Here is a 72,089-nt window from a genome sequence, read left to right as displayed (position 1 = left end):
GGATGTGTGTGTGTATAGCTTTAATATGGTTGTCATTTCGCCAGCAAAGGCAAGACAGAATTTAAGATTCACCTTACCTCATATTTTATTTTCAAAAAGTAAATAAAATGTGAATATCTGCATGTCTTTTTTGTTTTATAAAGCATCATTTAGAGAATTGTTCAATATATCCATCTTTATTAGATTATTAATTCTTAGACTGTTTAAGCAATGGGTATTATTTTTAGAACCTCCTTGAAGTTGCTATTTCTTTGTTAACGTCACTATACACAAAATTAAAATCAAATTGTCCTGAGCAAGCTTATTCTGTCTGTTTAACAGATTAAAAAAATCTTAAATTGACTTTTAATAAAAAAGTATTATTATCCATTTGAATGTGAAGAAAATGAAGCCATGAGACAAGTAAAATAGCCTCTTTTATTATAAACTTGACATTATGAAAACTCATCTGTTTACTATTTATGTTAGAATGTTATAAATTAGATCATAGCCTTAATCCATGTGACATTACAATAATTTCCAGAGCACGTCAATCGTAGACTAAGGGCAAATGATAACCACTCAATTTTTAATCACTTTAGAAAACTCTAAACACATGATATTGAAATATAAAATACTAGTACCTACAAAATAATAGCAGTGTTCTTCTGTTGTTAAAGGAACTTCCAATCAGTCTTAGGAGATATTTCAATAGAAATATCTCTCTGTTATATCCTTGTTCATATCTACCATGATTCTTGTTACACTGTCTGCCTCAGAAGATGCCCAGTGAATAATTGTAAAGTGTGTATAGGAAGAAAGAATTGCAGAAAAATTTCCTCAATATTAAACTAACTAGCGCAATGTCCTGGCTTTGGATTCAGAGCAGAAGTCATATCCTAAATTCCCACTTACAATCTAATAACTAAAAATAAAATAATCTCATCAAACACCAGTTCCTGAATCACAAAATTGGCACAATGGTACCTAACAATGGATACACAGCAATAGAATTGCTTGACAATCAAATTAGACAATAAATGAAATAAATTTGAAATATGCTTGACACGTGTGCTCAGTCACTTCAGTCGTGTACAACTCTTTGTGACCCAATGGACTGTAGCCCTCCAGGCTCCTCTGTCCATGGGATTTCCCAGTCAAGAATACTGGACTGGGTTGCCATGCCCTTCTCCAGAGATCTTCCTGACCCAGGGGTTGAACTCACATCTCCTGCATTGCAGGCAGATTATTTACCTGCTAAGCCATGGGGGAAAACTGTGCTTGACATATAGGACGTGCTCAATATATTAATAACATAGTTCCTTACCATGCAAATCTAGGTAGTAAAACTTTGATTAATATGTATTTGAAAATAATTACACGATTAAAATCTGGACAGTTCTTTCTTCCTAAAAAATCTGTTTCATACCCATAAGAATGCGTTAAGTTCTAAGTTCTAAGCAGTTGCTCTAAAATGAGAGTGTATGGGATATCTTAAACTTTGTATGTGCTCTCAACTCTCTTAAACCTCCCCCTCTGGTCTGTGAGTCACCTTTGGAAGAGCCATATTAGCAAGTGTCCATATCTTTTGGTTTCAGGTTGGATTTAGTCAACAAGAAACCCTAATAGGAAAACAAAAGAAGACAAAACAAACTGGCCAGATTATTCTCCCTTGGTCCTTTGCTGCAGGGAACTGGCTATTTAACATGAACTGAAAATCTATACAATTATTTACTTCCAGGTTCCCGAAACCACTACCCTTACTTTCCCCTTTTACCAATGGTACTAGGAATAGTAAGAGGTGTGGAGCTACTAAGTCCAGAAATAAGCCTCTTGGTTCTTCTAAATGCAGACTTTTATAAATAGTCTCCTTGAAAACAAACTGTTCTCAAATGATCCTGTCTTGAGTGTGCAACTACAATACGTCTCCTACATATGAGTGAGTTCCATTCTGAGAGCGCATTCGTAACTCCAATTTGTTCATAAATCCAGCAAAGTAAGTTCAACAGTTAGAACCGTAAATGGAACAATGGACTGGTTCAAAATTGGGAAAGGACTATGTCAAGGCTGTATATTATCACCCTGCTTATTTAACTTATATGCAGAGTACATCATGTGAAATGTCAGGCTGGAGGAAGCACAAGCTGAAATCAAGATTGCCAGGAGAGAAATATCAATAACCTCAGATATGCAGATGATACCACCCTTATTGCAGAAAGCAAAGAGAAACTAAATAGCTTCTTGATGAAGGTAAAAGAGGAGAGTGAAAAAGGTGGCTTAAAACTCAATGTTCAAAAAATGAAGATACTGGCATCCAGTCCCATCACTTCATGGCAAATAGATGGGGAAACAATGGAAACAGTAGCAGACTTTATTTTCTTGGGTTCCAAAATCACTGCAGATGGTGACTGTAGCCATGAAATTAAAAGATGCTTGTGCCTTGGAAGAAAAGCTATGACAAACTAGACAACATTAAGAAAGCAGAGACATTGCTTTGCCAACAAAGAGCTGTCTAATCAAAGCTATGGTTTTTCCAGTAGTCATGTATGGATGTGATAGTTGGACCATAAAAAAGGCTGGATGCAAAAAAAAAAAAAAAAAAAAAAAGAAGGCTGAATGCTGAAGAATTGATGCACTTGATCTGTGGCATTGGAGAAGACTCTTGAGAATCCCTTGGACTGCAAGGAGATGAAACTAGTAAATCCTAAAGGGAATCAGTCTGAATATTCATTGGAAGGACTGATGCTGAAGCTGAAGCTCCAATACTTTGGCCACCTGATGCAAAGAAATGACTCATCAGAAAAGACCCTGATGCCGGGGAAGATTGAAGACAGGAGCAGAAGGGGATGACAGAAGATGAGATGGCTGGATGGCATCACTGACTTGATGGATATGAGTTTGAGCAAGCTCTGGTATATGGTGAAGGACAGGGAAGCCTGGTGAGCTGCTCTCCATGGGGTCACAGAGAGTCGGACACAACTGAGCAAGTGAAGAGCAACAACCAGCAAAGTGAGCCTAGATACCCGACTAACACAATTTGCTATATATACTGTGCTTTAATATATTTATAATACTTTTCACACACATAATACATAAAAAACAAATGTAAAAAATAAAACCTTTTTAATCTTATGTTACAGTACCTTGAAAAGCATAGTAGTACCAGCTATGTCACAGCTGTTTTTACACTTGTTTCTGGACATCCTAGACTTGAAATAAACATACTGTACTCTATACAGACTGTACAGTAAAGCATGAAAACTCACAATCACTTGTAGGGGATGCATGCATGTGACATTGTATGCCAGACACGTGAACTAACTTACATGACTGCACAGGTGAACGCATGTTCGCATTTTTGAAAGTTTTCAACTTGAAGGTTTGTATGTAGGGGACTTACTGTATTTCCTATTGAGGCCTTTATTGGTAGGATTAAACAGACACTTGTAGTGATATTCTGGGACTGGATTGGTTAAAGGGTAAATATGTATAGGGATACTTTCACTGAGAGTGGAGTACAGGGTGGAGAAAAGGGCCACGGAAAATCTATATCAAGAAGTGACATCACATCCAATTAAATTATTATCTCTTGTGGCATGATTGAAATGCAGGTGAAAGAAAGAGGGTTGGGAGAACAAGTCCCAGTTGGTACAGGCAGTAATCGTTATAAAGATTGGGTGTTCCCCATGGCTCTAGAGAGTCTACATAGGGAAAAAGTGGACTAAAATTTACAATCTTAAAAGAAGAAACAGAGAGCCTGTATGGGACTTTGAAGGAGCATCCTATCTCCAGTAAGAGGAGAGCAGATATGACTGTGGAAGTTTAGATCAGATTATGGCAGTGGCAGATTTATAGTGCTAATTGTGTTGGGGAACAGAACTTTGTATGTGGCGTAGGAGTCTGGGGGAATAAATGGAAGAGCCTGAAGATGCTAAATGCTCTTGAGCTCTTCTTGAACAAGGCAGCTCCTCTTCCCCAGAAAGCTGCTTTCTTCTGCTTAAAAGCCATTCTACACTCTTCCTGGTGGCTCAGTAAGTAAAGAATCTGCCTGCAATGCAGGAGAACCAGATTTGATCCCTGGGTCAGGGAAGAGCTCCTGGAGAAGGAAATGGCAACCCACACCAATATTCTTGCCTGGAAAATCCCATGGACAAAGGAGCCTGACGGGCAATTGTCTGTGGGGTTACAAGAGTTGAACAGGGCTTAGCAAATAAACCACTCTGAGAAAGATACCTCATGTGCTAATGCCAAATCTTCTCAAGATAATCTCCCTCCACAGTATTGCCTTCGTGACTATATACAGACTTAAAGTACATTTCAATTCAAATAGATATGGTTTCCTACATGGAAAGAGAGAGCTATTACACCAAAAATGTTCTCAGTTCTAAGCATCTGTGTCTTCATGAAATTGGGGAGTGTATGGGGCTCAATCTAAAAGGGTTGGACTATATAGAAAGAAATTTATGTGTGATATAATCATGCATCATCATATATCATGACTTGATCACACTGAATTCATTAATTTGTTGAGCTTTCGCTGAGAATTTGGGTTTTAATGTGTTGCTGTAAGTGCGTATGACTGATGTTACCATTAAAGGTCTGTTGGATTAGTGATCAAAATTTGGAATAAGTACTTACAATCAATGCAGTTAAAAATGTAGCAACTTTAAAAGCACAGGATTGAGAAAGAAGTTCATAGGCTGCTGAAAGAGCAGCCTTTTAGAAGCAATATGTTTCTACACCTCTAAGAAGGTCTAGAAAGCACCTCCTTATCAAAAACATTAAGAGGAACCTTGGATTGGGGTACCAGGATATTTGAAGAGCTCTGTGCCAGTTCGACTGTGCAAGGTATGACAGTGCGAAATATTTAAACAGATTGGATTTCCCTATTGGAAGAGGAAAAAGGGGATCCTAGAAGAGAAGAAATCAGGCATCATGATTCAATGCTTAGCATTAAAGAGGGTGTATGTGTGCCATAAAATACAAAGACAAAAGGATAGTCCAGTGGTTTCCACATTTCTCTGCACATTAACATCACCTGGTGAGTTGAATAAAAAAAATCTAATTCCCAGGTCACCCGCCATACAAACTAAATTAGAATGTATGCAGTGAGAGATAGGAATCAGTATTTTAAAAATATTTCCCAGATGATTACAGTGTGAACCTGACCTTGGAAAACAATGGGTTAATCCATTTTTGATCCCAGGAATCTGTGGCAAGAACCTATTGATCACAATGAGTACCCACAATGAATACCTCACAATGAATGTTGAAGCTGAAACTCCAATACTTTGGCCACCTGATGCAAAGAGCTGACTCATTGGAAAAGACCCTGATGCTGGGAAAAGGGCAGGAGGAGAAGGGGACGACAGAGGATGAGATGGTTGGATGGCATCACCGACTCAATGGACATGGGTTTGGGTGACCTCTAGGAGATGGTGATGGACAGGGAGGCCTGGCGTGCTGTGGTTCATGGAGTTGCAAAGGGTTGAACATGACTGAGTGACAAAACTGACTGACTGACTGAACATTCTCTTGTTGATGGTTGTTCAGCAGTGAGTTGCAGTTTTGGAGTTCTTGAAGAAGATGAGTTCAAGTCCTTCTACTCCACCATCTTGTGCTTAACATACACATATTATAAACACATAAAATTTTATAAACACATAAAATTATTTATTTTAAAATGAAACAAATCACTCTAGACCTACTCTCTGAAGCTTCTTTCTTTTTAATATACTGGTACTTCTTATGTCAATGCTAATGCATCTAGGTTCTTTTAACAGTTAAATACAATTTAATTGCCTAGATAGACCTTGTTTTCTGTAACCATTGTTCCAGATTCTAATAAAGTTGAAGTGTGTATGTGTGAACTCATGAAAAAAAAATTAAAGGCCATATCCCTATAACCAAATTGGTTAAATTATATTTAAAGAGTGATGGATTTTGTCAAATTGTTTTCACAGAATTTTGTATGAATTTATATCAGCAGTCAACATTAATGTAATTATTCTTATGTCCTTCAACTTCTGGAATATTCCTGGCTATTGATATGGTTACTTTAATTCCAAATAAATTTAACATTCAACTTCAAAAAAAAAAAAAAAAAGAGCCTATTGATCACAGTCTCTCTAGAATTTAAACAGGTTGGCAGCCCACTAAGATATTATTTGATATGCAGAAGAAAAAAAAATCTGCATCTCCTGGGCTGAAACCTAAGTTATCATTATCATACTGAGAATTTACAAATTATAAATTGGACAGAAGTCAAAGGAGTCTCAGGAAATGAAGGAAAACACCAAACATGATATGAAGATGTAGGACAGAAAGTAGCAATAGAGTTTGAAGGGGTTACATTGTCACAGTTATTAAGGAACAGTTGCTGGTTTACACTGCATGTATTTCAAGTTACGTCCAGTTCTCTTTCATTACACAACCTTTGGCTATGTATTTTTTGTTTACATCAATAATCTTATGCCATAATTTCAGACTCTTGTTGACTATGAGAGCTACTCCATTTCTTCTAAGGGATTCTTGCCCTAAGTGCCATGCTTAGTTGCTCAGTCGTGTTTGACTCTTTGGAATCCCATGGACCATAGCCCACCAGGCTGTTCTGCGATGGGTATTCTTCAGGCAAGAATACTGGAGTGGGTTGCCATGCTGTCCTCTAGGGGATCTTCCCAACCCAGGGATTGAATCCAGGTCTCCTGCATTGCAGGAGGATTCTTTATCTTCTGAGCCACCAGGAAGGAAGCCCCTTGCCCACAGCAGTGGATGTACAGTTCATCTGAATTAAGTTCGCCCATTCCCATCCATTTTAGTTCAGTGATTCCTAAAATGTCGATGTTTATTCTTGACCACATCCAATTTATCTTGATTTATAGACCTAAAATTCCAGGTTACAAGGCAATATTGTTGTTTACAATATCAGACTTTACTTTCACCATCAGACATAATTAGACATGACTATATATTAAATCTTATGTATTGTAACAAAATGCTACTGCTAAGTCGCTTCAGTCGTGTCCCACTCTATGTGACCCCATAGATGGCAGCCCACCAGGCTCCCCTGTCCCTGGGATTCTCCAGGCAAGAACACTGGAGTGGGCTGCCATTTCCTTCTCCAATGCATGAAGGTGAAAAGTGAAAGTGAAGTAGCTCAGTCCTGTCTGACTCTGAGCGACCCCATGGACTGCAGCCCACCAGGCTCCTCCCTCCATGGGATTTTCCAGGCAAGAGTACTGGAGTGGGGTGCCATCGCCTTCTCTGGTTATAATAAAGGATATTGTCTAAATGTCAAAGTAGTATAAAACTAACTGCTACAACAGACGTTAGAAACTGCGGAGTTCATAGGGGAGTAAAAAGAGCCCAGGGAATTTCCTGGAGAGTGTCATACACGATTGTGAAGCTCTGCACAGACAGTCTGAGCATGCCTGCTCTTCCCTTAGCTAACCAATGTGCTATGAATCCTCTCTTCCCGTTATCCTGGGGATGGTGGAAGTATCAAAAATTGAAAGGTGATGGCACCCCCCTCCAGTACTCTTGCATGGAAAATCCGGTGGACGGAGGAGCCCAGTAGGCTGCACTCCATGGGGTCGCTCAGAGTCAGACAGGACTGAGCTACTTCACTTTCACTTTTCACCTTCATGCATTGGAGAAGGAAATGGCAACCCACTCCAGTGTTCTTGCCTGGAGAATTCCAGGGACGGGGGAGCCTGGTGGGGTTCCGTCTATGGGGTCGCACAGAGTCGGACACGACTGAAGCGCCTTAGCAGTAGCAATCCAGTCCCCAGGCTTTAAGATAAATTTGTAAAAAAATAAACTGATAAATAAGATTTTATCTTGGCTAATTTCTGTTTACAAATTTAATCATTTCCCTTAAAAAACAAACAAAAATCTTTCCGACTAGCTGATATGACAGCTCTCTTTCCTGCTTTTAAATAGTCACCCTTTAAGGCTGAGTGAAGATATTTATTGAATTTTATTACTTTCCTCAGTCTTCAGTCTGATTCCAGCCTCCCATATGTTGCCTGAAACTGCCTTCTTTAAATCACCGCAGGAACTCTTTGTCAAATCCAATAGTTTTTCTAGTTCTCATTATTTTATTCCTTTCTATAATCTGATGCCATTGCCCAATCCTAGCTGCTTTTGCTTTGTTTTTCTTCTCTTCTTGGATACTTCTTCCTCTTGCTTCTTTACTGTGGACATTTCCTCCATGTACATTTCAAACTTATGCTATTCACTCCTATTCTTTTTTCCTTAGCTTTTTCTTCTTCAAGGTTCCAACATTGCAGGTAACTTTTGTACAGTTAAATTCATTCGTTACTTACTCAGAACTGCAACACAGATTCTTTTATTATACTCCAAATAGCCACAATTTGAGTTGGGGTTTTGCCATAGTTTCAAATTTCCTGTTCAAAACTAAGGTAATGTTTGTTTTTCCTCTCTGATCAGAGGGACTCGGTTCTATGACATTGTTACTCAAAATGTTTCTCTTAATCTGCCTCTTTCTTTCCATTCCCTATGACGTCCCTTTCATCTCTTGCTGGGATTAATGCCGTAACCACTTTACAGGTCTGCTTGTCTTCAGTCTCTCCTCACTCCACTCCCATAACATATGGCCACTTGATTAAACTTTCAAAAACATTGACTGTATTAAGGTATGCCTCTGTACATAAACATGCCCTCAGGATAAAATGTGAACTCTAAGTGTGGCTTTCAGAGTCCTTCTTTATCTAACTCCCCCACCTACTGAATCCCTCCTCCCACTAGCTTTAGCTAATCACTGTCACATAGAACACTCTATGGTCATTTTGTTCTCATTTTGCCTTCAGTATCTTTGTTTCATTCTGAAGACGATTTCTTTGCTAACTGCTCTGAACACTGCAATGTCACTGTCTACCATCCAATAACTTTAAGTGATATTTTCTCAGTATTAAGAAATAAATTATGATACAGCCATAAGATTGACTTACAACAAGATAAATGGATTATTTAGTAATACAGGAAAATGCTCATAGTTAATTGATAATTTTTGTCAGGCTATGGTTTTTGCAGTAGTCATGTATGGGTGTGAGAGTTGGACTATAAAAAAAGCTGAGTGCTGAAGAATTGATGCTTTTGAAATGTGTTGTTGGAGAAGACTCTAGAGAGTCTCTTGGACTGCAAGGAGAGCCAACCAGTCCATTCTAAAGGAAATCAGTCCTGAGTATTCATCGGAAGGACTGATGTTGAAGCTGAAACTCCAATACTTTGGCCACCTGATGCAAAGAGCTGACTCATTGGAAAAGAACCTGATTCTGGTAAAGATTGAAGGCAGGAGGAAAAGGGATGACAGAGGATGAGATGGTTGGATGGCATCACCGACTCAATGGAGATGAGTTTGAGCAGACTCCAGGAGTTGGTGATGGACAGCGAGGCCTGGTATGCTATGGTCCATGGGGTTGCGAAGAGTCGGACACGACTGAGTGACTGAACTAACATATGATAATATATATAGCTATAGTTTGGATACCTAAATATTTGTAGAGCTCTTCCTTTAATACTGAGGTGAAGAATGATTAAGTTTTTATGCTTTTCTGTAATTCCAGAATTTTTAGCAAAAATATTCATATAATGATAAAAAGAATATGTTGGATGAATAAAAACATAAAAATATACATGTCACATTTCTTTAACTATATTGAAATATTTCTATGTTACATAAAATTTAGTTTTTAAAAGTTTTTATAATTTCATCTTTATTACTGTTTATTTCAAATTCTCTACACATATTATTAATTATGGTTTCCATCCTGAGCTTTATGATGGTGTTGTAGTCAACTTCTGGCTTTGAGGTAGTTATTAAATTGAATATTAGAAAAGGTTTTATGTCTTCTGTTCTAAACACTTTCTGCTATTATGTTGACATTCTTGAAGAAGCACTCCTTAAAATTTTCCTGCAAATGGTTTCTGGTTCTCTTAATACTAATCCTCAAATTGATCATCAAACATCTAGTTACAAAAAGCTAATTTTTTCCTTCAGTGGTTACTTTGATACTTGTAATGAAAAAGCCTGTTGTTGCACCTTTATTAGATTTTTAAAAATCTACATTTACTTTAATACAAAGAGCAACTGCAAAAGTAGGCCTGAAGGGCTGTACAATTTAGTCACACAAGCAAATGTTCATTATCCACACTGTCCCAGTATACGTGATTTAGTTCAAAAGGAAGCAGCAAGGAAGAGAAAGACAAGATGTGGCCTCTGCATCAATGAACTAAGAGACAATTGTTGAATGCATATTACATATTCAGCTTAGGATATTTTCCCATACTTATTCTAATGGAAACATTTTTCACATTCTTTAGTTTCTCTGAGAAAACTTTAATCAATTTACAGCCCTACAATAATGTATAAAAGTGCTTGTCTTACCCTGAGTTATATTTTCCAAAGTACATTCTTGATAACTACAAAATCTATGTTTCTATCTCCTCTTCTTCTCATGTTGAGAGCCATATTTCAGAGTACCCAGATGTACCAAAGCCACCTCAGATTTGGTTACAACTAAACTGAACTCATTACTCTCCCTTTAGATTTTATGCAGTTTTCTGTTTGTTCCTCTATAAATGATGTAAGAAATGTATATTTCCCCAAATAGAAAACTTCACACTCATCAACAAACACAATCTCACCCATTTCTCCCTGAGACAATCAAAGTAGTCCAATCATTTTGATACAATGCCTTTCAAATATTCTTTTTTCTCCAACTAACATTACTGTCTTATATCTGGTGTGTTTTTTTTGTTTTTGTTTTTTGGTAAACTTTCAACTAGTGAATGTCAACAGTATCCTTCCTACCCCAAGTACCTTTTATCCAATAGCTAAAATTAGCTTCATAAAGAAATTAAAGACATCATAATAGCATGAAAACTTGTACACTACCAGATGTAAAATAGATAGCCAGTGGGAATTTGCTGTATGACTTAGGGAACTCAAACCAGGGCTCTAGAGGGGTGAAATGAGGTGGGAGCTGAGAAGGAGGTTCAAGAGGGAGGGACACATGTATACCTATGGCTGATTCATGTTGATGTATAGCAGAAAAAAAAAGTATTGTAAAGCAATTGTCCTTCAATTAAAAAGAAAGAAAAAAAGTCAATCTTCTGCTTAGTAAATTTCATCACTTTCCAATGATTATTAAAATCATGAAAAGTCAAATGCCTGAAGATGGCATTCAAGCTGTTTATGATCTAATTTTTTAAACAAGATTTTCTTATTTACCTATCTTATGTATACTGTGTAAGTCAAAGCTGTCTCATAGAAACCATACCTGAACCCCGGTCCATGCCAGCATCAATTGTGATTTACAGGAATAAGTCATCTTGAATGTTCCTGCCCTGATTAAGCCACTAGAAGAAAGCAGTCCAGATGGTAGTAAAGATCTTTCTATATTTTAAATGTGGTGCATCCTGATAAACTCATCTTAAATTGAAAATTTTGTCAATCGAAAACTCATTTAATATGCATAACTTATTGAACGTCAGCATTTAAGCCAACAGACAGTAAAAGAATCTGCTTGCAATGTGGGAGACCCAGGTTCAATCCCTGTGTCAGGAAGATCCCCTGGAAAAGGAAATGGTTACCCACTCTAGTATTCTTGCCTGGAGAATTCCATGGGCAGAGGAGCTAGGCAGGCTACAGTTCATAGGATCGCAAAGAATCAGACACTACTGAGTGACTAACACCTTAAACATGCTCAGAACACTTACATTAGTGTATAGTTGGGTAAAATTATCTAACAAAGTCTATTATATAATAAAGTGTTAAATATCTCATGTAACACATTGCCTACTGTACTGAAAGTGAAAAGCAGAATGTCTGCATTGGTATAACCATTGCCATTATTAAGTGTATTGGTTATTCACCTTGTTTGACTGGAGGTTACGGCTCATTGCCACTACCCAGTATTGTGAGAAAATATTTACCCCACGTTGCTAGTCTGAAAAAGTATCAAAATTTGAGGTATGGTTTCCACTGAATGTGTACTACTTTCCCAGCCTCATGAAGTCAATAAATTGTAAGTCAAACCATTATAAGATGGGTACCTTTTGTATATGCAACAAACAAGAGTAGACCAGCTAAGCCAAGTCAACCCCAGAGAATTATGACAGATAATAAACGGAAGCTGTTGTTTCAAACAACACACCAATAAATAGATAGCTAAAATAGTAAGACTCCAAAAATTTTCATTACCATGCATTTATGAATGATGAATTTACATATGATGCATTTATGTTGAAACCAAACAACCTTCTAATTTATGAGTATTCCTCATCTCATTCAACATTCCACCTCTAAAGATCTGTTTACATTTCCCACCTTAAAGATCTATTTCACATTCAGAATAAAGGAAATATTTTCTATGCATTTTGCTTGGAAATTTTGAAACCTAGAATTTAAACCTGCATCATGCAACAGAACTAAGATTTATTTTGTTAGAGGAAATGAGTTTTCCAAGTATTGTCAAATATTTACTACTGCTATTCGGCTTTTATTTGCTGAAAAAAAAAATAAAAAGACAAATGGAAATGAAACCAAATAAAAACAGAAAATATTAACTGAGTCCAGAGACTACACATTCTAGATGGAGATTAAGACAAGTTAGCAAACAATTGAGGTACAGTGTTAATCCAGCAGAAACATACATGAGTTCTATAGGAGCAAAGTAAGCAAGTACTTAAGTGCCAAAAGGAGGGGAACACTTGTGGGAACAATTTATTATAAGGAGGAAACTATTTCATTCTGAAGGACAAGGAAGAAATAGGAGGGAAAATGTGAATAAGTATATTTCCTGACAGAGTGATTAAAATATAAAACCTATGGATCCAATCTATAAAATATTTAGTATAACTTTAATATAGACATGGCATATGTTCAGCCTTGACAAGGATCAGAAATATAAACAGGGAGCTGGGTGATAAGATATGTATTCCACAAGAGGAGTTATTGCTATTGTCAGGGTTCTATCTGACAGATAGAAACAAATTGGGGAGTTGGTATAGGGTAGCAGAGATAGAGGTTGGTATCAATATAATAGCTGGGTAAGTAATACAGTAAAGTAAGAAAAAATGTTGGTCCCTCACTCAAGCCTGACTCTTTGTGAACCCATGGACTACAGCTCACCAGGCTGCTCTGTCCAAGGGATTTTCCAGGCAAGGATACTGGAGTGGTTTGCCATTTCCTTCTCCAGGGGATCATCCCAACCCAGGGATCCAACCCAGGTCTTCTGCACTGCAGGCAGATTCTTGACTGAGTTACCAGGGAAGCTAGGTTAAAATACTATATATAAAATCTGATTTTATGCTGCTGCTACTGCTAAGTCGCTTCAGTCGTATCCGACTCTGTGCAACCCCATAGATGGCAGCCCACCAGGCTCTCCGTCCCTGGGATTCTCCAGGCAAGAACACTGGAGTGGGTTGCCATTTCCTTCTCCAATGCATGAAAGTGAAAAGTGAAAGTGAAGTCACTCAGTCGTGTCCGACTCCTAGCGACCCCATGGACTGCAGCCTACCAGGCCCCTCCGTCCATGGGATTTTCCAGGCAAGAGTACTGGAGTGGGTTGCCATTGCCTTCTGTGAGATATATATATATATATATATATATATATATATATAATTTCATATATATATTGTATATGCATGTATATAGTATTTTATATATAAATACACACATTATATATAGCATTATATGTATGTATTATTATATGTGTGTGTGTATATGTAAGTGTGTGTGTGTATATATATCTCTCTCTCCAAACAGTGACATTGGGCATGGAGAGAAACACTGCATGACAGTCTTTTGGAGGGAGAATTTAAGGACCTTTGTACCTGGAATTGTGAGTGTAAGAAATTAACAGTGGTTCCTACGTTCCTGACAGGCGTTATGGAGAGAATTGTTGTTCTAGTCCCTAAGAGACTGAATTTAATGGGGGTAACCATGGTGTAGGTGGAAACTGAGTTTGAAGTGCCCATGGGATATTTGGTCGATTTTAAAAAGAGTAAATAATACTTTTACTGGATTTTTCTTTTTTTCATTTCACTATCATCAACCAAAAAAAAAAGATATTAGTATTTAATATGTATTGGACAAAGTGTTCTGTCTGGGTTAAAAAGATTCATTATACACTTATTTCTGCCCTACAAGAATCATATTTTTAATCTCTTGTCCACCTCCATAGTTTAAGATTATTGGAAGAAATTCCATTAGCCATTATAGATTGTTCTTTGCTTTTCCCTTCAGGGTGATTTATTAATAAAAGGAATACAACTAATTGAATACATTGCATGTATACATTGATGCAATGGAAGCATGCATTAAAGTTAGTATTGTAGGTATTAGGTGGCAGGGAGAAGAGGCATGCTGGTCTCTCATAAATAGAAAACATCTATCCAGAATTTTGTTCTCCTTTTATGGACTGAATTGTGTTACAGTCCTCAAATTCATATGGTGAAGTCATAACCCCTGGTTCCTTAGAATGTGGCTGAGCAACAAACACTTTCATTTTTCCAACAAAGTTAGCCAAGGTTCCCAGCTAACACCATCAGTAGATAGTACTGTACTATAATAGGTTTTTAATACTTTTCACACAAATAACAGAAATTAAAAAAAAAAAACATTGAAAAGCCATTTTTAATCTTCCAGTTCAATACCTTGAAAAGTACAGGTAGTACAGTACAACAGCTGGCATATGGGGACTGGCATCAAGTGCACAGGCTAGAAGTATTACTGACTGGAGGAGGGAGAGATGGTGGAAGATGGTAGAGCTGAAGGATCTTCAGCAAGAGGAGATGGAGGGCAAGCTGCAGCTTCATTCCCACTTGACGCTGATGGCACAGGTTCTGGTTCCTTGCTCGATTCAATTCTAGCTACCCTCTAGAAAAAGTGATCCAGTGATGTCTAAGTAGTTGCTCTTCTTTTTTTCTTTCTCTTATCATAGATTGTTGCATGGCAGCATTGGATTGAATTCTGAACAGAGGCTGTAATCTCCATGTAACATTCTACGTTCTGTCCTGTGTATCAAAAACTGACAGTGTCTCCTCAAATAAAGAAAATCCCCTTGCCATTTCCTGCATCATGAATCTCTTCAGTTCTTCAGTGATTTCTTCTTCTTCCTATCTGTCTTCATCCTTACTCTGGGTTTCCAGTTCCATCAGGTCTTCAGTAGTAAACTCCTCATGTTGCATAGCAAGGAGTTCAGTGAAGTCGCCCTCTTGTGGATCTAGCTCCAGCTTCTTGCTGAGGGTCACTAGGTTGCTGAAGACCTCTTTGGACTCCTCATCTGCCTTCTTAAATCCACAAAAATCATAAGCAAACTGCAAGCAAATGTTCTTCCAAACCCCATTTGTGGTGACTTAAGCAAAGTCAAAGTTTTTTCTGGCCTTGTAGATGTCACAGTCCTTCCAAAATTGCTGCAAGGTTGTTTGTGATTTGTCACTCATCTTTACAGCCTGACCACAAGTGTGATATAAATAATATTTCTTGAAAGTCACTATAACTCCTTGGTCCATAGGTTGGATAAGCAATGTAGTATTTCCTGACAGATCACTATTTTAATGTTGGAATAAAAGTTGTCCATGAATGGGGTAGCCCATAGAACTGTTGAGCAGCAAAAGAATGCTGAATGGAATGTCCTTCTCCAAGCAAATTTCTCTATCTCTAGGTTAAAGTGGTGGAAAAACTGGTTCTGGAAAATGGCACGTCTAACCCAGGTTTTGGGGTTACTCTTCCACACAGCAGGAAGAGAGCCTTTGGCTATGTCTTTAAGGGCTCTTAGGTTCTTTGAATGATAAACTAAGAGACGCTTCAGCTTCAAATTGTTGGAAGCGCTGTCACCAAACAACAGATTTAGCCTATCCTTTGCTGCTTTATAGCCCGGCATCAACTTTTCCTCCTTACTGATGTAACTTCAGACTGGCATCCTCTTCCAGTACAATTCTTTCTCATCCACATTAAAAACCTATTCAGGTAAATACTCACCTTCATCACTAACTTCTTGAAGGATTTCAGGAAATCTCTGGGCAGCTAGCGTATATGTACTCATTGCCTCACCACTTACTTTCACTTTATGAATGTTGGCTCTAGCCTTGAACCGATGAAACCAACCATGGCTGGCATTAAAAGATGTGCTCTAGATTCTTCACTGTGTTTCTTCTTCAAGTCCTCATGAAGGCCTTTAGCTTTCTCTTGAATCGAAATTAAGCTAAGTGGGACTCAACGCTGATGCTGATCCTGCAGCAACACACGGAGAAGTTTCTCCATCTCCTCCATCACTTTCCTACACTTCTTTGATATTATCAATGACATTATTAGCACAGAGGATATCACAAGTTCCATGATCTTTTCCTTGTTCTTCAGAATAATGCCAGTGGTTGAATGATTCATGTTATAAGATTGAGCAGTGTCTACTGTCTTTTCACCCTTCTCCATTCTCTAAGTTTACTTTTGTTTACATTGTTATCATTTGGCACTTCTTAGTAGTAATAGCTACGTCACTACTGCTGCTTTTACACTTGTTTCCAGACATGGTCTTGAAATAAAAATACTGTACTACTATGATCTATACAGTACTCTAAAGCACACAGAAGCACAACCAGTCATAGAGGAGGCACGTCATGACAATGTACACTAGACACGTGAACTAACTTGTGTGATTGGACCGGCAAACTCACATTTACATCTTTGAAAAAGTTTGCAACTTGAAGGTTGGTATGCAAGGGACTCAGTATATGTTGTTTAAGCTACCCAGACTTTGGAACTTTGTTACTGAAGCCTAAGCAAATGCGTATAATCTTTTTATTTGGAAGAAACCACTGAAAGAACTTCTGGTGTTTTATTCATTGCTGTGCTTAGTCTCTCAATCATGTTGACTCTTTGTGACCCCAAGGACTGTAGCCTGTCAGGCTCCTTTGTCCACGGGGATCCTCCAGGCAAGAATACTGGAGTGGGTTGCCATGCCCTCCTTCAGGGGATCTTCCCAACCCCAGGGATTGGGAAGACCCAAGTCTCCCACATTACAGGCTGATTCTTTACCATCTGAGCCACCAGGGAAGTTCAAGAATACCAGAGTAGGTGGCTTATCCCTTCTCCCGGGAACTTCCCCACCCAGGAATCAAACTACTGAAGTCTCCTGCATTGCAGGCAGATATTCTTACCAGCTGAGTTACCAGGAAAGCCCTAGTCATTCCTATCCTCCAGGAAATAAAATTAAGTCCTCAATTTCAGTATATTCTGTGTTTTTCTAGCAAGCTATATCACTCTAGTCAAAGCCAGTGTTCATGTATTCTGTTTTTTTCTCCCCCTATAATAAGCATGCATGTTTTATTCCTTAAAAAGCCTGCTTATACTTGTTCATTCTGCTGCTCAGAAAAATGAACTCATATCTGTCTTACAGATGCATTTACTCTTATTTCAAATCAGAATAAATTAAGAAGCCCTGCTTAGGTCTCTTCCCTGAACTGTAATCCAAGTCTACACTTGGATTACTGGATATTGGGAAATTGCTTGGCAATTTATAAAAGTATTGTATTATTTGCTATATTTGTTTATTGGCTCAGAAATTTGGAAAATAGGGATTTTGGAAATTTGGAAAAAGTAGTATCTTAGCTTCAATACCTTACTGAAACCCCCTTATATTTGTTACTAAAGTGTGTGATAAAGAAGGCCTCCTATTTAAAAGAATAATCTATTTTCCATGTGTTCATGAATAAGGAAAACTTCATGGCTAGATAGAATTTAGGATATCTTAAAAAACATTACTGGGAAGTGCTTAAAACTGAGTTTTATTAAAATGTCAAAATGATTTGTTTACCATGGCCAATTACCTGATTGCTTTGTTCACTCACCAGAAAGCTTTATTGTCACATTAAAGACAATACATTTTAAAACTAAAAGGATCATAAATTGTAATACAATATGGCCTTCACAAGTAGGCTCTTGAATCAGATCTGATTTAGCTGGAATATCATAGATCAAGAAATTGTTTTATTTGTGTTAAAGTTATTGACTCAATATACTGCATTTGTATGATCAGAGAAGTAAGTCTGAAGGACTACACTGTATTGTAGGTATGTTAAAATTAGCAAGAAAAAACATGGCATTATCAAGTTCTAGAGTTCCTGAATTTAAAGTATTGCTAAAATTTTAGTGTATATATTGGGGAAAAATGCACACATTAAAATAAGTTTAAGATAATATAGAGTAGCTAAAATATAGTAAGTTAAATTAATTCTCCCAAATATAATGTACTTTCTAGAGCAAGAGAAGAAAGGTATATTTAATGTTAAGTATTTCACTTGAAAAAAAAGTATTCCATTTAAGAATTATATTTGTGTAGTTTTTAGGGTAAGTGCATTTTTATTGCATCTTTTTTTAAAAAATCTGAAAATTGACTAGTGGATATCTAATGATTGACAGATTGTGTACATACACTTATCTCCATCCCTTACCAAAACCCTCATAAATAACAGTTAAGAAGTTTTTTGTTTTTTTTTTTTTTTTTAATGATGGGTAATGAAACATAGAATGGCAGAAAACAAACATGCAAACAAAGAAACAAAACTGAGAAATTGGATGAACATGGCAGAAGGCTAAAAAAAGTTAAATTGTACAGTAAAATACACACACTAGACTGACTAGTATGACAAAAAATATTAAAAATACCAAGTTTGGACTGGAATGTGGAGAAACTGGATATCATATGCTGCTGGTTAAAGTGTATATTTCTACAAATGTTTTGGAAAAGTTTCATTCTCTGTTAAGTCTGAATTTATGAGTATCTTTTAATCCAGAAATCTTACTACTTGTATTCTTAACAAAAGCCTCTCTTCCAACAACTAGGCAGGAGACCCCACCTGTGACAGGGCAGTGACAATCACAGAGCAACGGGGAGGCCCTGTGCAGTATCCCGTGCCAGCTCAGGCACCAAAACATCAGTCAACCTCTATCAAGGGCATAATAGTCAGCATATACTGGAGGAATGAGTTTGCAGACACTGGCAGAAAAAACAGCTCTTCCACCAAAAAATATTAAACCCAGACAGGCCTCACAGGGATGTTCCCAGGTGAAAATAGTGTGCATCTAGGATAGATCACATCTTAGGCCAAAAAGCAGGCCTCAGTAAATTTAAGGAAATTGAAATCATATCAAACATCTTTTCTGACCACAATTCCATGAGGTTAAAAATCAATTACAGGGAAAAAAAAATACAAACACATGGAAGCTAAATGATATACTACTAAATAACCAAAGGTTCACTGAAGAAATCAAAAAGGAAATAAAAATATCTGGATACAAATAACAACAAAAACAAGATGATTCAAGACTTAACAGACACATGAAAGCAGTTCTAAGAGGAAAGTTTATAGCAATACAATTTTACATCAGGAAACAAAGAAAGGCTCAAATAAACAACTTAAACTTATACTTAAAGTAGCCAGAGAGAAAAAAGAAGAAACAGAAGCCAAAGTTAGTAGGAGGAAAGAAATCATAAAGATCAGAGAAGAAATAATTGAGAAGGAGATGAAGAAAACAATGAGAAAGATCAATGAAATTAAAAACTGGTTCTTTGAGAGCATAAACAAAATTGACAAAACTTTTCTAGACTCATAAGGAAAAACGGGAGGGCACAAATCAACAGAATTAGAAATGAAAAGGGAGATATTACAATGAACACCACAGAAATACAAAGATCTTAAGAGGCTATTATAAACAACTATAAACCAATAAAATGGACAACTTAGGAGAAAAAGACAGTCTTAGAAAGGTACAACCTTCTAAGGCTGAACTAGGAAGAAACAGAACATATGAACAAACCAATCACAAGTACTGAAATTGAAACTACCAGAAAAAGGAAAAAAAGAAGAAGAAGAAAAAAAGAAAAACTTCCAACAAACAAAAGTCCAGGGCAAGATGAATTCACAGGCAAATTCCATCAAACATTTACAGAAGAGTTAGTTATACCTATTCTTCTGAAACTCTTCCCAAAAATTGCAGGAAAAGGAATCCTCAGGGTCTTTCTATGAGGCCACCATCACCCTGATACCAAAGTCAGACAAAGATACCACAAATTAAGAAAATGTTAGGTCAATAACACTGATGAAAAAAGAAGCAAAAATCCTCAACAAAATACTTGCAAATGGAATTGAACAACACGTTAAGAGGATCATGTACCATGATGAAATGGAATTTATCCCAGGGATGCAAGGATATTTTAATATCTGCCAATCAGTATGATAGGGCTTCCCTGGAAGCTCAGACAGTAAAGAATCTGCCTTCAATGTGGGACATCGGGGTTCAATCCTTGGGTTGGGAAGATCCCCTGAGAAGGGAATGGCAACCCTCTCCAGTATTCTTGCCTGGAGAATTCCATGGACAGAGAAGCCTGGCAGGCTACAGTCCATGGGGTCACAAAGATGTGGACACAACTGAGCAACTAACAACCAGTGTGATATGCCACATCAACAAATTGAAGAATCAAAACCATATGATCATCTTAATGGAGGCAGAAAAACCTTCTGAAAAAATTCAACACCCATTTATAATAAAAATTCTCCAGAAAGTGGGCAAAGAGGGACCATATCTCAACATAATAAAGGGCATATATAACAAACCCACAACTAATATCATTCTTGGTGGACACTGAAAGCATTCCCTCTATGATCAGGAACGAGACAAGGATACCACTTTTATTCAACATAGTCTTGGAAGTTTTAGCCATGACAATTGCAGAAGAAAAAGAAATAAAAGTAACCCAAAATTGGAAATCAAGTAAAACTATCAGTGTTTGCAAATAACATGATACTATACATAGAAAAGATGCAAACAGAAAACTAGTAGAAATCATGAATGAATTTGGTAAAGTTGCAAGATACAAAATTAATACACAGAAATCTCTTGTATACTAACATGAAAAATCAGAAGGAAGTTAAGGAAATGATCCCATTTACAATCACATCAAAAATAATAAAATACCTAAGAATAAACCTCCTTAAGAAAGCAAAAGAATTGTATTCAGATAATTATGAAATGCTAGTGAAAAAAATCAAAGATGACACAGAGACACGGAGAAATATACCACACTCTTGAACTGAAAGAATCAATACTGTCAAAATGACTATACTGCCCAAAGCAATCTACAGATTCAATGCAATACCTATCAAATCACCAAGGGCATTTTTCACAGAATTAGAACAAAAACAATTTGCAATTTGTATGGAAACACCAAATATCCCCAAGTAGCCAAAGCCATCTTGAGAAAAACAAAAAACAAAAAACAAAAAATGGAGCTGGAGGAATCAGGATCCTTGACTTCAGATTGTACTATAAAGCTGCAGTCATCAAAACAGTATGGTATTGGTGGAAAAAAACAAAAAAAAAAACACAGAAATATAGAACAGAAGGCAATGGCACCCCACTCCAGTACTTTTGCCTGGAAAATCCCATGGACTGAGGAGCCTGGTAGGCTGCAGTCCATGGGGTCGTGAAGACTCAGACATAACTGAGCAACTTCACTTTCCCTTTTCACTTTCATGCATTGGAGAAGGAAATGGCAACCCATTCCAGTGTTCTTGCCTGGAGAATCCCAGGGACAGGGAAGCCTGGTGGGCTGCCGTCTATAGGGTCGCACAGAGTCGGACACGGCTGAAGCAACTTAGCAGGAGCAGGATAGAAATTCTAGAGATAAACCCATGTACCTATTGGCAACTAATCTATGACCAAGGAGGTAACAATTTACAATGGAGAAAATAACTGTCTAATCTCTCTTCAGCATGTGGTGCCAGGAAAAGTGGACAGTTGCATGTAAAAGAATGAAATTAGAACATTCTCTAACACCAAACACAAAAATAAACTTAAAATGGATTAAACACCTAAATGTAACACTGGATACTTTAAAACTCTTGGAGGAAAATGTAGGTAGAACCCTCTGAGACACAAATTGTAGTAATATCTTTTTGGATCCACCTCCTAGAATAATAAACATAAACATAAACACAAACAAACAGGACCTAATTAAACTTCAAAACTTGCACAACAAAGGAAACCACAAAGTAAGAGAACCCACAGAATGGAAGAAATATTTGCAAATGGTGCAACTGATGAGGGGTTAATCTCTAGAATATAAAAGTAACTCACGTAGCGCAATTAAAAATAAAAATCCCAATCAAAACATGGGCAGAAAATCTAAACTGACATTTCTTCAAAGAAGACATACATCTGGCCAAAAAGCACATAAAAAGATGCCCAACATCACTAATTATTAGAGAAATGCAAATCAAAACCACAGTGAAGTCTCACCTCACACCTGCCAGAATGGCCATCATCAGAGTCTACCACCAATAAATGCTGGCCTGGGGGTGGAGAAAAGCAAACTCTCTACAGTGTTAGTGGGAATGTAAATTGGTCCAAACATTATGGAGAACAGTATGGAGGTTCCTTTACAAAAATAAATATTGAATTACCATATGATCCAGAAATCCCACTTCTGGGCATGTTTCTCAGGAAAACCATATTTTGAAAGGGCACATACACCCCAATGTTCATTGCAGCAATATTTCCAATAGCTAAAATATGGAGGAAGCCTAAATGTCCATCAACATAAGAGTGGATAAAGAAATGGAGTGGACACACACTCACAATGGAATATTACTCAGTCATATGAAAGGAAAGAAATAACACCATTTCAGCAACATAGATGGACTCAGAGATGATCATACTAAGTGAAGTAAGTCAAACTGACAAAGATAAATATATCACTTATATGTGGAATCTAAAAAATGATACAAGTGAACTCTTTCATAAGAGAGAAATAAATTCACAGATATAGGAAGCAAATTTATGATTAGGAGAGGGGAAAGGGAAGGGGTAAATTGGGAGACTGGGATTGACAATATACACACTGCTATTTATGAAATACGGTAGACAACTAATGAGGATCTTCTGTACAGCACAGGGAACTCTACTTAATACTCTGTCATTACTTATTTGGGAAAGAATCTAAAAATGAGCATATTTATGTGTATGTATTGGAGAAGGAAATGGCAACCCACTCCAGTATTCTTGCCTGGAGAATCCCAGGGATGTAGAAGCCTTGGTGGGCTGCCGTCTGTGGGGTTGCACAGAGTTGGACACAACTGAAGCGACTTAGCAGCAACAGCATGTGTATGTATAACCGACTCACTTTGCTGTACAGCAGAAACTAACACAATGATGTAAATCAACTATACTCTAAACACTGGTGAAAGAAATCAAAGAGGACATTAATAGATGGAGAAATATACCATGTTCATGGATTGGAAGAATCAATATAGTGAAAATGAGTATACTACCTAAAGCAATTTATAGATTCAATGCAATCCCTATCAAGCTACCAACGGTATTCTTCACAGAGCCAGAACAAATAATTTCACAATTTGTATGGAAATACAAAAAACCTTGAATAGCCAAAGCTATCTTGAGAAACAAGAATGGAACTGGAGGAATCAACCTACCTGACTTCAGGCTCTACTACAAATCATAGTCATCAAGACAGTATGGTACTGGCACAAAGATAGAAATATAGATCAATGGAACAAAATACAAAGCCCAGAGATAAATCCACGCACATATGGACACCTTATCTTTGACAAAGGAGGCAAGAATATACAATGGGTTAAAGACAATCTCTTTAACAAGTGGTGCTGGGACAACTGGTCAACCACTTGTAAATGAATGAAACTAGACCACTTTCTAACACCATACACAAAAATAAACTCAAAATGGATTAAAGATCTAAACGTAAGACCAGAAACTATAAAACTCCTAGAGGAGAACATAGGCAAAACACTCTCCGACATACATCACAGCAGGATCCTCTATGACCCACCTCCCAGAATATTGGAAATAAAAGCAAAAATAAACAAATGGGACCTAATTAAACTTAAAAACTTCTGCTCAACAAAGGAAACTATTAGCAAGGTGAAAAGACAGCCTTCAGAATGGGAGAAAATAAGAGCAAATGAAGCAACTGACAAACAACTAACCTCAAAAATATACAAGCAACTCCTACAGCTCAATTCCATAAAAATAAATGACCCAATCAAAAAAATGGGCCAAAGAACTAAATAGACATTTCTCCAAAGAAGACATACAGACGGCTAACAAACACATGAAAAGATGCTCAACATCACTCATTATCAGAGAAATGCAAATCAAAACCACTATCAGGTACCATTTCATGCCAGTCAGAATGGCTGCAATCCAAAAGTCTACAAGCAATAAATGCTGGAGAGGGTGTGGAGAAAAGGGAACCCTCTTACACTGTTGGTGGGAATGCAAACTAGTACAGCCACTATGGAGAACACTGTGGGGATTCCTTAAAAAACTGGAAATAGAACTGCCTTATGATCCAGCAATCCCACTGCTGGGCATACACACTGAGAAAACCAGAATTGAAAGAGACACGTGTACCCCAATGTTCATCGCAGCACTGTTTATAATAGCCAGGACATGGAAGCAACCTAGATGTCCATCAGCAGATGAATGGATAAGAAAGCAGTGGTACATATACACAATGGAGTATTACTCAGCCATTAAAAAGAATACATTTGAATCAGTTCTAATGAGGTGGATGAAACTGGAGCCTATTATACAGAGTGAAGTCAGCCAGAAAGAAAAACACCAATACAGTATACTAACACATATATATGGAATTTAGAAAGATGGCAACAATAACCCTGTATATGAGACAGCAAAATAGACACTAATGTATAGAACAGTCTTATGGACTCTGTGGGAGAGGGAGAGGATGGGAAGATTTGGGAGAATGGCATTGAAACATGTAAAATATCATGTATGAAACGAGTCACCAGTCATGGTTTGATGCACGATACTGGATGCTTGGGGCTGGTGCACTGGGATGACCCAGAGGGATGGTATGGGGAGGGAGGAGGGAGGAGGGTTCAGGATGGGGAACACATGTATACCTGTGGCGGATTCATTTCGATATTTGGCAAAACCAATACAATATTGTAAAGGTTAAAAATAAAATAAAATAAATAAAAAAAATACAATTCTAAGAGAAAAAAAATAAATAAAAATAAAAAGTCAGTGGGTATTACCTCCAGGCAAAGAGATAAATAGGCAAAGAGTTTGAGTACAGATGCTGGTACAAGAGCAGATTAAGTACAATGCAGATCAGGGAGTTCATTTTGTCTATCTGCTTTACCTGTGAGCTAAGAGGAGTGTGAGTTACAGGAGGATGAGGAGAGAAGAGAGGGATTTGTAATGTTCATTTTGGAAAGAGGAAATGGGAATGTCGCAGTCATGGGCAGTAACATAGTTTTCTTTATCACTATTACATAAATTCAAACAATGTTAATTTTTAGAGATTAAAAGGAACAAAAGACATTTCTCTTGTTTATGAAAAATTATCAATTTATTTAAAAGTGTTTTATTTCTAAAATTAGTATCTGATTAGAAGATTCTAGGGGCTCCCCTTGGAGAAGGCGATGGCACCCCACTCCAGTACTGTTTCCTGGAAAATCCCATGGACGGAGGAGCCTGGTAGTCTGCAGTCCATGGGGTCGCGAAGAATCGGACACGACTGAGTGACTTCATTTTCACTTTTCACTTTCATGCATTGGAGAAGGAAATGGCCACCCACTCCATGTTCTGGCCTGTAGAATCCCAGGGACAGGGGAGTCTGGTGGGCTGCCATCTATGGGGTCGCACAGAGTCAGAAACAACTGAAGTGACTTAGCAGCAGCAGCAGCAGGGGCTCCCCTAATGGCTCAGATGGTAATGAACCTGCCTGTAATGCAGGAGACCCAAGGTTTGATCCCTGCATCCGCAAGATCCCCTAGAGAAGGAAATAGTTACCCACTCCACTATTCTTGCCTGGAGAATTCCATGAATTCAGGAGCCTGGTGGGCTGTAGTTTACAGAGTCACAAAGAGTTGGACCAGACTGAACAATGAATAGGAGTAGCTAGAGAGGGTCTTCAAGCTATTTCTTAAACTGGGCTAAACAAATACCTGAAAGAAAAATGAGGTCACACTGTCATCTAAGTAGATCAGTATAAAATCATGCTGAGATTAAAAAAAATATGTTGCTAAAGTTAAATGGAATTGGTATCACTTCAGCTATATATACAATGCAATTATTGATTATCTCATCAGATATTAAAGTACAATTGGAGATTTAAAAGTTATAATTAGGAAAGGAAGTATGAGCATCATATCATTAGGAAGTTTTCTACCAAGTAGAAAAGATATACTTGTAAAGAAATCATAGCAGGTACTGTAAAGAATATGATAAAACAAATAGGTGCAATGTACAGGCTGGTTGATGGCAACTGTAACAAACATTCTTATTTGGGGCAGCTATATATTGTAGAGGCTTACTACAAAAATGAGAAGCACCACACTTTTCTCAGTTGATTTCTGATTAATTTATCTGTTCAACATATATTGATTGAGCATCAACTATATACCAGGAATTTTTTACATGCTGGGGTAAAGCAGTGAATTAGATAGATATTCTTGTCCTTGGGTTGCTTACATTCTAGTAGTAGGAAGAGACTGCTGCTGCTGCTGCTAAGTCGCTTCAGTCGTGTCCGACTCTGTGCGACCCCATAGACGGCAGCCTGCCAGGCTCCGCCATCCCTGGGATTCTCCAGGCAAGAACACTGGAGTGGGTTGCCATTTCCTTCTCCAATGCATGAAGTGAAAAGTGAAAGGGAAGTCGCTCAGTCGTGCCCGACTCTTAGTGACCCCATGGACTGCAGCCTACCAGGCTCCTCTGTCCGTGAGATTTTCCAGGCAAGAGTACTTGAGTGGGGTGCCATTGCCTTCTCCGAAGAAGAGACTATACACACACAATTCATGTCATCTAGAGATAAGAAATATAAAAAAGTTATTAACTGACATACAAAGTTGGGAAGTCAAAGGAACCCATGCGGCATTTATAAATGCAAATAACAAGATGCAAGGAAAAGAAAGGGGGTGGAAATAAGATTAAAGATTTAATGAAACCTGTTAAATCTTTTGAATGTTGTATAAAAATGGATTTTATTCTGATGGCATTGTGAAACTACTAAAGGGTATCAAGCAACTGGGTGACTTAGATTTTTATTTCAAAGTAATTGCTTGCACAGTGGTGTAGTGTTTATTTTTATTTCTGGCTGTACTGCACAGCATGCATATTTTAGTTCCCTGACCGGGGATTGAACGTGTACCCCCCTCCCCCTTGCAGTGGAAACACAGAGTCTTCACAGTTGTGTAGAATTTGAATCACACTAAGAGACTAAACTAGCCTTTTAGATAAAAAAGTAAGGATGAAAATAAAATGAATGAAGGAAAGAATATGGGGAAAAGGGGAAAATAGAGAAAGAAAAAGAAAGACAGAATTAAGGGCAGAAAGAAAACAACAAAATTCAGATTAGAAAAGCAAGAAACTATTTTCTGAATGAAATAAGGGTGAGTTCAAGAGATAATAGTACAGCATAGTATGACTCAAGGATCTCAAACCCAGGCTCTGTAACAACCTAGAGGGGTGGGATGGGGTGGGAAGAGGGAGGAGGGTCAAGAGAGAGGGGACATACATATACCTATGGCTGAGGTATGGCAGAAGCCAACACAGTACTGTAAAGTGATTATCCTAAAATGAAAAGTAAATTTTTGAAAAGAGAGATAATCAGCTCAGATCAGTCGCTCTGTCGTGTCCGACTCTTTGCGACCCCATGAATCGCAGCACGCCAGGCCTCCCTGTCCATCACCAACTCCCGGAGTTCACTCAGACTCACGTCCATCGAGTTGGTGATGCCATCCAGCCATCTCATCCTCTGCCGTCCCCTTCTCTTCCTGTCCCCAATCCCTCCCAGCATCAGAGTCTTTTCCAATGAGTCAACTCTTCGCATGAGGTGGCCAAAGTACTGGAGTTTCAGCTTTAGCATCATTCTTTCCAAAGAAATCCCAGGGCTGATCTCCTTCAGAATGGACTGGTTGGATCTCCTTGCAGTCCAAGGGACTCGCAAGAGTCTTCTCCAACACCACAGTTCAAAAGCATCAATTCTTCAGCGCTCAGCCTTCTTCACAGTCCAACTCTCACATCCATACATGACCACAGGAAAAACCATAGCCTTGACTAGACGAACCTTTGTTGGCAAAGTAATGTCTCTGCTTTTCAATATGCTATCTAAGTTGGTCATAACTTTTCTTCCAAGGAGTAAGCATCTTTTAATTTCATGGCTGCAGTCACCATCTGTAGTGATTTTGGAGCCCAGAAAAATAAAGTCTGACATTGTTTCCACTGTTTCCCCATCTATTTCCCATGAAGTGATGAAGAGAGATAAAAGTACAGCATAATTATTTAATCATAGGCCCTACTCCAGCCAGGCTCTCTGCTTCCTAATTGCATCTTGTCTACTCACTTCTGCATGATCTTGGGTAATGTCTTCCATTGTCTCAGATTAGTTGTAAAATGAGAATTGAATATAATTCATGTGATTGTTATTGGGACTGAAATAATTAATATATGTGTTTTTGTATGAAGAACTGTGCCCGGCACATAATAAGTGATCAATAACTATTAGAAAATTAAAAAGCAGAATCTGTTGGCTTAGGGGATATAAAGAAAATCATAGAATAATATGTAGAAGATAACCTCAAATTTCTTGTTCCATTAATTGGACTCATGACAGTAGCACCAGTTTAGAGAGGGAAGCAGATTTAAAAGGTAATAATACGGTCATTAAAAAAAATTATTTATTTATTTTACATTTTGATTTTGAATTACCTGAGGGATGTCTTATTATTTTTGATTATTAGGGAATTGTATTTTCAATCAGGAGGTCAATGAGGACTTCCATATGGAAGACAAATATTTTTTAATCATTTCTGTGTAGGAGCAGTTGAAGTCATTCATCACAGACACCATCTAGGGAGACTATGTAGATTTACAAAAGATAAAAGTGTGCCCAATGCACACAGAATTAAACAAGAAAATTAAAAAGGTATAGTCAGGTTTGATGAAGAAATAAGAATGAAACATGTAAAGACATAAAGGGAATAAAGATTTTCTTGAATAAGAATATTCCATATTATCAAATTCTCCCATACAAAATAAGACAATATAAAATCTTCCCACTTTTTATCAATCATTAATAGAAGAGTCACCAATATCTATATTTCTCCTATAGGTCTATTCAAGGCAATCTAGGATTTTTTATTACATTCCTCAAAATTCAGGAGCCAATCGCTTAATCCAAAAGACACACATTGTTAGGTATTTTTTATGGCAGGTCCCCACTTTCAGAAAACAAGATTTATATTGGTTTCCTATTGCTGCAATATTAATTCCTTACAACTACAGCCACTTGGAACAACACAAAATTATTATGTTACGGTTCTGGAGGTCAGAAATCCAAAAGGAGTTCATTGGATTAAAGGGAAGATATTGTTATGACTGCATCCATTTCTGGAAGCTGTTTGCGAGTATTTAATTTTCTTGCCTTAAACCAGCTTCTACAGATCTCTGGTCTCCCTAGGCTTGTGGTCTCCCTCCATCTTCAAAGCCAGCAATGATGGCCACTCAGGTTTTCTTCTGATGTCATCTCTCTGGTTCGAATCCTTTCCCCCTCTTCCTTTTGGAGGGCCCTTGTGATTACACTGGCCCCACCCTGATGGTGGTAGTTTCGTCCCTCAGTCGTGTCCGATTCTTTGCGATCCCATGGACTGTAGTCCACCAGGCTCCTCAGTCCATGGGATTTCCCAGACAAGAATACTGGAGTGGGTTGCCATTTCCTTCTCCAGGGGATCTGACTCAGGGATTGAACCCAGGTCTCCTGCATTGCAGGCGGATTCTTTACTAACTGAGCCACCAGGGAAGCCCCCACCCTGGTAATTCAGAATAATCTCTTACTTTCAGGTAACTGATTGGCAAGCTTAATTCCACTTGCAATTTTAATTACCTCTTGATATGTAGCATAACATATCGACAAGTTCTAAGAGTAATGATGTGGATATTTTGTAGGGCCATTATTCTACCTACCACAGTATCATTCATGACATAGCTGAATGTAGTTCGAGGAATATGTTTGTGACATAAACCAGATTATATTGTGTCCATGAATGGAAGAATGTTCTGAACATTACCACTTACGTGGAATATGGTGAAGAGAATATGGGAGAAATAGGAGAAACAGATAAAACAACTTCCTTTTTGTTGTTTATTACTAAGATAATTGATACTTCAAAACATGCCCATAGGATGGTACACATTGGTTTGCTACAGTCTTGTAAATATGAATGGCATCCAGAATAACTAAAAGGTTTGTTTTTTTTAAAGTTGCAGCAAGAATCAGTAGGTGTATCGTATAGCACATCAGCCATCTTCCTTGCCTTTATTTTAACTAAGTTTCTTTGCTTTTGTGGATTAGAAGTGAAAGTGGTAAAGATTTAAGATCTGACCTATGTTGAACATGAGAAATTATCACAGCACAGAAGGTAAGAGAATGTTTTCTGCAATAAGATTTTTTCCAAAGTGATATCACAACACATTCACCACAAATAATGGAATTTAAAAGACTGGTATTATCAAGTATTGGTGTAGATGTGGAGCTATCAGAACTCACATACTACTGATGGAAAAGTAAATTGATTCAACCATATTTGAAAATGAATTGGAACTCTTTCAAATAACTCAGAAAATCAGTTTTCTGGACAAATATAGAATCTTTGAAGAACTCTACTCTGGGATATATCACTATCAGAAATGTGTGTGTGTGTATATATATATATGTCAACCACACACATGAAAGATGGTTTTATCAATCTTATTTGTAATAATCTGGAAGCAATCCAAATGTATATCAAAAGAGAAATTGTTTTACATTCATACCATGGAATACTCCACACAATTAATTACTCTTATACACAATAGCATGAACAAATCTCACAAATATAATATTGAATGAAAGTAGCTGGATTCAAAATAATGCCCACTTTATAATTCCATTTATATAGAGAATTGTAATTCAAAGCAATTGATAATTTAAGTCTTGATAGTAACCGTTGGAAAGGAGAAGAATAGTGACTGGGATGGAATTAAGAGAGCTCCTATGAGCACTCTTTAGGAAGCTATCTCCAGTATAAAATAGAAAAAATGACAAATTTCTAGTTTGCAACATGATTATGCGAGTGTAGTCACTTTGTTAAAATTTGACAAGGTATATACTTATGATTTGTATACTTTAAATGTTTGCTATATGAATTAAAAAGTGTCATGAAATTTTATAATATATAAATTCAGAAGTAGTGAGGAGGTAAGACGTGGTAATGCCAGTTTGACTTGAAAATACTCAGGGCATTTGGTAATGGGGATAAATGCAAAAAGTCATTTATTTTAAAAAAATTCCTAAATTCAAGATTAAAAAGAATTGGCAATAATCAAAGAATATCTTCCAAGTCAACCTGTAACTGATTGCTCATATACTCTATTGAAATCAGAGACGATAAATGAGAAAACCGATTGGTTTTACAGAAGAAACTCCTAAAGCAAAACATTTGTCATTGAATTTCTTTGGAAAATAAAATGTTATTTTAGCCTACAAACTAGTAAGATTTCAAAACGGTCATTAGAACTCCAAAGAAGTTTTGATACAACTAAATATAAATTGTCATGTGCACAGATGTTACTCTAGTTTATCCTATATTAACTAAAAATTTAGCTTGTGATAGTTCATCTCTTCAAGCAAAGGCTATGATCCCAAATGAAATGCCAGATGGCTAAAAGGTTGTTTCATGCACTCAGGAAATCATATCCAAAAATTCTGAGGGCTGTATTCAATAGGCCATTGTTATATTTGGCCTGGATTATTTAAATATGCAGTAGGATGTAAAATGCAGACAAGAATTTATTTAAAAATCATCTGACTTTTTGTACTACATAATTTCTACACTTGCAATCATTTAAAAAAAATTCTCTAGTTGTTTTGCTTTTAATTTACTGGGATTGCCATATAACTATTTCATCCCTTTTCTCAGACATGAGTGCTGGAATATTCATTGAGCTAAGCTCTGGATCATTTCATAGTATCTACCTTTTGATTTCAAGTGGCTCTAGCAAGTATTGGGTTTAAGTATATTTTGTTAAGGAATTTGGCAAATTAAGAACATAAAAGTTTTTCTGGAATCACTTTGTGAAGCCAAATTTTAGCTCTGCTAAATAAAAGTGATGAATTAATTCAGAAATTTAAATAAGCCTCCCAATTTAAAATAATAAATCCCTTCTACTTCCTAGCAGGAAGGAACCAACCATTTATAAAGACTTTGATAACTGAGAACATATACAAATGTAATAGGTTCAATTTAAGATGAGTGCTTATTTTTATTGAAAGTGTATCAGAGAAAACCATCCTGAACAACATTTTCTCCTGTGAAGTCAAAATAAAGAAATTCAATGACAAATGTTTTGCTTTAGGAGTTTCTTCTGTAAAAGTATACATGCAAAGTATTAAAATGGTACTGACCAAAGACCAGTTCATTACTTAAGAAACTATGATTCCTATACACAGAAGCATTATTATATTTTGAAACTTATATTTCTAATATAATTATATTGTATTAGAAAATTTGGGACCTAATCCTTAATTTAACATTATAAAACACAGCTAAAATTTTTGGCTATTTCTTCCTCTTATAGGAATTTTCATTTGATGTTAATAATCTCTGTAATCCTATTATATCTGAAAGTCCATAAATTAACACACAATACATGAAAATATGCTTTTGTGTATTGTTTTTAAATTTATCATTTATAATATTTATACACTGCAAATAACCAGATCATTGGTTTTTCAAGTGTATTGGTATTAGATACCGTCTTTCAGGGGCTTCCCAGGTGGCATAGTAGTAAAGGAATCTGCCTGCAATTGCAAGAGGTGTGGATTCAATCCCCACGTCGGGAAGATCCCCTGAAGTAGGAAATGCCAACCCACTCTGGTATTCTTGCCTGGAAAATTCCATGGACAGAGGAGCCTGGTGGGCTACATTGCATGGGGTCACAGAGAGTCAGACACTACTGAACGACTGAGCACAGACACCACCTTTCAAATGAAATCTTAGTACAGAGGAAAAAACAAAGAAAACAGGTATAAACTGAATTGGTCCTGTTGGTGTTTGGGAGATGCAGGGCTCAATCTCTGCTGGAACTTTCTATTTTGACTCCTAAATAGAACTTTCCACAGTTGCAAAGGGTTTTTTAAATGCAGCTCAAAAATTTCTAGTCTATGACAATACATACTTCATTTTCACTTTCATGCATTGGAGAAGGAAATGGCAACCCACTCCAGTGTTCTTGCCTGGAGAATCCCAGGGATGGGGGAGCCTGGTGGGCTGACGTCTATGGGGTCGCACAGAGTTGGACACGACTGAAGCGACTTAGCAGCAGCAGGAAATAACAGCTTAAAGAGTAGATCTCATTTAGTTTCCCTCTCCTCAGAACAGTATTTTTCAAGCCAAAGAAGAAACTCTTTTAGTTGCTGGAAACCGATATAGAAGACATACCTGGGCCTGCTATTGAGATCAATAGCAAACTAAGATACGTCTGTGTGTACATTCTGGTGCTGTGTCTGACAGTTCATGGATTACTTAAATAATTTACTTAACCAAATGTTCAGAAAGGGATCTAGCCCTAATAAGGAATAAAGACTTACAAAGGACTCAGACTCTACACAGGGTGCATGTTTCCCAGAAGATATGTGACCGATTTTCACTTTTATCACTTACATAGGAAACAACAGTTTCTTTGGGCAAATTCATTAAGCAAATATTTGTGTTAATTCAGTAATTATTTAGATAAGCCCCAAACTTGTGCTCCTGTAGACAATAGGAGAGAACATGTAACACTGCCAATTAGATAACTAAAGGTGCTATGACGTATTCCTTAAAATTCCATGCTTTCTTTTATAATGAAAATTTAAGAGTGGTTATTTCCTTCCTATCACCAGTAAATGAAAGTGGGAAGGCTGTTAAAGATAGTGCAGTTGTAAAAGCTCTAAATGCTAAATATTTAAAAGCTTATCAGACACTCTTAATCTAAAACCATTCATATTTCTGCATAAAATGGGAATGGCAATAATATAATGCAACACAAAGTGTTACAGTAAAAATTACATGAAATAACATGCACAAGCTTTTAGAACAGCGTCTGGCAAAAAGGAAGTATTATAGAAGAATTAAAATTTTATTCTTTAAATTACCAAGCAAATGATACTATATAATAAAGGATAAAGATCAAAGCCTAATTTCTTATGAGTATCAACTTCAGTTCAGTTCAGTTTCACTCAGTCATGTCCAACTTTTTGCAACCCCATGAATCACAGCACGCCAGGCCTCCCTGTCCATCACCAACTCCCAGAGTTCACTCAGACTCATGTCCATCGAGTCGGTGATGCCATCCAGCCATCTCATCCTGTGTCGTCCCCTTCTCCTCTTGCCCCCAATCCCTCCCAGCATCAGAGTCTTTTCCAATGAGTCAACTCTTCGCATGAGGTGGTCAAAGTATTGGAGTTTCAGCTTTAGCATCAGTCCTTCCAAAGAACACCCAGGACTGATCTCCTTTAGAATGGCAAAAACATGCTGAAAGTGATATCCAGGGTAGTGTACATGGATATGGGAACCTTACTTTTAATTCAGCTAATTTGTGCTTCTAAATGAATTTCACTTTGGTCACCTGGTCACGGTCTGGGTACACAAAATGGTTATTTAAATAGTGTTAAAAATCAGTAGCAAGATATTATATACTTCATAGATATAATAATATTATATCAGATTCATAACCAAACTAAAAAATAACAATTTTATGTATAATTTATACAGGCATACCTCAGAGATATTGCACATTCAGTTCCAGACCACGAAAATAAGGTGAATCTCGCAAGAAAGCGAGCCACACAAATTTTGGGGATGTTTCCCAATGCTCATAGTTATCCTATACTATATTCTATTAAATATGGAATAGCAATATGTCTAAAAAACAATGTGCCTACCTTAATTTAAAAATACATTATTGCTAAAATATGCTAATCATCATTCAAGCCTGTAGCAAGTAGTAGTAGTTACATCAAAGATCACAGATCACCATCACAAATAGAGTCATGAAAAAGTTTAAAGTATTGTGAGAATTACTGAAAGATGACACAGAGTCACAAAGTGAGCAAATGCTGTTGGAAAAATTGTGCCAATAGATTTGGTTGATGTGGGTTGCCACAGTCTTTGTTTAAAAAGAAAAAAAAAGAGGCAAGCTCTGCAAAGATCAGTAAAGCACAATGCAGTAAAATGAGTCATGCATATACAGTAAGACCAATATTGTTGATAAGGAAAAAGGCAGATATGACTGCAAATCTTAATGGTAGGTCATCAACTTCCTTAAGGCATCTGTTTCTTTAAGCCCTCAGAGTGCATTATTTTCCTTATGTGTGACACACAAAAATAGCACTTAGGAACACCTTATAGTTTAAATGAGCAAAAATGGATTTATATATCAAAAGGGTCTACTGTCAAAATGCTTTAAAATTTGTCTTTTAATTAGTCTTCACCAAATTATTTAGGTTCTCTGAAATTGAGCTTTTACAACAGTAAAGAAAATGCTTTAAGCAAAGTAAGGGAAAGAGACAATACTTGGCTTATAGTGTCACTGTGGGAGTTGAGAGATGAAATTTAAATTTATTTAAATTCATTATTACTCAGTAAATATTACTGTTACTCATTGTTACTGAAAGATAGAAAACAGTAAATGACAGAGATAATCACTATCCTCATGGAGCTTATAAAAGCATTATAAAAGACATGTGTTTTTTCCCCCTCTCATGAATAGATTATCTGTTTGCTCTGTACAAAATTTTAAGATATCTTTGACTCAAGTTTGCAAAGGAGAAAAAAGATGAATATTAGAAAAAATATAATTATATCCAAGGGACATTTCCCCATATGCTGAAGTTAATGTTTTTTTGTTATGAAATCCGAATCATCTTATTATTGCAGGTTTTCTGGATATTTGTTTTGCATTTCATCTAAAATGCACGACAGTATTAATTTATTATCCTCCCAAATACGTAATGATTACAAAATTATTTTTCAAAACTTCGAAGCTGAAGGAAATTCAAACTAAAAGACGAAAAATACGGAATCTTATAGTCAAAGTGTTGACTACTTATCGCAACTAGTAAGCATTGTTCTTGATTAGTCTGATTTTTTATCTGGTAATTCAGAAGGACTGGAATATTTTTGCATGAGTACTATTATTGCAGGCTGGCTACTTTACTTCACAACCTATCTTCTGAAAGTTCAACAACTCTTTGGGTTTTTTTTATTTTCTTATAATTTCGAATGCATTAAGACATTAAGCAAGTCAGGGCCATTAGGCGCTATTTGTGTTTTGCTTTTCTTTTCTGTTCCTATGAACAGAGGGGACAATATGGTAGAGTACTTGCTTACATCAATACTTGAACCTAATGAATACCATCTGGAGGAAGAGAAACCTGAATATTTGCATACATTGGGCATATATAACATATTGCTGCAAAACTGATTAATAGTTGTATTTAACAGGCCACAATTAGCTGTATTTACATCTTGGTGCCAGTGGGAAAGTAGAAAATGAATACTTATCATTACACCCTTGCCTTACTTTGAACATACTGTTAACCAGTGTAGTGTGGTTAACCTGTGTGAACAATATTTCTGAAAACTCTAATGTGAAAATGAATGATTTCCTTCTTTCCATTCTCTGTAGCAGAGGGTACAAAAGCACACTAGATAATTTATTTTTAAAATGCTTTAAACCCTGTTTTACTTATATATTTTATAAAAGGAAAATAAACACTTTTTATGGTGAAAGGAGTCAACATGTTTCCTATTAAGATCTGTAAAATCCTAAGACTATTTTCAATTTTAAGCTTTATTTTAGAAATACAAGTATATATTATTTTCTATAATGACATACCAAAGCGTGAACATTTGCTTTAAATAATGTACCCACACCAGAGTCATCAGGTGAAAACTTTTGATTCCACACATCTGACAAAATAGAGAAATGATGCTTCTTTTGAAAGTACCTCAGGCAGAATTTTAAAGAGCAATTTAAGACACTCATTCACTAATCCTTCTTCTAAAGAGAAGAACTGAAATCAATACAATTACATTTTTTTCCTTTACCAACTATGACGTCTTATATTTTCCTCTTCCCTGTCTCCCTCTCTCTCTTCCTATTTCTTAAACACATATACATGTATATGCGTGTGTGCGCACTCACAACCCAAACCCTAAGCTGTATAACTTAGTGTACATAAGAAGATAGTGGATAAGAAAATGAATTTGAACAAACTTGTTCAAATTCATATCTATTAATAATAACACACTTTTCTTCTATCCATATTTCTATACATATGTTAAGAACAGCACTTAGCGAGGACACATTATATGTAAACAGTCATGTTTTATGTATACTACACAGAACAACTCACAATTTAACATAACATACAAATCACCTGGGGACTGTGTGAAAATGGAGATGCTGATTCAGCAGGTCTGTAGAGAGCTCCTTACTAACATACTCCCAGTGTTTCAGATGTGTCCTCCAAGGACTGTGTTAGAATAGGAAAATTCGAGACCATTTACAGGAAACTTCAAGCACAGACAATTTAAGCAGTTTTCCAAGAGAAGCAAATAAAGTTAAATCAAAAATTAACAAGGGATGTAATGTGTATTCACATCCAGGAAGTTCATCTCCAGACCCCCACACTTTTCTTCCCAACCCTATATTCTCTGGGAGTTAATTAAGGCTAAGTATCAGAATGTGCTCTCGCAAGAGTAAGGCAAAGAGAATCTGGGACAGAGGAGCAAAGCGGGAGGCAGACTGAGCTAGAGGGGAGACAGAAATGAGGGGAAGAGAAAAGGCAAAACAAAGACTAAGTTTATAACAAAACATATGTGTTAATTGCTTCCTTTCCATTGCAAGAAACTGAAATCCATGATTCAGTCACCCAATAATGATAAGCAGGATCATTTGCTTGATAATCCCTGAAAAGCAATGACTAGTAAAGGTATTGGTCCACTTCAACTAGGTTATCAAATTTGTGGTCATAGAGTTGTTCCTAATATTCATTTATTATTCTTTCAATTTCCATGAGATGTTCATTGTTGCCCTCCCCCCATCTTATTTCTGATACTAGTAATTTGCTTTTTTCTCTAGTAGAGGCTCATTTATTTTAATTGATCTTTTCAAAGATCAAGCTTTTATTTCATTTTCATTTTCCTGCTTTCAAATTCATTGATTTCATCTCTATTTTTTTTTTTCTTCTTTGGATTTTATTTGCTCTTATTTTCCTAGCTTTCTAAGGTGGAATTTCAAATTCATTGATTTCATCTCTTTTTTTTCTGCTTTGGATTTTATTTGCTCTTATTTTCCTAGCTTTCTAAGGTGGAAACTTAGATGATTGAATTTAGATTTTTCTTCTTTTCTAATATAAGTATTCAATGTTATACATTTCCCTCTAAGCACTGCTTTTGCTGTACTCCACAAATTTTGAATATTGTATTTTTAACTCAAAATATTTTACAGTTTTCCTTGAGATTTCTTTTATGACCCATATGTTATTTAGAAGTGTGTATGCTGCTTCAGTCGTGTCCGACTCTGTGTGACCCCACAGACGTCAGCTCACCAGGCTCCCCCAACCCTGGGATTCTCCAGGCAAGAACACTGGAGTGGGTTGCCATTTCCTTCTCCAATGCATGAAAGTGGAAAAGTGAAAGTGAAAGTGAAATCGTGTCCGACTCTTAGCGACCCCATGGACTGTAGCCCACCAAGCTCCTCATCCATGGGATTTTCCAGGCAAGAGTACTGGAGTGGGGTGCCATTGCCTTCTCCAAGAAGTGTGTATAATCGCCACATATTTGGAATTTTTGTTATCAGTAACACATAGTTGAACTCAACACCACCATTAATCAGCTGTATATAATTAATATCTGTAGACTATTTCATCCAACAACAGCAGAAAAAAGATTTGTATCAAGTGTTCATGGGACATTCACCAAGGTACAACACATTCTGGGCCGTAAAACACACTTGAACAAAACAAAAAAAAAAAAAAAAAAGAACTTAAGCAGCATTAGATCTTAGATCACAATGAAATTAAACTAGAAGTCAACTATGTCTTACTGATTTTCTGCTTGCTGAATCTATTCATTTCTGAGAGAGCAGTGTTGAAGTCTCCAACTATGAAAAGTGATTCTATTTCTCCTGGAAATTCCAGGCAGTGTTTGTACCATGTAGTCTGATGTTCCATTGTCAGACACATTTAAGAACTGTCCTCTTTTTGGAGAACTGACCTCTTTGTTATTATGTAATACTTTTCTTTGATTACTTTCTCTGCTTTGAAGTCAGCTCTGTCTGAAAATAATATCACCACTCATGTTTTTATTTTTGTCCGAAAGTGAAAGTCACTCAGTTGTGTTCGACTCTTTGCAACCCCATGGACTATACAGTCCACGGAATTCTCCAGGCCAGAATACTGGAATGGGTAGCCTTTTCCTTCTCCAGGGGATCTCCCCAACCCAGGGATTTTTAACCCAGGTCTTCTGCATTGCAGGCAGATTCTTTACTGCCTGAACCATCAGGGAATATATTAATTTTCTCCACCTATTTACTTTTTTTTTTAATTTTATTTTTAAACTTTACAAAATTGTATTAGTTTTGCCAAATATCAAAATGAATCCGCCACAGGTATACATGTGTTCCCCATCCTGAACCCTCCTCCCTCCTCCCTCCCCATACCATCCCTCTGGGTCGTCCCAGTGCACTAGCCGCAAGCATCCAGTATCGTGCATTGAACCTGGACTGGACCTATTTACTTTTAACCCATGTCTTTATATTCAAAGTGAGTTTCTTTTAGACAACATATAATTGGGGTCTTATTTTTTTAATCCATCTGACAATCTTTGTCTTTTAATCAGCATATTTACATCATGGCATAAACAGCAATTATTGATATGGTTTGATTAATCTAATATATTCATGACTGATGTCTATTTGTTCCCCTTATTCTTTTTCCTATTTTTGTCTTTCACTGTTTTCTTCCTTTTTTGGTTTGAATTGATAATTCTAATAATTACATTTTCTCTCGCCACTTAGTTTATCAGTATATCTAAAAAAATGTTTTTTTAGTGGTTGCTCTAGAATTTGGATTCTTCACCAGGTAAGTAAGGTACTAGGGAAGGCACATGCACACTAAAATTTGGAATATACATTTTTAACTACTTCAGGTACACTTTTAAATAACACTGTACCACTTCATGAGTGATGTGAGTATCTTATAAAAGCAAAATAATCCTAACTCTTTCCTCCTGTTTCTTGTTTCAATACTCTTTCATTTCACTTGTATTCATTTCACTTATGCAGCCTACATAGATATACATATATACATATGTATACACAAAAGACATGCATAAATCTACATAACTGAAAAAACTTTCCTGTTAGATCAAGAGTAAGAAAAATAAACATTTTTACTTTACTTTTCTACTTATTCTTTCCTCAGTGTTCTTCCTTTAATTAGATCCATATTTCTGATGTTTATTATTTCCCTTCATTCTAAAGAGCAAGACAAGTCTACTGGTAACATATTCTCTCAGTTTTTATTTGCTAAGAAAGTCTCTATTTCTTCATCACTTTTGAAGGATAATTTTGCAGTCTGCAGAATTCTAGGTTGGTGGTTTTCTTTTTCTCTCAATACTTTAAATATTTTACTACACTTCCTTCTTGCTTGAATATTTTCTAAAGAGAAGATGGATGTCTTATTTGAAAAGATAAAGGTGTTTTTACCGTCTGGGTTCTTTTAGGACTGTTTAACTTTGAATTTCTGTAGTTGAAAGATGATATACCTGAGGCCTTTTTTTGGAGGGGTACTTATCCTGGTTGGTGTTCTCTCAGATTTGTTGATCTGTGATTAGTGGCTATAATTTGGGGAACTTCTCAAGCATTATGGTTTCAAATATTTCTGTTCTTTTCTCTGCTTCTGGTGTGGCAATTGTATGTATTTTATACATTTTTTGTAGTTACTCCACAGTCCTTGGATACTCTGATTAGGTTTAGTCTTTGCCCTCTTGGCTTTTCAATCTGAGGATTCTATTGCTATATCCTCTATTTCATAAATTTTTTCTTATCCAATGTCCAGTCTACTAATAAGTTCATTAAAAGCATTCTCAATTTCTGTTAAGTTTTTAATTTCTAACATTTTATTTAAGATCTTCATCTCTTTTCTAGTATTGCTCATGTCTTACCTGCCATCTACTTATTCCTAGGAGCCCTGAGTGTATTAATCACAGTTGCTTGAAATTCTTGATTTGAAAATTCCATCATTCCTACCATGTCTGCTTCCAACGCTTCATCTTTCTCTCTTAAAAAAAAATTATTTTGCCTTTTGGTATGCTTTGTACTTTTGATAAGTGGACATAATGTACTGTGTAAAAGGAGCTCTGGAAATAAGTCCTTACTAATGTGGTAGTGTGGTGTGTGGTGTGTGGGGTGTGTGGTGTGTGTGTGTTGGGGGTATGTGTTCTACAGTCCTTGGTTAGGTCTTAGTTTGACCTTAGTTAGGTCTTAGAGCTTATGCCTCTAAATTATGAACTTCAAAAGTGTTTCATAGTTTTTTCTCCCCACTTAGGCAGGGTGGCAGGAGTAGGGTATTCCTCTTCTTCATATCAGTTAGGCTCTGATAATACCTCAGTAGGTTAGATGCTGGTTAACTTGTTTCTCTTAAGGCAGGCCTTATTAAAGAGAACAGAGTGCTCGGGCATACTTCAGAATGTTTTGTTGTTCTGTTTTGCTTTTCATTTTTCTCTTCTAGAAGGTTGAAGGCGTTTATTTCTAATATTTATTATAGGAAATGGAAAGCTCCTACAAGTGGTTCTCAATATACTGTGGGCCCTCTAAGAGCGGGGCCCCCTCTGGAGTTCTTAAATCTCACTGCTGTCTGCACTGAACCTCGAGAGATTTGTCAGTTACAGTTCCTGTTTTCCTATCCTGGCCCTGGTTCCCAAGGGTATTTCCAATCAAGAGACTGCTCTGGTAGATGGACTCCTGTACAATGCTGGGGGTGGCAATTTGCACTATAAACTCACTTTTCTTATGGATCTAAGAAAAGTTGCTGATTTTTCAGTCTCTTTAGCTAATGATTACAACAGAGTGGCAAGTTCTTTGGAACCAGAAACTAGAAGTCCCTATTCACTATTTCGAATAGTTACGGTGTTTTGTTTTAAACCTCAACCTAATAGCAGTTAGCTTAATGAAAACTCAATATAAGAAATAACTTAAATGGACCAATATAAGGAAGGTAGGCCATTCTATGTGAGTGATGGTTTTTATCTCTAGAATTTCTCAAGCCAAAGTTAACTACCTATCAGTGATCCCATGAAGAGTTTTCTGACATGAGAGAGAAGAGGAAAAAAATAACATCTAAGTTAAATAGTCAAATAAATTTTCATTCAAATTGGCAAAAGTGAAAAAGAGTAAATGGGAGCACAATAGTAATTATGATGAGCAGTTAATTGTAAATCTGGACCACCTCAAGTGAAAAATGGTCACCCAAATTTGTAAGTCTCTTTTAATGTTATGATTTAGAGATTAAGACATGGCAATATGTAACAACATTATTTACTGAAAGTTTTAATTAACTTCTATGGAGCTAGATATAGTATTAATTCCTTCTCCAGTGAATAGAAAAGTCATAGCCCTGGCAACAAAAATATTAGTTCCAAGATTCAAGTCAGATGGACCAAATCTAAAGACCAATTCTGAATCTTTGTCTTTGATATCATTACTGAAGACTAAAAAGCTGATACAAGAAAATAGAATCATTGTCAGACACACGTCAGTGTTCAAAAACTAAAATGGGACCTAGCTTCAAATATCCTAAGAGAAAATTGCAAATCATATCCAGAATTAAAGTATAAAATTAGGATAATTATACATCTTTCTGAATACATGAGGAAAATCAAATCTGTGTAGCTAAGAAACATGTATACAACAGACAAATAGAGGAACTAAGGAAACAGAGGAAAAATGCAAAGAATGAGAAGATTCTAATTGCTTAAGATGAATTATTGCTTTGTGCTGTCAGCTAGAGAGCTTCAGGTTCCCCAAATTCATCTTAATTGGTCTCAGGAAGTTATCCTGCTTACTGTTCTCATCATCTTGTAAGAGGTGTAGGCTTATAAAGTAGAAATTCCTTTAGTCTAATCCCAGTACTGTCTGCATTTAAGGAAACACCTAAGAAGAATGCATACTTATTGAAATTGCTCTAAAATGTAAGTGCAGAGCAGAGGCAGAAATGGAAAGATATCAAAAAGAAGTGATGTATGAGAAAGGAATCTCTTTTGTACAGCTGTCCTTTTCATTTTAATCATAAAAGACAGGATCAAAAATCAAGACCTTTGTTTTCCCATATTTTAGTCCTGATCAGCAGGCAAGAGAATGGGTTAAACTTTTTTATCCTTCAGTTCAGTTCAGTCTCTCAGTTGTGTCCGTCTCTCTGTGACCCCATGGACTGCAGCTTTTTATCCTTCAGTTCAGTTCAGTTGCTCAGTCGTGTCCGACTCTTTGCGACCCCATGAATAGAAGCACGCCAGGCCTCCCTGTCCATCACTAACTCCCAGAGTTCACTCAAACTCACGTCCATCGAATCAGTGATGCCATCCAGCCATCTCATCCTCTGTCGTCCCCTTCTCTTCCTGCCCCCAATCCCTCCCAGCATCAGAGTCTTTTCCAATGAGTCAACTCTTTGCATGAAGTGGCCAAAGTACTGGAGTTTCAGCTTTAGCATCAGTCCTTCCAAAAAACACCCAGGACTGATCTCCTTTAGGATGGACTGGTTGGATCTCCTTGCACTCCAAGGGACTCTCAGAGTCTTCTCTAACAACACAGTTCAAAAGCATCAATTCTTCAGCATTCAGCTTTCTTCACAGTCCAACTCTCACATCCATACATGACAACTAGAAAAACCATAGCCTTGACTAGATGGACTTTTATTGGCAAAGTAGTGTCTCTGTTTTTGAATATGCTATCTAGGTTGGTCATAACTTTCCTTCCAAGGAGTAAGTGTTTTTTAATTTCATGGCTGCAATCACCATCTGCCGTGATTTTGGAGCCCCAAAAAATAAAGTCTGACACTGATTCCACTGTTTCCCCATCTATTTGCCATGAAGTGATGGGACCAGATGCCATGATCTTTGTTTTCTGAATGTTGAGCTTTCAGCCAACTTTTTCACTCTCCTCTTTCACCTTCATCAAGAGGCTTTTTAGTTCCTCCTCTTCACTTTCTGCCATAAGGGTGGTGTCATCTGCATATCTGAGGTTATTGATATTTCTCCCGGCAATCTTGATTCCAGCTTGTGCTTCTTCCAGCCCAGCGTTTCTCATGATGTTCTCTGCATATAAGTTAAATAAGCAGGGTGACAATATACAGCCTCGACGTACTACTTTTCCTATTTGGAATCAGTCTGTTGTTCCATGTCCAGTTCTAACTGTTGCTTCATGACCTGCATACAGGTTTCCCAAGAGGCAGGCCAGGTGGTCTAGTATTCCCATCTCTTTCAGAATTTTCCACAGTTTATTGTGATACACACAAAGACTTTGGCATAGTCAATAAAGCAGACATAGATGTTATCCTGGAACTCGCTTGCTTTTCCAATGATGGATGCTCTAAATTTAAATCATTCTAAAAGCTTCTACTTCTTTGAGCATGTTTGCTTCTCTGAAAAATGTAGCAATATATGTAATAACAGTATAAATAAGAAATAAAATAATTGAAACAATGATTTCCTTTGAAATGATCCTGGAATCTGAAATAGGTAGTATTTGTTACAAGAACTTGCAACAAAGTATAGTGGTTACAGAAAATGCTGGTACAGTTCCAAAGTAAGTTCCATAGTCACATTCTTTATAATATACTCACTTTTAGCAGGTTCAGTTCAGTTCAGTTGCTCAGTCATGTCTGACTCTTTGCGACCCCATGAATCGCAGCATGCCAGGCCTCCCTGTCCATCACCAACTCCCGGAGTTCACTGAGACTCACGTCCATCAAGTCGGTGATGCCATCCAGCCATCTCATCCTCTGTTGTCCCCTTCTCCTCCTACCCCTAATCCCTCCCACATCAGGGTCTTTTCCAATGAGTCAACTCTTTGCATGATGTGGCCAAAGTATTGGAGTTGCAGCTTTAGCATCAGTCCTTCCAAAGAACACCCAGGACTGATCTCCTTTAGAATGGACTGGTTGGATCTCCTTGCAGTCCAAGGGACTCTCAAGAGTCTTCTCCAACAACACAGTTTTAAAGCATCTATTCTTTGGTGCTCAGCTTTCTTCACAGTCCAACTCTCACATAGTTACTTTTAAAAGTCTAGTATCAACCAAATAATCCAATTGTTTCTTATTTCTCTTTACTTTCAATAGAGTTTTCTTCAATAGATTGCAAGGAGAATGCTATACCTCTAACTTCTTATTCCTGAGATTCTAGTCATTTTTAATACTCTCAAATTTAATTTTACATCTCTGACATTTCCCCAACTGCCTGGTTTCCATGCATCTTTATCTGCAGCAGAGGGCATTAGGTTTTTGCTTATGAGGCCAACTACAGACTCCCACTGTGTCTTTTTTTAGGGCAATGGTTACAGAATTCACTAATGACACTACTTTACCTCCACAGTGAGGATTTCCTGGCGGCTCAGATGGTAAGGGATCTGCCTACAATATGGTAGACCCAGATTTGATCCCTGGGTTGGGAATATCCTCTGGAGGAGGGAATGGCTACTCACTCCAATATTCTTGCCTGGAGAATTACATGGACAGAGGAGCCTGGCAAACTAAATTCCATGGAGTTGACTCAACTGAGTGACTAAGACTTTCACCCCTTTCAACTGATTATCACAGCGGAAGCATATCTTCTCAGCGGTGTCACTAATGTTCTCTTACTAGGAATTAAGTCTTTGTCCACTGGAAATGGTGGGGTTGCTCATTAGTATTTCTGTCTAGGCAAAAAATTAAATAAGATTGGCAGGTGCATATCTAAATCTCTTCAGCTCTATTTTTACTTCCTAATTAATAAAGCTGGAAACACTCAGAAAATAAGCAATCTCAGAGTCACAGATTTTTTTTTTTTTTCTAACCCTCAGTTCTAGGACCTCAAATGCTGGCCTGCATAGAGTGGGAAGTGGGCTGTGTAGATGTCATTGATTTGGTTATTTGCTCCCTTGACTGACTGCCTCCTCATGGAGAGTAACACTTCACCTAATATCCATTCATTCAACTGCCCAAACATAGGGACTTTCCTGGTGCTCCAGTGGTTAAGAATCTGCCTGCCAATGCAGAGGACATGGGTTGGATCCCTGGTCCAGGAGCATCCTACATGCTGCAGAGCAACTAAGCCCATGTGCTACAACTACTGAGCCTATGCTCTAGAGCCTGGGAGCTGAAGCTACTGAAGTCAACATGCCGAGAGCCCGTGCTCTGCAACAAGAGAAGCCCACAGTGAGAGGCCCATGCACTGCAGCTAGAGCAGCCCCTGCTCGCCACTAAAGAAAGTCCAAGCACAGCAGTGAAGACTCAGCACAGTCAAAAACAAGCACATTAAAAGTTAAAAAACAAAACACAACACAAAAATATAGTTAGCATACACGGCATTATAAAAATAAAAATACATAACAGGCAATAGACCAGGCCCTGAGAAAAGGGCAAAGAGCAAAACAACATGTACTGACCCCATAAAGAGGAGTACAGGACATTAACTTCTTACATAGTTACTTATTAGGGTGGGTCTGAATGAAAAATAAAAGATGTTTCTATAAAGTAAAAAATGAGCTCCCTGAGAAAGTCAGAAAGTAACTCTTAAAGTGCAATCTGGAGGATAAATCAATGTTATCCAAATGGAGAGAGGAGAGTGTAGAAAGGCCTAGCAAAAAAGTGGATGGTGAGGTGGATACATGTACCAAAGTTCAGGGGGAAATTTGTGATTTGTGTTTATGTTGTTCTTCACATACCCCTATTATCTCTATTTTTTTTTGTTTTTTTTTTTTTTACAAACTATGACATATTTTTAGAGGAAAAAGTCTTATATATTAGTATATAACTAGTATTTAACTGCATGTGTGTGTCTGTGTGTGTGTGTTTCCCTCCTTTTTTTTTTTTTTAAACAGGGGTTTATCACTTTCCACTTTTTTATGCATAGATAGCACTGACTCCCTAAGCTATATAGAGAATACATTACATGAAAGAAAGTACAGAGGCAGAGAGAACATTTGAACAACCTCTGTGTTGCATCTTTCCAGCAAAAAAACCCAAAAACGTTCATTTCCCCTAACATGGGCTGCTACCTTTCAGAGCAAACACATGGTCTTTAATCAGCGCCTTTTTAGTCTTAGACCACTAGATGATATATGCACCCAAATTTTTCAATTGCTGTGGTCTTATGAACTATAGCCCCCCACCCCCCAGACTCCTCTATCCATGGGATTTTCCAGGCAAGAATACTAGAATGGGTTGCCATTTCCTTCTCCAGGGGATCTTCCCAACCCAGGTACTGAAACTGAACCCTTGCATCTTCTGTCTCAGTAGGCAGATTATTCACCAACTGTGCCACCTGGGAAGCCATTATTTGCATAGTAATTCTCAATTGGTCTCAAAATTAATTCTTAAAAATATTTCAATTTAAAAATTACTTTTTATAAAATATGATTATTCAAATTGAATATAACTGCATTGAATTTTAAGATTAAGAGAAGGCATATTTTAAGAGATTATGGAGGAAGTATGACATAGAAATAGATGTCACATGTGAAAATCCATTTGTGAATTTTATAAACATGAAAAGGCCAGAGAGGTGAGTGTAAAAACTAAAAGGTGATATTGATTTAACTGATGACAAGATTTGCAAATATGTAAATAATGTTTTGAGGTGAATATTTGAGTACCAGATTTATTTGACATATCTTTGTATGCATCTCATTGCTTTCCATAAGATGAGGAAAAGAAATATGTATTTCTAGGATTCAGAAGCCAGATATTTTGGCATCTCCTGTAATGTTTGATATCTTTTTATAAATTACTTCTGAATCCTCAATCTAAAGGTAGAAAAATACCTTTAGTCAAACATGCATATTGTGAGTTATCTTATAGAAGTTTTATCTTTTTCAATAGGCATGTTTCTAAATAAAATTTGCTTTTTAATCTGGAAGTAATTAATGATCTACTATCAATATTTTTTGAGCTCTTGAGCACATTGAAATTCAACAAGCCATCTGTTTCTTAAGACCTCATCTTTGATTCCTCTTACTGTACTTCTATGAAAGGAGACTTCTTATTTTCTACTGGAGGATAGGAAGTGGTAAAGCAGTATTCTACTGATATAAAAGAGTCAATACAATTTCTTTGTGCCAAGTTTAAAAAAAAAAACAACTGCTTTTAATTTTAGACTGTAAGCAAAGCACATCATATGTGAGATATAAACTGATATTCATAGAAAGTGTCATTTTCTATTCTTACTGTACAAGGCAAGTTACAACCTGCTCTACTTTTTAGGTCTCTTCAGAAAAACAATACAAAGTGGAAAGAGTCACTCTCTTGTGATTACAATTCCTTTAAAAATAAGATAGAAATTTCTAAGCCGCAATGAGAAAACAGGGAAATTAAGGAAACAATTCCATTCACCACTGCAATGAAAAGAATAAAATACTTAGGAATATATCTACCTAAAGAAACTAAAGACCTATATACAGAAAACTATAAAATACTGGTGAAAGAAATCGAAGAGGACACTAATAGATGGAGAAATATACCATGTTCATGGATTGGAAGAATCAATATAGTGAAAATGAGTATACTACCCAAAGCAATTTATAGATTCAACGCAATCCCTATCAAGCTACCAACGGTATTCTTCACAGAGCTAGAACAAATAATTTCACAATTTGTATGGAAATACAAAAAACCTCGAATAGCCAAAGCTATCTTGAGAAAGAAGAACGAAAGTGGAGGAATCAACCTACCTGACTTCAGGCTCTACTACAAAGCCACAGTCATCAAGACAGTACGGTACTGACACAAAGACAGAAATATAGATCAATGGAACAAAATAGAAAATCCGGAGATTAATTCACGCAAATATGGACACCTTATCTTTGACAAAGGAGGCAAGAATATACAATGAATTAAAGACAATCTCTTTAACAAGTGGTGCTGGGGAAAACTGGTCAACCACTTGTAAATGAATGAAACTAGACCACTTTCTAACACCATACACAAAAATAAACTCAAAATGGATTAAAGATCTAAACGTAAGACCAGAAACTATAAAACTCCTAGAGGAGAACATAGGTAAAACACTCTCTGACATACATCACAGGATCCTCTATGACCCATCTCCCAGAATATTGGAAATAAAAGCAAAAATAAACAAGTGGGACCTAATTAAACTTAAAGGCTTCTGCACAACAAAGGAAACTATAAGCAAGGTGAAAAGACAGCCTTCAGAATGGGAGAAAATAATAAATGAAGCAACTGACAAACAACTAACCTCAAAAATATACAAGCAACTCCTACAGCTCAATTCCACAAATATAAATGATTCAATCAAAAAATGGGCCAAAGAACTAAATAGACATTTCTCCAAAGAAGACATACAGATGGCTAACAAACACATGAAAAGATGCTCAACATCACTCATTATCAGAGAAATGCAAATCAAAACCACTATGAGGTATCATTTCACGCCAGTCAGAATGGCTGCAGTCCAAAAGTCTACAAGTAATAAATGCTGGAGAGGATGTGGAGAAAAGGGTACCCTCTTACACTGTTGGTGGGAATGCAAACTAGTACAGCCACTATGGAGAACAGTGTGGAGATTCCTTAAAAAACTGGGAATAGAACTGCCTTATGATCCAGCAATCCCACTGCTGGGCATACACACTGAGTAAACCAGAAGGGAAAGAGACACATGTACCCCAATGTTCATCACAACACTGTTTATAATAGCCAGGACATGGAAGCAACCTAGATGTCCATCAGCAGATGAATGGATAAGAAAGCTGTGGTACATACACACAATGGAGTATTACTCAGCCATTAAAAAGAACACATTTGAATCAGTTCTAATGAGGTGGATGAAACTGGAGCCTATTATACAGAGTGAACTAAGCCAGAAAGAAAAACACCAATACAGTATACTAACACATATATATGGAATTTAGAAAGATGGTAACAATAACCCTGTATACAAGACAGCACAAGAGACACTGATGTATTGTAAAGTTAAATAAAATTAAAAAAAATAAAAATTGAAGACAATATGGAGAGAAAGATAATGAATGTTTTTAAAATGATCATACTATTCAAGGCAATCTATAGATACAAGGCAATCTCTACTAAAATACCAATGACATTTTTCACAAAACTAGAACACATAATTCTATTACTTGTATGGAAACACAAAAGCCCTTGAATAGTCCAAAGCAATCTTGACAAAGAATAGCACTGGAGTCATGCCGTATGACTTCAGAATATATTCTAAGGTTATTCAAAATAGTTTGGTACTGACACAAAAACAGACATATAGATCAGTGAGACAGACACAAAAAGTAAATATATACACTTATGGTCAAAGAAATAGAGGAAAACAATAGAATAGGAAAGACTAGAGATCTTTTTAAAAAAAATGAGAGATACCAAAGGAACATTTAATGCAAAGATTGGGACAATAAAAGACAGAAATGGTATGGACCTAACAGAAGCAGAAGATATTAAGAAGAGATGGCAAGAATACACAGAAGAACTGGACAAAAAGATCTTCAAGACCCAGATAATCATGATGGTGTGATCACTCACCTAGAGCCAGATATCCTGGGATGTGAAGTCAAGGGGGCCTTAGGAAGCATCACTATGAACAAAGCTAGTGGAGGTGATGGAATTCCAGATGAGCTATTTCAAATCCTAAAAGATGATGCTGTGAAAGTGCTGCACTCAATATGCCAGCAAATTTGGAAAATCCAGCAGTGGCCACAGGAATGGAAAAGGTCAGTTTTCAATACAACCCCAAAGAATGGCAATGCCAAAGAATGCTCAAACTATGGCACAATTGCACTGATCTCATACGCTAGTAAAGTAATGCTCAAAATTCTCCAAGCCAGGCTTCAGCAATACGTGAACCGTGAACTTCCAGGTGTTCAGCTGGTTTTAGAAAAGGCAGAGGAACCAGAGATCAAATTGCCAACACACTGGATCATCAAAAAAGCAAGAGAGTTCCAGAAAAACATCTAAATCTGCTTTATTGACTATGCCAAAGCCTTTGACTGTGTGGATCACAATTAACTGTGTAAAATTCAAGAGATGGACTACCAGACCACCTGACCTGCCTCTTGAAAAATCTGCATGCAGGTCAGGAAGCAAACAGTTAGAACTGGATATGGAACAACAGACTGGTTCCAAATCAGGAAAGGAGTATGTCTGGGCTGTATATTGGCACCCTGCTTATTTAAGATACGTGCAGAGTACATCATGAGAAACACTAGGCTGGATGAAGCACAAGCTGGAATCAAGATTGCCAGGAGAAAAATCAATAACCTCAGATATGCAGATGACACCACCCTTACTGGCAGAAAGTGAAGAACTAAAGAGCCTCTTGATGAAAGTGAAAGAGGAGAGTGAAAAAGTTGGCTTATATCTCAACATTCAGAGAAAAAGATCATAGCATCCGTTTCCATCACTTCATGGCAAATAGATGGGAAACAGTGGAAATAGTGTCAGACTTTATTTTTTGGGGCTCCAAAAATCACTGTAGATGGTGACTGCAGCCATGAAACTAAAAGATGCTTACTCCTTCGAAGAAAAGTTATGACCAGTCTATACAGCATATTAAAAAGCAGATTACCTTGCCAAAAAAGGTCCATCTAGTCATGGCTATGGTTTTTCCAGTAGTCAGGTATGGATGTGAGAGTTGGACTATATATAAAGCTGAGCACAGAAGAATTGATGCTTTTGAATTGTGGTGTTGGAGAAGACTCTTGAGAGTCCCTTGGACTGCAAGGATATCCAACCAGTCCATCCTAAAGGAAATCAATCCTGAATATTCATTGTAAAGACTGATGGGGAAGCTGAAACTCCAATACTTTGGCCGGCTGATGTGAAGAACTGACTCATTTGAAAAGACCCTGTTGCTGGGAAAGATTGAAGCCGGGAGGAGAAGGAGATGACCAAGGATGAGATGGCTGGATGGCATTTCAGACTCAATGGACCTGAGTTTGAGTAAACTCTGGAAGCTGGTGATGGACAGGGAGGCCTGGTGTGCTGCAGTCCAGGGGTTGCAAAGAGTCAGACACAACTGAGTGAGTAAACTGAACTGAACTGATGGTCAATTAATCTATGACAAAAAAGGCAAGTATATACAATGATGAAAAGACAATCTCTTCAATTAGTGATTTTGGGAAAAGTAGGCAGATGTTTGTAAAATAATGAAATAAAACATTTTCTCATATATATATAAATAAAACTCAAAATGGATTAAAAACCCAAATGTAAGACCTGAAACTGTAAAACTCATAGAGAAAACATAGGTAGAACACTTTGACATGAAATATAGCAACATTTCTTTTGATCTCTCTCCTAAGCCAAAGGAAACAAAAGCAAAAATTAAGAAACTGGACCTAATTAAATTTAAAAGCTTTTGTACAGCAAAGCTCATTAACAAAAGGGAAAAAAATTAACCTACTGAATGGGGTAAATATTTGCAAATGATATGATTTATAAAGGGTTAATATCAAAATGATATAAATAGCTCATATAACTATATATATATACAATTAAAAAATGGGCCAAAGACATGGACAGACATTTTCCAAAGAAGACATAGATGACCAACAGGCACATGAGCATATGCTCAACAATGCTAATCAGAGAAATTTAAATCAAAACCACAATGAGATTTCACCTGGCTATCATCAAAAGGCCACAGATGACAAATGTTGGTAAGGATATGTAGAAAAGGGAACCCTTAAACACTGATTGTAGGACTGTTAATTGGCACAGCTACTATTGAAAACAATATGGAGATGCTTTAAAAAAATCTAAAAGTAGAACTACTCTATGATCTAGCAGTTTCACTTCTGAAAATACATCCAAAGAAAGCAAAGACACTCTTTCAAAGAGATACATGCATCCTGATATTCACGGTTTAGTCGCTAAGTCGTGTCTGACTCTTGTGACACCATGGACTGTAACCTGCCAGGCTCCTCTATCCATGGGATACTCCAGGCAAGAATACTGGAGTGGGTTGCCATTTCCTTCTCCTGGGAATCTTCTCAAACCAGAGATTGAACTGGGGTCTCCCGCATTACAGGCAGATTCTTTACTATCTGAGCTACAAGGAAACCCCATGGGAATATTTAGGACATAGTTATTATTTATACTTAAATATTACTCATTGTTTAATGGGCTCTAATTATACCTATTTGCTGTTTATCTGAAATTCAAATTTGATGGGGGTGTCATGTATGTATTTATGGGTTTCCAAGGTGGTACTAGTGGTAAAGAACCCACCTGCCAATGAAGAAGACATGAGACGCAGGTTGGATCCCTGGGTCGGGAAGATCCCCTGGAGGAGGGCATGGCAACCTACTCTAGCATTCCTGACTGGAGCATCCCATGGACAGAGGAGTCTGGTGGGCTATAGTCCACTGAGTTGCAAAAAGTTGGATACAACTGAAGTGACTTAGAGGGCATGTGTTTATATTTGCTAAGTCTGGCAACCCTGAATTGGTAGGAAAAAGTAAAATCCCGTGATTGTTCACAATTACTGTTATTGACTCGACAGGTGCTTGTGGACTGAGAATCAGGTGTCACAGTGAACTTGCTATGGCCCTCAGAGAATCCCTGGTGGGGCACTGTGGAAAACCCAAGGTCATGTAGAGGTCTTCATGAAGTCTATATTTAGCTGTAGGAATGTGGATAGCAGCTATTAGCAGGTATCAAATATCCCAGACTTCATTAAGCCAGATATAGTTACCTACCTAAGATACTAGAAATGAAACTCTAATTTTAAAGGTCACATTGGACCTTTCGATTCAAATCCTTTTGAAATAGTTAGGTTTGGATGGGAGATGATCTTACTTAATTGCTTATGCTGCTAAGTCGCTTCAGTCGTGTCTGACCCTGTGCGACCCCATAGACGGCAGCCCAGCAGGCTCCCCCGTCCCTGGGATTCTCCAGGCAAGAATACTGGAGTGGGTTGCCATTTCCTTCTCCAGTGCATCAAAGTGAAAAGTGAAAGTGACATCGCTCAGCTGTGTCCGACTCTTAGTGACCCCATGGACTGCAGCCTACCAGGCTCCTCCATCCATGGGATTTTCCAGGCAAGAGTACTGGAGTGGGGTGCCATCGTAGGGAACAGAAATAAAATGTAGAGGGTCTTTCTGGGTTAAGAAGCACTTAATGAATGCATGACTTTACAGGATGAAATACTTTGCCTTTCAATTGCCTGAGAATAGCCAAGATGAATGGGTACCAGGTTATTTTATTAATGTCATAACTGTACCTACAGAGCACAAATTACAGTTATCTAGTTAACTTTGAATAACCTTCCCAACTTAAATTGAGTAATTCCAGGACAAACATCACTATGAACACCTGATATTCATAGCAGCATTATTTAAAATAGCCAAGATACAGAAGCAACACAAGTGTCCATCAATAACTGATTGGATAAACAAAATGAATGATACACATACAATGGATAGTACTCAGCCACAAAAATGAAAAATGAAAATCTTGCCATTTGCAACAACACAGATGGAGATAGACCTGGAGGGTATTATGCTTAGTGAAATAAATCAGACAAAGAAAGATAAATACTTCTTGTTACCACTTATGTGAAATCTAAAAAATAGACAAATGAATATAACAAAACAGACTATAGGTATAGAAAACAAAGTGATTGTCACCAGTGGGAGAGGGAAAAGGAAAGCAGTAAGATATGGGTAGGGGATTAAGAAATACAAACTCTCATATATAAAATAAATAACTTCGAGGGTACTTTGTACAGAACATGGAATATAGCCAATATTTTATAATAACCTTAAAAGGAGTAAAAACTATAACAATTTTACATCACCATATTGTACACCTGAAACTATTACAGATCAACTATATCTCAATAAAAAATAAAGCTTATAGTTTCTGAAAAAATAAATTGGTCATTTACTTGTCCTAATATAATCACAGTATTTTCATAGAAATTATTTATTTCTAGATTTATACAGAGATGAAATACTAGAGAGTATGACATTTTAAAATATTTTCTTGTCTAAAATATACATTTCATCCATACCTGTAAGGTAGTTTTAACTGTGACTTAAAATTGAATGCCTAATACTATTTGCACAAAGGTATAAAGGTGTGGATCTTAAAACATTAAAATATTAAAACATTAAAATAAACAAAATATTTTTCAGAAGATGTTTCCAGCTTGTTATGGTAGACAATATAGGAACTAATAGACATGTCAAAACCTCTCCCTGATAAAAATCATCCAGTGCTATTGGAAGTTTTCCCACCAATGTTTTATACACAATAAAAGAATTATTAGCATGGAATATCAACAGTTTTATATTTTAAAAATACAATCCAAAGCTAGAGTCAGCCTCTCTTTTAAATTTTTATAATAGTTGGTTATAAAGACTTAAACTACCTACCACATAGAAGGATATGCCATCATGTTTTTTTTTCCAAAAACTACATAATTCTTCCTTTGCTTTTGTGTATCCCAGTACTTTGGCCACCTCATGCAAAGAGTTGACTCATTGGAAAAGACTCTGATGCTGGGAGGGGTTGGGGGCAGGAGGAGAAGGGGACGACAGAGGATGAGATGGCTGGATGGCATCACTGACTCGATGGACGTGAGTCTGAGTGAACTCTGGGAGTTGGTGATGGACAGGGAGGCCTGGCATGCTGCAATTCATGGGGTCGCAAGAGTCGGACACGACTGAGCGACTGATCTGATCTGATCTGATTCTTAGTAATTTAACATCAAATTCCTACTTGGCAGATTTCTTAATTTCTGCAGCATCTCATCTCTGACAACTGTTCCTGTTCCCTTTTTTCTGTTTCACACAAACCTAGATATAGAATAAAAATAGTACTCACACTGTACCCTGCATAAGAATCACCTATAGGGCTCCTTAAAATACAGAAATCCAAACTCTACCCAAAGTTCCTGATTCACTAGGTCTGGGTATGGCCCTGATGATTTGACTTTCTAACAATTTTCCAGGTGAATGCTGATGTTGTTTTTCCAGGCAGGTATGTTGAGAATCACTGAAATATAAGACTTTTCCCTTGATCTCCCCCAGATTATTCAAACAAAGAAATTGCTTATTTGGTATACTCCATTGAAGACTGGGACAAAGTGACTTTTCATTGCATCTTAATGAATAAATTAATACCTAAGTAAATTTCTGGATTCTAATAGATTCTTTGGCCATGTTATAATGAATTTCTTATTAGCCTTTATTTTCTGTGAGTACCAGCTTTCCTCACTCTAGCTTGCAACCTCTTTTTTTTTTCCTAACTTCTCCCCTCTTGCTGTTTGATCCAGCACTAACATTCTTATTAACTTTTTATAAAGACAACTTTAATAGTGTTTATAAATCATCTTTGCAAACCATCACTTCAGGGATACAAGTGCATCTTTAAAATGGACTTTCAGGGTATTTGGGGATGGGAGTGAGCCTCCTAAAATATTAATACCAGCAATTTCAAAAACACATTTCACCTTTCTAAAGATGATGAATCCAGATTTGTTCATCTTCATTTAGAATGCTACTGTTTCAATCTACGATTGAGACACTAGAAAACTTGGACCTGCCTTTTGTGACCTCAGGGATGATAGGAAGTCACCAGCTCCCAGGTGAGTGACAGAGAAATGCACTTTTTTTGACCGCTATTGCAGCGGTGCCACAGCTGGTAGCAGACTCGATTCTACCAGGTCACTATGGGGTTCATCAGTGCCGAGAACTCATCAAAAGGGGACGGAAACAAAAGCATACCAAGTCAATACTGCATTTGGATGAGCCAAGGGAAGAGTAACCTACAAAATGAGATGAAAACCTTGCCACTAAGCTGAAGGCTGAGTAGATGAGGTTACATGTACAAATTTACTGGGGTTTTGGAGGAGACATGCTTCCTTACTTTGCCAACATTACACTTGCAGGAAACAAGGAAAGGTCATACTTGGAAATTCGATGAAAACAAGCAATCATCCCATGTACCAAGAAAAACAGCATTTGTATTCTGATTTATGGATAATAAGTGTACTTGGACATTGCTTCCAATTATATTTACAGCAATAATTTCACTTCTCTACTGAGGAATATTTTAAATAATCATATAAAGAATTTATACGTGTTTTAAATCAGGGTTCCCAACCTCTGGGATCTAATGCTGATGAAATAAGAATAGAAATAGAGTGCACAATCAATGTGACGCACTTGAATCATCCCCATACCACCCCGGCTCCCCGCCCCGCACCCCACACCAGGTGAGTGCGAAAGTTAGCTTCATAAAACCAGTCCCTGATGCCAAAAACGTTGGGGGCCTCTGTCTTAAATCATAAAATAAATCTTTGGCCTAAAGCTTCCTACCTTTTTCCACTAGGATTCCTCAGGGGGAGAAGAGAGCGAACTTTTGCAGCAGGAAATCTGAGGACAAAGCCCAATGCAGCAACAAGCATGGTATTCCTTTGAAACAGCATAATATATCCTAAGTTTTCATTGTAAGTTGGTATTGTTGCCAACGATATTTTTAATTTTAATGTCATTTTAATCCAGAAAAAATAAATAAGTTTGCTCTCACCTTGATATCAACCTTGAAATGGACTTGCATTCAAAGATAGACCTTCCTATCAGTTGATTTAATGGAAAAGCAAGTGAAATATCTATTGATCTTAAAGAAAGCCCAATGGATATCCTAACTGTATCATGTACACAAATGTTGTATTGACTTCTTTCTCACCCTCCATAGTGGCTTTTTCCCAGAATCCCCTTTCTCCGTATGTAGATATTCACTGAGATTAATTACCCAAGATGATTCAGCTGGTTTGCTGCAGATCTATGAGAGATTGGAAGAAAGACGAGGTCAAGAGACGCCACAGCTGTTCTTTCCTTTCTAATAATCTGCTTGTTTGCAACACTAATTGTAGGGACAAGATACTTTTTGAGACTGAATTTTTAACTTATTTATTATTTTTATTTCCTTGCAAGTACATTGCTTAGATTTGGATTTGAAAGTCCTTAATTTTAATCTTGGCTATTTCATGTAATGTCTGGTAAATCTCACAATTTCTTTAAATTTCTTGTTTACTCTTACATGAAGTTGTTATTTCTGAATATTATAGGAATACAAGGGCAATCACCTAAACATGAAAGTAAGGAGATACAAATCATAAATGTATTTTCTAAAATATAGTAGAAGTTAATGGAGTTTTTAGAATATCATTTATATATAAAGCAGAAAAGAGACTTGATATAATACACAAATGAGAATAGTTTCTAAGTAGTGTTGCCTATTCCAACCTGAGAAAAAATAAAGCTTTTTACTATCTGCAGTGTTTCAAAATTTAACAAAATCAGAATACTTATAGAATTTAAAAAGATATACTTCGCACCAGAAGTCAAACTAACTCAGGTTGAGACATTTTAGAAACACACATTGATATCACTGTTTTTAAATCAATGTAATTTTAACAAATGTCTTCTATTAATGACTGCTGATTCTACTTTACTAGCTTGTTGATATAGAGCCATTTTTCTCAGGTTTTATCATGCAGCAGAATCACCTGGAGAGACCATTGAACCACAGGTGTCTGGGTCTTACTGGGTTATTTCTAATTCGATACATCTGTACTGAATTTTTAACATGTTCCTAGGTGATTCAACACTTTGAGGACCACAGATACAAAAGCTAATGGATTTATTATGATGGGAGCAAAGCACAAAGGAATGGCTGTTGAATGCTATGAAGAATCTCATTCCAGTGCTCAGCACATGTACATTATGATGTTAAAGGTATACAGTGTCCATTGCTCATTCTTCTCAACAGTGCAATAGATATGTATTATTGTTCTCAAGACACATGATTCATTTTGACTCTAGAGTATTCCTTGTAAAATAGAAACTAAGTGTACGAACTGCTGAGAAAATCCAGAGTAGGTGGGGGGAAAGCAAATGCTGATTTTGCTTTGCACTCACCTTTCTAAAATACTTTCACATCAATTTTATGCACCAATAACTTATGTCTCAGAGATACTATTATTCTAGGCTTATATACATTTTGGCGTGTTATAAGTCAGGATACAGGGTTAGCTACTATAGGAAAAAGACATAAGATACAGTGAAGTAAATAAACTGGAAGTTTGTGTCTCTCTCATTTTAGAATATAAATGTAGGCAGTCAGGCTCTGGCTGCCGACTGCATCTGGGCCAGGCTGCTCTATGCAAAACATGACTTCATCTCTGTCTCAAAGGCTGCATCTGCAGTTGTGGTTGCTTAGCCAAAATGACAGGAAAAGCCAAGCCAGGGCACACAGCTTCAAGTTAAAAATGACCAATAAATTATACACATCACTTCTGTTTATATTCCGTTGCCAAGAATTTAGTTAGGTAGACACACCTGTCAGACAGCAAGGGGGCTGGGAAATAAACCCAGCTCAAACCCAGGAAGGCTAGGGAGTAAGTGAAAGGGGAGAGGGAAAGAGGTAGTTTCCACTACTAAAATGAAAAAAAAAAGAAAAAGGTGAGAATGGATCCTGGGGGACAGTTTAATAGTGTCTACTACACAGGTGGAAGCATAACAGGTGAAATAAAGCAGTTGCAACTTTCATGGAAAATAAATGACCATGAATATATTTAAGTAGTGGTCCCCAGCGTTTTTGGCACCAGGGACAAGACCTTGAAGAAAAGGTTTCCGCTAGGGTCTGGTGCAGGGAGTAATGTGAACAATGGGAGCAGCAGCTGAAGGTTTGCTTCCTCCCTGTCATTCACACCTGCTTGTCCAGCCAGTTCCTAACAGGCGGAGAACCCATACTGGCCCCTGGACTGAGGGACTGGGGACCCCTGATTTAAAGGATTCTTTAAAGCATTTCTGAAGGAGGCTACTTGCTTAAAGAGGATTACAGTGTTTTAAATTTAACATTCCAGAGATGAACTAATGCTGCACTTTTAAGAAAACAATTTAACTTTAGGAAAGACAAAGTAGGCTTCTTTTCTTTCCCTGGATGATTATATATTTTTGTATATGGGTTTGTATTTAGGAGATGAAAGCAGAAAATAATGATAATGTTGGGAAGCATTTCCCATTTTACTTATGACAAAATACAATTCATATATCTAATAATAAAGATAAAAATATTTTTATTTTATAATTGAGAAGTAGAAATTGAAATTGTAGTATAATTTAAAAGACTACCTCTTTTCCCCTATTTTTATGCATGTAAATATGTCCTAGGAGACTTAGGTGAAAGCAAGCATTGTGCAGGTCTAGTTCCTTCACATAAACCAATCTAATTATCTTTATTTTTGCTTAAATGAATGTCCTGCTCAAAAGTGATTTCATTACCTTTCCCTACTGCTATTTGTTTCCTCACTGTTCTTAGACCTTTCTTTCTGGTTCCTCTGAAGAGGTTAAAATTTAAAAGTGCAGTAAAGAAACTGTTGCCATTGTTTCATTAGATCAAGGTAAGCTGGTATTTAGAGACAAATTGACCTCTTTTCCACTTAGAAAGCAAGGAATCATGTTAGTAGATCAAGAACCTAAACTATATCTACAGAATAGTTGTAAGGATGGGTCATGAACATCTATGTGATTTCTTTTGAGAAAGTCACAGGACATTTATATATTAAAATAACCATACTTGTCTCAAGTCAACTTTTATGACTTTGGAGACTTGCAGGATGTAGGTCAGCTCCTTCCAGGTGTATAAACTTCAGTCTGTGAAATGTGACACTTTACACAGCGCTTTAACACCTGTAAACTCCAGAGGTAGTGACAGTTTTCTGTACTTTCTTATAATCTTCCATTAGCAAAATCTTGTTCTGTGTATGTTAAAAGCTGAGATGAAAGTTGGGACACGATGACAAGATGTGGTTCACATGATAGTCTGAGTTGTGTGACATATTGGGAGCAGCGTTGTGATATATATTTTACGACATAAAAAGTTGAAAAGCTGACTATAGCAACAGTGATGGCGTTGCCCTGCCTCCATCACTGCTGAAATTCTGGCTCAACTCTTGCAAAATTTACAGAAAACATCACCAACCATTTCCTTTCAAATCATGGTAAGAGTTTTAAACTCCAACTCAGCACAGTGGACATTATCTCTGCAATGATTCTGCATTTGCTTAGGGAAAAAACTCAGATAGTCAATCAAGTAAACGTGTGTCATCATGAGAAAACAGTGGGCCAAAAATTCCTTTTTAAATTTATAGATGGAGCTAGGAACGGGCTTTCCAGGTAGCTCCATGGTTAAAGAATCTGCCTGCCAATGCAGGAGACTCAGGTTCGATCCCTGGGTTGGGAAGATCCCCTGGAGGAGGAAATGACAGATACTCCAGTATTCTTTCTTGGAGAATTGCATGAACAAAGGATCCTGGCAAGCTATAGTCCAGAGGGTTGCAGAGAGTAAGACATAACTGAGCACACAGGCACGTAGAAATAGAATAGAGATTGGGAGAGCCAGCCACTCAGAACAAGAAAAAATATTGACTTCAGTGAGATGGAAATGTTGATGATATGGTAAAATATCATGAATTCAGTTCAGTTCAGTTCAGTCGCTCAGTTGTATCTGATAAAGAAGTAGACAGGGAAAAAACTACAACCAAGGGGAATGTTTAAAGGTACTGCACACAAAAGTTATGGCATCAATATTTCTATGTGATGGATGATCTGTTTTTATATATAACTCATACCCAACCTAGAATGTAATGCAACATCAGAAGACAACTGGGGAATACTATCTTCCCTTGTTGTTGCAACGTATGACAGCAAAGAAGAAGAACAGGGGGGAATAGGAAGAAACAGAACAGGCAGAGTAGAAGGAGGCAGAAGAGGAAGAGGAGGAGGGGGATAGGAAGAAGAATACATCATCAAACTAGAAGGAATAGAGGAAGAGATTAGAGAAATATTGAAAGCCCCAGAGTCACAGAGGTAGTGAAAACAAACAAACAAACAAACAAAAAACTATTGAGAAACAAGAGGTAATAAATGCCTAGATCTGCCTGATCCTGGGAAGTGAAATTTAACAACATGTTATAAGAAGTTTGGAATAAAACTGAATTATTGCCATGGGAGGGCAGTTTCCTTATAAAAGGAGCTTGGTACCATATTTAGGTAAACTACTACCTAATCCAAGTATTATAAGGAATGTTTAAAATCACTAACATTTAGTGAGCATTTTCTATGTTTTGTCTCTGTGGACAGGGCCTTAAGAGTATCACTTATTAGTTCCTGTAAAACTCTATGAGGTAGAAGACTGAGTAAAAGTAATACACAATGAGGCAACGTTCAGTAAAAGTGATAATTGAGCTAAAATCTGGAGATTGAGCAGGAGTTAAGGAATGAAAATGGTTGAACAGTCTTTGCAGAGGAATGATACAGTATACGCAAAGTTTCTGTGTTATGGAGAGCATATCTTCTTCAAGAAACTGAAAGACTTGCCTGCAGGAAATTTACCCTAGGAAAGAATAATGTGTGTAAATAGACCTTTATTACAGGTTATAGAAATCTTAACCGTCTCTTAACCTTAACAGTCTCTTAAATTTTCATTATAGGAACACTGCATAAGAAATATCCAGTTTTGTTCTAGTTCACTGTTCTTTTTTTTCATCTCTAAGAAGAACAAGCTACACACATACACACATGCACAAATATTTCTTAAGAAGATCTTTTAGGAACTTTCCTGTTGACCCAGAGATAAGACTTTGCCTTCAAATGCAGGGGGTACAGATTCAATCCTTGGTCAGGGAGCTAAGATCGCACATGTCTTAGGGCCAAAAAACCAAAACATAAAACAGAAGTGATATTGTAAAAATCCAATAAAGATTAAAAAAAACTCCAATAAAGATTTTTAAAATGGTCCAGTTTAAGAAAATCTTTTAAAAAAAAGATTGTCTCATATTGACTTAATTGACTTAATAAGCCAATAGCTTATTGACTTAATAACCCAATAGTTATTTTTCAGTGCCTATTTTATTAAAACATAATTATTTTTGTTTTGGCTAATTCATGTGATGTTCTTCTCCCATATTTGGATCTTTTTCCTCTAACCTTATTTGCCTACATTGCATAGCTGACATATATTCCCTTTTTCCTGTTAATAAATCTCCTGACCCATGAAATAATTAACATTAATATGTTCAGCACTTACATCTAATATTCATAAAATAGCACTTATTTAGACAGCAAGGGCATATCACTAAGTAAAATTACACCTGGGGAGAACTAATTATTCATCTATGGATATATTTGAAGTTAAGTAATATATTAAAGATACTTTTAAATTGGAAACACCACATGGGAAATGTAAGAGAATGAGAATTACTGTGTAACAAGACTGTGAAGAATGAGGAAAATTAATCAAGATTATAAAATTAAGATCAACAAAGGAGAGGGTGTCAATGATTTTTGATGTAAGCAAAACTAAAACTAATGTCAAAGGATAAGGTAAAGTCAGTTCAGCAGTTCATTGTTCCTACATGCAATCAATCCAACCCAGAGATATTTCTTATTTAACCAGTTTATTGAATTTTCAGAGCCTCAATAATACCTAATGTAAACACTGAGGTACAGAAAGTTTGGAGAACATTGAAGATGGAATGCTAACAGAGGAAATGATAAACAAAAATGATTTTATTTGTTGGTGTTTGGGGAAAGTTGAAGATAATAGCAGATGCAAAATGGCCAGATGTTGGAGCAAAAGGTGTATGCTCCAAAAATACAGTGATAAAGAGAAATGTAACTCACCATTAAACTCTGTGATCAAAATGAAGGCAACGACGATGATGACAAAGACTAGACAACACTGAAGGAGAGAGGGAGGGGATCTCACTTGAAATCAACATTGGCTATGTTCTAGTAGATAAAAAAATGTATTCTCTAATTTCAGATAGATTAAAACATAGAGACAATTACCTTGCTTGCTACTTGTCAATCAGGAATATGGACACTTGAAGTGCTATCATGGCCACTGCCAGCACCAAATCCCCATTTCTCATTACCAACAGCCTGCATTATCTAGTAGTGTAGGTTATAAAACACAAACTTTAATGTTCATTGAGAATCAGCAAGAATTCTTGTTAAATTGTGTTTCTGATTCAGCAAGTGTTAGGGAGGGCTGAGACTTGTATCTCTGACAGACTCCCAAAGGCTGTTAATGCTGCTGGTCAGTGGACTACAGTTTGAGTAGAGAAGCAATAATTCAGACTCCATTTTCTATGATAGCATCAAAACAGCATCATATGTACATGTTCTATTGTGAACTCTGGGTGGGAAGGAGGTAGTCATGAGTAGACTTTTGACTAGAATCACTCAGTTTGGAGGGTCAGAGTGCAGCAAAGAAGACACAGGAACAAGTGGACTGAGAAAAGCAGTGTTGCTGCCACTCACTCCACTTGCTTCTTAGCAGAGAGGGACACTGAAATCCACAAGATATAGCTTTCTTCTCCACTTGGAGTGATGCTTGTATCAAACTTCCAAGGCAGGAGTATTAAAATTTTATCCAGATGAAAACATGCGCATGTATGCACTTCCACTTACCGTATCACTCTGCTTGATCCCCTCAAATTGCATGTAATTATTTTATATTGTTAAGTTAATCATGTTCCCATTATGGCTTGCAATTGTAATTATTTTTTATTTTTTGTCTCGTTATTGGTTGTGAAAACTGGACCTTTTATTATTGTGGTTATGTAACGATTACTCACTTAATTCCAATGTATCATGATTGGTCAACAGAAAAAATTATAGAATTCTTATTCACCAAAACTACTGATGCTAAAGCTGAAACTCCAGTACTTTGGCCACCTCATGCGAAGAGTTGACTCATTGGAAAAGACTCTGATGCTGGGAGGGATTGGGGGCAGGAGGAGAAGGGGACGACAGAGGATGAGATGGCTGGATGGCATCACTGACTCGATGGACGTGAGTCTGAGTGAACTCCGGGAGTTGGTGATGGACAGGGAGGCCTGACGTGCTGCGATTCATGGGGTCGCAAAGAGTTGGACACGACTGAGTGACTGATCTGATCTTTTAATAGAAAAACCTGTAATCACTTTTTAAAATACAAATATCAGATGGATAATTCTGATAATTCATTAGAATTATCTTGGAATTTTTTGAAAATACAAATGCTTAGGTATTGCCTTTTTTTTTTTTTTTTTTTTTGGCCAGAGCCCCAGATATGTTTCTAATGAGCAGCCTTGTCTAAAAACAACTGGACTATATGATGATCTTTGATTTTTATCTAGCTTGTTTCACTTTATCTATTTCATATTCACTCCTCCCATTTCATTTAGTTTATGTTTTCCAGTTTCTCCATCCCTTCTTCTTTTTTTTTTTGGATGTTCTTTCTCAAGCCTTTACCAAGAGTAGTAAAAAAGCTTTTGTATACATATATTTAATATATTGAATATATATATTTTAGAAAACTCATGACTTTTTGCCTAACTAAAAAGTGTTTGACATTTGATCCTACTTATTTGACTACTTATTTCAATAGTCTGCTAGATTTCTAGTTAAAAAATTAGATATGCAATTCTAATAGATATGCAATTAGATAAGCAACAAAGGATTACTGCATAGCATAGGGAGCTATAGTCAATATCTTGTAATAACCTATAATGGAAAATAATTTTAAAAATAATATATGTGTATATGTATAACTGAATCACACACAAAGAATGAATTCTACTCTTTGAAATTTAGTACTGTTTATATATTTGCTAGTTTTTCTAAATGTCCTATGGACACCTAATAACAATGTATAATATACAAAATTTTAAATATATTTGTGTAGGATATTATTAATATAAATTAATTAAATATAAATCTATTATATTTAATTTAATATCTATTATATAAATAATAAACAATAATATAGAAAATCTATTATATTTAATTAATTATTAATGGCATCATTCTTATTTTTTCTGCACTTGATGAAATATTCTCAGAGAAATGTTAATGTCTCACTATGATTATATATATATTTTCTTTTCCCTTATATTTCTTCTGGTTTTTGCTTTATGTACCTTTGTTTCTTGGTTTTTCAGGTATCTAATGGTTTATGATGTTTATCTTCTTTGTGACTTTTACCTTTAATCATTAAAAACATTCATCTTTTTTCATTTAAAAAAACAAAATTAAAAAGAGTTAACATTTATTTATTGCTTCATATGTGTCAGATATTACATTTTGTGTGTCATATGGATTATCTCTTTTATTCCTGACAACAACCACCTAGGGTAAGTTAATGATTATGTCATTGTAACGTTGAGGAAATTAAGGCCCAGAGGTTAGACCACTTAATGTCACACAGGGACAGTAAATGGAATGTTTGTAAACATATAGTCTCATATCTCATATAAATACTTACAATATTTGCTTTCTATGATATCCTTGGATTAAATAGAATTATAACACTTGTAACCATGATAACTGAATTCATATTGATTCTGGGGGGTGGGTTAAGGCATTTCCCTCAAAAGTCCACGTCAGATTAATCCTTGCTAAGATAATAATATTTATCTGTTCCTTAGAAGAGAACAAATCTGTAAAGGAATAAGGCTCAGTGCAGAGAGGCTGAAAAAGTATATTGGTTTCATAGAGGTTATTTTATACATTTAAATACACAAGCTTTTGTTTTTCTCTTATTTTTTCTAACTTTAACTCTATTTTCCTTACCACTTTTTTCCCAATCTTTTAAAAAAAGCTTTTTCAAATCAGTTTTGCAGGAAAAAGGATAAATGTAAATAAATAAATCTAAATAAATGTAAAATCAAATAAATGCACATTTGTCCATATTAAATGAGCAACTTACTGAGAGATGTAGAGTATGACAACAAAGCCATTCACTAAATTAAAAGTGTTGACAACGTCTCTTGTCCATGTTCTAGACCAGCCAGCGTGTATCACTCATCAAAAACAAAGGGGCTGACACAAGATCAAAGCTCAGGTATCACTGAGGTTCTTTCCACAATTTCAGTCAGTGGTGGTGATGGTTTAGTCATTCAGTCGTGTCAGACTTTTTGTGATCCCATGGACGATAGCCTGCCAGGTTTTTCTGTTGATGAGACTTCCCAGGCCAGAATACTGGAGTGGATTGCCATTCCTTTCTCCAGGGATCCTTCTAACCAAGGGATTCAATCAGGGTCTCCTGCATTGCATGTGGATTCTTTACAGACTGAGCTACCAGGGAAGTGACGTTGTGAACTGCAGCCTGCTAGGCTACTCTGCTCATGGGGTTTTCCCAAGAAGAATACTGGAATGGGTATACCAAAAATGTACTTTCCACAATTTCAGTTCTTTCCACATTTTCTCATCCTTCAGATGAAATCACAAACCAGTTCCTTGTCAGTCCTGTAGGAGGCAACCGTCTCATCTCATTTGTTCTTCAAAGTCCAATTTAGATCATGTCATGGTGCCCTAGATTTTTCTTTTCCCTTCTCACATTTCCTAATACCTATTATGTGTATTACATACAGGCACTGGAATGCTAATATCTTTTATTATCTTTTCCTCGCTTTCATTATCTCTTCTCCAAAGGCTGATCATAAGCTCTGTGAAGAATGTGTGACAGTGCCTTCTCTTGTTTTACTCCATAGAACCTTAAACAATGCTTCTAAGACCTTAAATAAGACTAAGATAGGAATAAATACTCTCTAGTAATGAGAGTGAAAAAAAAGAAAGAAAAAAAACTCTTTGGTTTATTATTCAAATTTTGGAGTAATCCTCCTTAAAAATAATTTTCTAGCAGTGTTGTGTGGAACAAAAATGGTTATTGTCTTTGCCATTTGAATTTAAAAACCAGAAACATGGAAGTCTGGAGAATGGATATTTTTATAACAAAATATGTTTTATCAACGAGAAAGAGGTAGGTTTATTTTTCCATTAATTTTAATAGAGGTAATTCAGATTTGTCCATTTTGCTTTTGAAATGTAAGTCACATATATCTAAGATATATTATCAAGTTAAAACACTCAGAATGGGAGAAAACAATTGCAAATGAAACAACTGAGAGAGGATTAATTGCCAACATATATAAGCAACTCATACAGCTCAACATCAGGAAAACAAACAGCCCAATCAAAAAATGTGCAGAAAACCTAAACAAACATTTCTCCAAATAAGGCATACATATGCCTAATAAACACATGAAAATATGTTCAGCATCACTCATTATTAGAGAAATAAAAATCAAAACTATAATGAGATATCAGCTCTCACAGGTCAGAATACTACTACTGCTACTGCTAAGTCACTTCAGTCATGTCCAACTCTGTGCGACCCCATAGACGGCAGCCCACCAGGCTCCCCCATCCCTGGGATTCTCCAGGCAAGAACACTGGAGTGGGTTGCCATTTCCTCCTCCAATGCATGAAAGTGAAAAGTGAAAGTGAAGTCGCTCAGTCGTGCCCGACTCTTAGCGACCCCATGGACTGCAGCCCACCAGGCCCCTCCGTCCATGGGATTTTCCAGGCAAGAGTACTGGAGTGGGGTGCCATTGCCTTCTCCGCACAGGTCAGAATGGCCATCATCAAAAAATCTACAAACAATAAATACTGGAGAGGTTGTGGAGAAAAAGGAAACTTCTTGCACTTTTAATGGGAATGTAAATTGATACAGCCACTATGGAGAACAGCATGTAGATTTCTTAAAAACCTAGGAATAGAATTAATATATGACTCAATAATCTTACTACTGGGCATCAGTCAGTCAGTCAGTTCAGTTGCTCAGTCGTGTCTGACACTTTGCGACCCCATGAATCGCAGCATGCCAGGCCTCCCTGTCTATCACCAACTCCCAGAGTTCACTCAAACTCACGTCCATCAAGTCAGTGATACCATCCAGCCATCTCATCCTCTGTCGTCCCCATCTCCTCCTGCCCCCAATCCCTCCCAGCATCAGGGTCTTTTCTAATGAGTCAACTGTTCGCATGACATGGCCAAAGTATTGGGGTTTCAGCTTTAGCATCAGTCCTTCCAGTGAACACCCAGGACTGATCTCCTTTAGGATGGGCTGGTTGGATCTCCTTGCAGTCCAAGGGACTCTCAAGAGTCTTCTCCAACACCACAGTTCAAAAGCATCAATTCTTCAATGCTCAGCTTTCTTCACAGTCCAACTCTCTCATCCATACATGACCACTGAAAAAACCATAGCCTTGATTAGATGGACCTTTATTGGCAAAGCAATGTCTCTGCTTTTCTATATGCAATCTAGGTTGGTCATAACTTTCCTTCCAAGGAGTAAGCGTCTTTTAATTTCATGGCTTCAGTCACCATCTGTAGTGATTTTGGAGCCCCCCAAAAATAAAGTCTGACACTGTTTCCACTGTTTCCTCATCTATTTCCCATGAAGTGATGGGACCAGATGCCATGATCTTAGTTTTCTGAATGCTGAGCTTTAAGCCAGCTTTTTCACTCTCCTCTTTCACTTTCATCAAGAGACTTTTTAGTTCCTCTTCACTTTTTGCCATAAGGGTGGTGAATATGTCTACTGGGAATAGACATTGATAAAATCATAATTGAAAGAGACTCATGTACCCCAATGTTCATGGCAGCACTATTTACCATAGCTAGGGCATGTAAGCAACTCATATATGCATTGATAGATGAATGGATAAAGAAGTCGTGATACATATACACATATATACAATGGAGTATTACTCAGCCATAAAAAGGACACATTTGATTCAGTCCTGATGAGCATATTATACAGAGTGAAGTAAGTCAGAAAGAGAAAAACAAATACAGTATATTAACATATATATATGGAATTTAGGTGAGTGATCGTACCATCATGATTAGCTGGGTCATGAAGATCTTTTTTGTAGAGTTCTTCTATGTATTCTTGCCACTTCTTCTTAATATCTTCTGCTTTTATTAGATTCATGTCATTTCTGTCCTTTATTGTGCCCATCTTTGCATGAAATGTTCCCTTAGTATCTCTAACTTTCTTGAAGACATCTCTAGTCTCTAGTCTCACTTATCTCATATGCTAGCAAATAATGCTCAAAATTCTTCAAGCCAGGCTTCAACAATACGTGAACCGTGAGCTTCTAGATGTTCAAGCTAGATTTAGAAAAGGCAGAGGAAACAGAGATCAAATTGCCAAAGCCTTTGACTGTCTGGATACAACAAACTGTGGAAAATTCTGAAAGAGATGGGAATACCAGACCACCTGACCTGCCTCTTGAGAAAGCTGTATGCAGGTCAGGAGGCAGCAGTTAGTACTGGACATGGAACAACAGACTGGTTCCAAACTGGGAAGGAATATGTCAAAGCTATATATAGTCACCCCACTTATTTAACTTATATGCAGAATACATCATGAGAAATGCTGGGCTGGATGAAGCACAAGCTGGAATCTAGATTGCCAGGAGAGATATATCAGTAACCTCAGATATGCAGATGACGCCACTCATACGGCAGAAAGTGAAGAAGAACTAAAGAGCCTCTTGATGAAGGTGAACGAGGAGAGTGAAAAAGCTGGCTTAAAGCTTAACATTCAGAAAACTAAGAAAATGTCATCTGGTCCCATCACCTCATGGCAAATAGATGGGGAAGCAATGGAAACAGTGAGAGACTATTTTGGGGGCTCCAAACTCACTGCAGATGGTGACTGCGGCCATGAAATTAAAAGATGCATACTCCTTGGAAGAAAAGTTATGACCAACCTAGACAGCATATTTAAAAGCAGAGACACTACTTTGTCAACAAAGGTCCATCTAGTCAAGGCTATGGTTTTTCCAGTGGTCATGTATGGATGTGAGAGTTGGACTTAAAGAAAGCTGAGTGCTGAAGAATGGATGCTCTTGAACTGTGCTGTTGGAGAAGACTCTTGAGAGTCACTTGGACTGCAAGGAAATCTAACCAGTCCATCCTTAAGGAAATCAATCCTGAATATTCTTTGGAAGGACTGATGCTGAAGCTGAAACTCCAACATTTTGGCCACCTGATGCGATGAACTGACTCATTTGAAAAGACCCTGATACTGGGAAAGATTGGAGATGGGAGAAGGGGTCGATGGAGAATGAGATGGTTGGATGGCCTCACCAACTAATGAACATGAGTTTGAGTAAACTCCAGGAATTGGTGATGGACAGGGAGGACTGGTGTGCTGCAGTCCACGACTAAGTGACTTAACTGAATTGAACTGAACTGAGAAAGTTGGATCTGATGAACCTATTTGCTGTGCAGCAACGGAGACATAGACATAGAGAACAGACTTTTGGACACGGTGGGGGAAAGAGAGGGTAAGACAAATTGAGTGTAGCATGCAAACATATATATTATCATATGTAAAATAGATAGCTAGTGGGAATTTACTGTATGACGCAGGGAGTTCAAACCTTGTGTTATGTGACAACCTAGAAGGGTGGGATGGGGTGGGAGATGATAGGGAAGTTCAAGAGGCAGGGGCATATGTGTATCTATGATGATTCGTGTTGAAGTGTGGCAGAAACCGACACAACATTGTAAAACATTTATCCTCCAATGAAAAATAAATAAATTTTTAAAAATTGCTTAGCTTTAAAAAAAGTGCTTAGCTTATGTAAAGTGTTTACTGCCTGTATGTAAGTACATTTACAAATGTCGTGTTTTCCCTTTAAATTCCTGTAAAACTCTAAAACAAAGGAAAAAAATGATCACTGGCCAGTTTGTTAAGTGGTTGTCAGTTTTGCATTATTAATAAAAAAATGAAGAAACATTTTCAAATAAGTATTCCATTTCCTACCTGCATGCAGTTCCT

At 36.9% G+C, this 72,089-nt stretch overlaps 1 long non-coding RNA gene across 1 annotated transcript; it reads right to left on the bottom strand.

The window, feature by feature from the left end:
• Positions 1 to 25,826: 25,826 nt before the first annotated feature.
• LOC123333341 lies at positions 25,827 to 58,110 on the bottom strand. The gene is made up of 3 exons (XR_006640970.1): positions 57,924 to 58,110; positions 57,713 to 57,808; positions 25,827 to 26,019 (listed from the first exon to the last, which is right to left on the bottom strand). It is a non-coding gene; the product is annotated as an uncharacterized LOC123333341 (long non-coding RNA).
• Between the last annotated feature and the right edge of the window lie 13,979 nt (positions 58,111 to 72,089).

This window comes from Bubalus bubalis, chromosome 4 (assembly GCF_019923935.1).
Source record: "Bubalus bubalis isolate 160015118507 breed Murrah chromosome 4, NDDB_SH_1, whole genome shotgun sequence".
Classification (NCBI taxonomy): domain Eukaryota; kingdom Metazoa; phylum Chordata; class Mammalia; order Artiodactyla; family Bovidae; genus Bubalus; species Bubalus bubalis.
This window is presented reverse-complemented; position numbering and strand designations above follow the sequence as displayed.